The sequence below is a fragment of the Mustela erminea genome, chromosome 15 (genome assembly GCF_009829155.1).
Source record: "Mustela erminea isolate mMusErm1 chromosome 15, mMusErm1.Pri, whole genome shotgun sequence".
Taxonomy (NCBI): domain Eukaryota; kingdom Metazoa; phylum Chordata; class Mammalia; order Carnivora; family Mustelidae; genus Mustela; species Mustela erminea.
In genome coordinates this window covers 2,966,386-3,037,246 of record NC_045628.1, presented here as the reverse complement: position 1 = coordinate 3,037,246, position 70,861 = coordinate 2,966,386, and the positions used below count along the sequence as shown (strand labels likewise).

The following is a 70,861-nucleotide window of genomic DNA, read 5'->3' as shown; positions in this document are numbered from 1 at the left end:
CATGAAACAAATTTTACAATTTGTTTGTAACTCCTGACTAAGGAGTTCCCAGATACCAAAACATCTGTCATGGTGGGTAATTAGCCAGGATCTTAGGACACTTACGTCATGAGTCATAAAATCTTTAGCACCGGATTAAGTAATTTTTTTTGAAAATTAGTACGTTTTGAGAAACCCCTGAAAACTGTGACTTTCATATGTTGAAAAGGGTCTCCAGCTCACTGACGGCCTCCCGGGTGAGCCCCAGCCCGGCGCCGAGGGAAGACCGCACCGTGGTCTCCTCCTCACACGCCCGGGGAGAAGCAGCACGGTGAGGCCGGGCCAAGGCGTCCGTTTGTCCCCGCCGGTCACTCACGGAACACGACCCCGGGCCAGACATGGCGACTGCTCCTCGTTGGGGACTCAGAGATGAAAGGGGAAACTTCCTGTCCCCGAGCTCGGTGAACGTTTGGGGAGAAAACCATGAACAAAATAAAGCATTAAAATCACACGAGGAGGGGCGCCTGGGTGGCGCAGTCAGTGGGCTGGGACTCTTGATTCAGCCCAGGTCAGGTCTCAGAGTCGCGAGATCGAGCCCCACTTGGGCTGCACACGCTGCCCCCCCACCCCAGCGTCTGCTTTGAGGCGCTCTCTGTCCTGCCCCTTGCCCCGTCTCCCAGGCCCGCGCACGTGCTCTCTCACTCTCTCTCAAATAAGAAATAAATAAATAACAGCAGACTATGAGACTTGGAACTGTCCCCAGAGAAGACCCAACCCCACCGTGCCAGCCGCTGAGGTCGGAGCCCCTTCCTGTGCTGCTTGTGCCCCATGGGGCCGGGTGGAAAGTAATTCGCCAATACTGGTTTGATTTAAAAATGAAGGGAGCAGGAAGGTATGGCCCAAAGAGTAACGGAGTTAGTGGCTTGCCTGAGGTCCCCCTGCAGGGGCCAGACCCCGGCTTCTCCGACGTCCATGACCAGAACCCATTCTGGCTTCATTCGTCGTTAGCCCTCAGCCAGACGTCGCATCCCCACAAAGACAGCTGTCTGCGTACACGAACTCCGGAAACCTGACTACAGTCTTCTCTGCACACGGATAACTTGCAGATATACACATACTAAGCCACTGAGACTAAGATACAGACCTACAAGTTCCCGAAGCCATACTTGTGCTAGGATCCACCAGCTATATTACCGACTCACATTAAAAGGAATGAAGTCCAAACCCTAAAATTACCCCTCCCCCGACACACACTCACGGCTCTCCGGGACTATGAATTCTCCGCTCTCCCAGGCCCTTTGTCGGCTGTCCCTGGGCAGAGGAACACGGGAAGCAAACCCCAGGGTGAGTACGATCTCGGAGGGTAGGCGATGAGTACTTGACCACCCCTCCTAATGCGCTCCCTAAGTTCATAAATTCTTTAAGTATTTCTCGTTCAAAAATGTTTTTTCGAACGGGAGTGAAAAAAATAATACCCCTTAAAAAAATCAATGTGTCATCCAAGATCAGCTTATTGAGAAGCGTTCAGAAGAAGACAGTGGAAAGTGGAGTCCGAGTAAATGGGGCATCGTCCGAACTGTTCCCGCAGGAGGCCGCAGGTGGCCGGGAGCCGCCCCAGGTAATCTGGCAGCTGACCCCCCTGCCCAGAAGCGGGGGAAGACTGCGATACCTACCCCTGCTCCACAACTGCCTGCAAAACGGACAGCAGCCTTGTTTCCGGAAGAAAGCCTTTTTTTTTTTTTTTTCCACTCAAAAACAAGAAACGGTATTGTGATTCAGAAAAGATTAAAAGAATTCCCAGAGATGATCTGAAAACTAGATCCGTAGGAAGCGGCACTGCATTTTACAGATCACCGGAACTAATTTCACTTTTGCTCCTGCACCCGGGTCGGGCTTACGCCCGGGCGCAGATCACGGCAACCGCTGCCAGAGCGCCCTGTGGGCGCCTTCTCTGGGGCCTCGCACAGAGCCCAGGCGCTCTGCCTGAATGTCTGCCGTCGACGCACCCGCGAGCATTAACTGTACAAGGCAAAACCGCCCCCGCAGGTGCATTCTCGTGCCACGGGCTGTGGTCCTGGGCCGGCCCACACGGAGTGGACCGCGGTGACCGTGCAGGCCCAGCAAACCCACAGCGGAGCGCGGCTCCCGCGATCCTAAGCAGAGCTCGGTGTCTGGGTTTGATCGTTCGCTCTTTCTGACAGACGATACCCAATGTGTTGTAGGTGCGTTTCCAGTTGTGCATGATGGCTCCCGTCCCCTGGCCATAGAAGGACTCGAGGAGTGTTTGCCCTTGAGCACAGAGATCAATTATTACAACTCTCCTTCCGAGAGAATAAGCCGGAAATACTGGTACATCCCGCACACATGGCAACAGACGCAGTTGTACATCGTCGGCACACTGTGCGCGCGGACACGGGCGGACCATGACCAGAACCTGTAAGCCCGGCCTCGCGTGGGGAGGCGGCCTCAAACAGCCGGGAAAGCGGGGCCTGCATTTGCGATTGCATGTCAGAGTCCAGGCGCAGAGTGCCCCACCGTGTTTATGAAAGCGTGCGGCGGGTGTGGGGTCCTGGAAATACGAATTACTTCGCTCACACACTGTTAACATGTCATTCGGAATTCAGTGGGTTCACTGTTCCTGCTCTGGATGAGATCAGCCCCGCTCAGCTACAATCTGCAGCTAAGACACAGGCGAGAAAGGAGATTGTAGACTGAAATGATTGTAACGTGATGCTCGAAAGGGAGGAAACGCCACGTGGAGTCGTGGGCTCTTGGATTCGGAGGGAATCAGGTGCAGGGGGTTCCTGCTAAACAGGGAGGTCAGCGGCCTAGAGCTCCACCTGAGAGAGAGTTAAAAAGTAACCAGGGTTCTCCCTTCTCTGGCTCCTTTCATTGAAGTATTTTCGATCTTGGAGGCCTCTGTTGAAACGCAACATTCCTGGGAGTGGGCGCACCTTACGTTACCACCATCCCTCGCAGAGCGAGCTGCAGACAGCCCTGCAGAGAAAGAACGGGGCTCAGGAGAAGGGCTGGGGGTGGGGAGGAGGCTGGCCTGCGGACGGAGGTTAACCTCTCAACGCGCGAGCGACAGACTCCTTCGCCTACTGAGCGTTTGGGTCTAAGGTGGAGACTCCCCCTGGACACCGTCGCTCCGACCAGAAGACCGATGGCGACTGGGCCGTCAAGACATTTCCATACACTCCCCTGTCCTACCTAGGAAGCAGTTTGAATAAACTTGGGGGCTGGGGGAGGGACCAGAGGAACCCTAATCCAGTTGGACACTATGGACTCTCTACTTCCAACACGTTTAGACCATCCCTGAGGGGTGTTCCCGCCGTGAGGTCAGCCTTCGGCAAAACCGTAAGTACGTTTGGAGGTAACTCTCGTCCGACTTCCAGGTCCTGGCTGAGACCCCTACAAAAACCGTTGCTGAAGGAAAAACAAGCTTCTCTTCCGTTTCAGGAATCTTTTTTTCTCTTCCTTTTTTATGTAGTTACAAAAAGTTGGTTCTGCTCACGATGTGGCCTTTCTAGGATCTACTGTCTTAGCAGCTTTCTGACACGCGGGGCAGCGTTACGAACCCGAGTCACGGGGCAGGACGACACACCCCCGCGCCCGAGGTGCTCTTCGTCACGGTGCTCACTACTCTGGAGACGGCGTCTGCCCTCACCTTCAGATACCCGCTTCTACGGGGCAGTTTGGGGCAGAAGCCTGCCGCAACGCTTTCTTGGAGCAAAACCACACAGAAAAGTAATTTGTCGCGGGTTTTGTTTGTTTATGTTTTCCTTATACACGTCCCAGAGCAAGGGAGCTAAGCAAACTTCTCAAAATTTAATTGACGTCTTTGGGTCGGTAACCGTACGGGTCGATCCCAACGGCCTCAGGGATTTCAGAAGTGGCTCAGTTATGGGCACTGGAAATACGTGTTTTGCTAATGCTACCTCTTCGTCTGTGATAATGGGGCGCACTGAAAACCCAGGGAGAAGACAGCAAAGTAACCTCCCGGCTCCGCTTTCCCCAGATTGTGTCTTCTGTTGCGGGGAAACCCTCCTATCACTCGGAGCAGCGCAGAACAGAGGTGGGTTTTGTCTCGTCTTCCTGATTTTCAGCTGGAGGAACCCGTCTTCGCAAGCAATGAAAGGTTCCAAACTATTAGTGCTCTTTGAAGAACGTTAGAATCATTTGAAAATAATCCTGACGAGAAACCGTGTTTATTCTTAAAAGCTTTAATTGGGCAGACGGGGCCGAGCTCCTGCTGCGTGGCGTGGCGGGAACACGATGGCAGCGGGTGCGCACGGCCCGTTGCCCTTCAGGATGGGGTCACGGGCCGATGGCTCATGGGTCTCGTTATGAAATAACCAGCGACACTGGAATCCTGTTGGAAAACACTGAACAATCATGACCAGGCGGTGTGGTTTGGAGTCTGTGCTGTCATTTCATGGTTGTGGGGCCTCAGACACATCACGGCCCCTCTCGTAGGTTTGTATCACGTAAAATGTGACATTTGGCCCCAGGGAAGTGACTCCTTTTTGACCCAGAATTGTTTGATCCCACGGGAGGCTCCCACCCATTGAGGGGAAGCGGTTTTCAGCCGCAGTACCTCTCGCTCGTCCGTGGCAGAGAGCCCCTTGGCTCTGGGCGTGTTTCCGAGCATACTCCGCAGCCTCCTGCCACCACCAGATCCTATCTCTGCTCCAAGACCTCACTGTGCACCTCAGAGGCTGCGAAAGGAGGGGTCTTTCCAGTTGGTCTAAGTACTCTACCGATTGGTATAAACCAATTGGTGGAAACACCCCTTTTGGGGGGAAGAATGGAGGGATTACAACTTCTCAGCATGTAAAATATTTAGACTATTAAGTCAGGCAAGGGAAAGAAATCTGTCTTGAGGACCCACACAACTCCTGGGGTCACCATTTTACCCTGCTAGTACCAGAATTCCACAAAATCAACAGGAATAATCGTTCTATTGATCTGATTTGATTAAAGCCACTAAAAAGAAGAGGCAATGTCTTGCTATAAGATTTTGGGCCTCAGGACACCTGGGGGGCCCAGTCATTTAAGCATCCAGCTCTTGCTTTCTGCCCAGGTCGTGATCTCAGGGTTGTGAGATCGAGCCCCGCGTCAGGCTCCACACTGGACATGGAGCCTGCTTAAGGTTCCCTGCCTCCCCGTCTCTCTACCCCTTCCCCCAACTAAAAAAATAAGGATTCATTAACCATATAAATACTATAAATCAACTCTGATTTCCCTGAATCTCCATATCAAAATCTTTGTATGTAAGATCAGTAACTCTTACAAAAAGCAATAAACATTGAACTGAATGAAAAAGTAAGGCAGGGAGATCCGTTTACAAAGGACACAGTTCAGCCTTGAATGGGTGTCCTTGAAAGGTATGTTGCTAACCCGCGATGATCAAGATTTAGGGTATGGAATCTGTAATATCTGATGTGAAAGCCTCATTCTCCTTCTGCCCCCAAGTCAAATTCTAGGCAGGTCTGCCAAGAGAAAAAGATCTTTTTCAGCTGCCTCCACGAGGGCTGAGGGCGGAAGGGGCCCAAACCAGCCCCCCCGCCTCCCCGTGAACCCTCCAGGATCTGCCCAGGGGACAGGAAGGCGGGCCGATTCTGAAGCAACACTGAGTTGAATGTTATAAACAGTGACCTATTCATAAACAGTCTCTAAGACCGTGTCCCGGGCTAGCTTTTGTTCAGGACCAAAACCCTCTGTTGCCAGGAATAACAACCACCGTACTCGCCCTTCGGTTCCAAGGTAATGGCTTACTAATGAGATTACCTCCTTCATTCTAACAGATTCTTCTGCTCTGTGGAGCCCGGGAATATGAGAACCCCTACTTAATTTAATGTCCCCTGAACATTAGTGATTTGAAAAAAAATCATTGTTGTTTTGACGACACTGTTGACATTTGAGACAGAGGAGCGGTTCATGGTGGGGACATGCAGGGCTCCGATCCAGCAAACTGGAGAGACTCTGTGAAACCAGACAGAGAAGGACCCGCCATGCTGGTCAAGGGCAACGTTCTCGAATGCAAAGTGTGGGCTTGAACTGACCTCCCGCCTACAAGCCCTGTGGTCTTGGGTGAGTTTCCGGAACTCTGCATCTCTGAGTCCCTGGGGAAATGAGATGGCTGGCGGGGGCCTCACGAGATGCTGCGCTCGAAGCCTTTGTCCCACACTTTGCACGTGGGGAAGGTACAGTCTGTGAGAGATGCGTGTGTCCATCCGTGTACATCCCTACGTACATGTAACGTTTTAGGGTTACCGCTGGTTTTATGACATCGCTAGGACTGTCATGTCCAAGTACCACAGATGGCGGCTTACACACCAACAATATGACCACTCATACTTCTGGTGCTCAGAGTCCAAAACCAAAGTGCTGGTAGGGTTGTTTGTCCTGAGGGCTGAGAGCGAGACTGTGTTCCCTGCCTGTCCCTCGGCATGTCGGCAGCTGTCTTCTCCTAGCCGCCTCACATCGCATGTCCTCTGTGCGTGCCTCCGTGTCCAAACGTCCCCTTTTCAAAAGGACACCCGTCATATTGGCTCAGAGCCCATTCCTAACCTCGCTTGACCTTCATTTCCTCCGTTAAGACTCTAACTCCAGCTACGGTCACATTCCGAGGTTAACACAGTTCAACCCCAACACTATTGCTGTAGATCGTAAGAGTGATTGCTACTGTCACTCTAATTCCTGCGGTTATTCTTGGGGCAGGGCTGAGTCATTGCAAGGAAGTGCCTGATGGCTTTGGAGGTCGCAGGTGACTTGCAGGGGGGAGGGGGTATGTGTGTGAGTGACCGGGTGACAGGTGGGCGGGTTAGGAGTGTTGTTAAGGACTCACATCCAGTAGGGCTGGGCCAACAGAGCTCTCCGCTTCTTGGGAGATAACTCACAGACGTGAACAAGGAAACCTGTCAGGAGCCCCAGGCCATGGGAACGAGAGGACAAAGCAAGGACATCTGTCACTGAGGAATTAAGACCAGAAAGAAAGGTGCAGAGGCTGACTTGGGCTCCCTTCCCCCCTCCCCCACGTGTCAGTTTAACCTCTTGGAAGCTCAGGGTCGGCCAAGGCTGACCTTTCTGGAAGGATTCGGAGGGTAATGCACAGAAGGCACCGTGTTCGGAGCCTGCACGCCGCATCCACACAGAAACATTAGGGTCCTTTCCTTCCTGCAGTTCTGGACCCTTCGGGATGGCCTCTGACAGCCCTGCCGAGGGACCAGCTCAACGTGAGTTCTGGAGAAAGCACCAGGGCCCTCCTCGCTGAGGAGGAGGAAGCCCCATCTGAGCAGGCAGGACCGAAGCAGACACCCATCTCCTCAGAACCTCCTGAGGAAGCTGTCCCAGGAGGGCATCTAGCAGCAACGGTCAGCCTTGCCTTCCTTCAGGTTACACTGACGCCGTGCGGATAGCGTGGGGGAACAGAAGCTTCACGGGGCAGGAGGCGCTCCACGGACATCGGGTCACACTTAGAGACTTTTTATCCTGTTTGTTTGATTTTAATACAAGAGAAAAGCTGCTTCATTTTCAAGGCCAAACTTCCTTTCCTAGGAAACCTGGCTATTATTTCATATACACCGACCAGCCAACTGTGATTGAACTACAACCCAAAGATGACACATAAGAATGTCCTTTTAGGAAATCAATGGGACACACACAAAAAATCGAATTCAACATAGTTGACTCAATGTGCTGGTTGGAAATGTGATTGTATGTAGCCAATAGCTATTTCCTATAAAATCTGCTTTTTTAAAATTTTTTTGAGGAATACCTGGAAATTCTCCCAGGCCATAGCAGACTCAGGCAAACAGATTACTTATGGGGGGTCTGCTTGATGTAGGAGGTTCTAGAAGAGATTTGGTAAAAGGGGACGTACAGAAGGCGGGCAGGCGGGGCAGGAAAACTCTGCTCTGGATTTGGCAAAATGGCTTCAGTTGTTCCTGGAACATGATTCACAACTGATGTTACGGGCTGGGCAGAAGGATGAAATATCTTAAAAACGGATGCTTAAATACTCAGAATGGAATCAAAGACCACTGTGAAACCGAACCCAAATCACACTTCCTTCAAGGATGATTATTTTTCATTCAACAACCTAAATATTTCAAGTGCACTTTTGGAAGACAAATGTTTTCTGGGGGTAAGAAACCATGAATTTTGCAAAGAAATAAAGAATATATCCAAAAGGACTTATTAAAAGTTCAGGAAAAAAAAAGTATGACTGAGGAATCGCTGAAGTAGGAATTAGTGAAAGTTCACATGTATCCCCAAAATCCCAGGAGCGCACACACCAAAACACGGAGTGGGCCAGGAGGGATTTCGTCACACGGTCCCGCTGCTGGAGTAGAAGCAGTGAGTGCTTTCTTCACTTGGTTGGTTACCATATTAGAATGTTCTCGAATGAGAGAAAACGTTCGTGGTGACCTCTCACCGCTTGCAGAGATGTTAAATTTCGCTTATGAGTCTCAGACCATAAGCAAGGAGTGATCCAAGTCAGGCTAGCCTCACTCATCCTACAAAACAAGCTAAATTAAGTTCTGCCTGTAGGACTGACCTGCTTTCATGTGCTCAGAGACTTTCCAAGTCTTGTCTCTATTTGTGTTTGATTTCAATAGACTGAAATGTATGTGCGTATACATGCACACACACGTACTCATATAATAATACTTACACATAACAGTGTAATAAATACTCCCATAATATCACACATGTCTGTATATACTTTGTATCACATATATACACTAAATATATATGACACATACACTAACAAGTATCTATAGCAAATCCATTTCATGATTCTGTGATACCCTCCGCACCTAGCCACCATCCAACAGGGATATATTATCCTGGCGTTAACCACCAGGGCTCTAAGACTATGCTTATATTAACCTTAAAGTCAACCGTTACACTTAGGAACCGAGGCTGGTCTCTCATGCACAACCAGAATGGAGGATATCACAGTTCTCAATAGAACCTCATAAAAAACAGTGGAAGAGGGAAACCACTGCTTTTGAACAAGAAGAAAATTAGTACTTTGCATAATAGTGGTAAGAAAGTTGTTGGAATCCATCGCAAGAATTTGCCTTGAGAGTGAACAGGTGAATTGGCAATACCTGTGTTAACAAAGGGTCATTAAGTCCTGGCCACACTCTGTTTAAGGACGTTTGGTAAGGAACAGCCACAGGATCCAGAAGGGTCCCTCAACCTTATCAAGAAACACCCAGTTCCCAAGTGTCCACCACGTTTAACGGATCCTGTTCTGGAGAGCTCAGAACTCGGTAGGATTCAGAAGGGCTCCAACGAGGGTCAGACTCACTGCACAACGCTTCCGGTCCTCAGAGATCAACCCCGGGGTCTGAAACACACAGGAACCCAGAACGGGGTTCACATTTTCTGGAAACTGGCAGCAGGTACGAGTCCAACGGCCTTCGGCTGTTCACCTTCGGCCAGTTGGCGAAAGGATCGAGTTTTACTACCTGTGTGAGATAGTCTAGGATCCTGTTCCAAATACCTGAACAGACTTTCCAAGCCCGAGTACTGTCACCTGCACAATGTCGACAACCATCCGCCAGGCATTCACGATCGACTCAGCTCCACGCTGGGCGCTATGGAGGACAGAGATGGCCATCAAGTTCCCTGCTCCCTCCAGGGCAGATGGTGTGACAGAGACAACACACAAAACAGAACAGAGCTCATCAAAGTTGTTCTGGTTTTCGTTATTTCGTTTTTCAGATATGAAGCCTGGACGGATCCAGCCTTGGACTCTCCAGCTAGCAGTTGAGGAGGAAGAGCCAAACCAAGGGACATTGTGTCACATCTACATCATGTCTTCATGGGGTTCAGAAATACAGAGAGGAGGGGGAGTCAGAAGGGCTGGCATGGCCGGGGGCATGACCCAAAGACGGGGGTCTCAGCAGGGCTTTGAAGAAGAAGTAAGGTCCATGTGGGCTGTGGAGAAGGGCTGACATCTGGGGTCCCCCAAACCTACAAATCCACCTTCCCATTTTCTCATTAGCATTTGTCAGCACCAGTGACTCTTAAAATTCTACACGAATAAAAACAAGAAAAGCAGTTCAGTGATGAAAGATGATTATGTCAGTGGAAGAGATTTTTGTTTCCATAACCTCCTCTTTGTGTAGAGCTCGATCTTGGCTATGTCTGCAGCCCAGAGCCTTTGCTCTGTTTACTTTAAAAGAATAAGCCACCGTTTCATTGGGTTTCTCATCTTCAGCAAACCCTGGTCTCTCGATTCTCGGTTCCAGGAAGGAGAAAGGAAAGAACGAGGCTCTTTAAATATCCGAGCAGTGGCCGCTTCCATACAGACACACGCGGCCTCCACACTTGATAGAGGCGTGACTCCCGAGCGTGGGTCAGAATTTCCCAGCCCGCAGCCCCCATCCGGCAGGTGTTTCTCAATCGACCCAATCACTTTTATTTGGCCATCAATTCGTTTGGTTTTTCTGGCTGCGTTGAGCCGGAGCGTGTTTATTGCAAAAGGTCATTCACCTATTCCACGGTTCAAAGGGACGGTTTTGTTCAGTGAAAGCATCACTGTAGCGGGACGTGCAGATGCAGCGAAGGAAGGTGAGTTGGAATCGTGGGTGCAACTGGTAGGAAAACCTGGGAGAATCCAGCACAAAGCAGGAAAAAAAAAAAGAAAGAAAGAAAATAAAAGCATCATTCAGAGCGTTGACATTTTTAAATTGATTTAATTTTATTCCATTAAACAAACAAACAAATGGAGAACCCCCTCTCAAAAAAAGATCCCAAAGCAAAGGCAAAAGATGTAGCCCCCGGCAAACAGACATTGTTCCGCGGTAACTAGCCACTACATCACGGCAACTGTGAATACTTCGCTCGTTTACTTACGTTCCTCATCTTCTGCACTGACGGCATCTTCCGGTTCCTGATTTAACTAATCAGGAGCAAATGAAAAGTCGGGATTTGTAGAAATTTCATTTCATACATGGATTATAATAGAGTCTCGATTTGCACTCTGGGGTTCGCTGGAGCGGATGAACCTGTTTCCCACCAGTCAGCTTCCCAGGAACCAAAAGCAGGATGGCCCCAGAGTCCGTGTTCTAGCCTGCAAAAGCCATTCTTACAGCCAGATGAGGAAAAATGTTTCCAAAATGTAGCAGGATTCTTTGATACGATTCCATCTGATGGAAACCCTCCTTGGCCAACAATGTGGCTATCTTCAGAGGAAAAATGGTTGCTACTATTCGATTTTACCCTATCAAATATTTGATTCTCAGGAGGTTTTTGTAATTGCACTACTGTGCTTTTTACCCATGTTTGGCCTGCAAAAATGTTGACGTTGACAATGTATATGCCACCTTCCTCCTGGGTCCCTGGAGGCCTCGAGACAGAGCAGAGCCCCGGGGAAGCCGGGAAAGCTCTGAATGAACTCCACCCCACTTGTCATGGGACTTTCAGATCCCTGTTTCCTCAAATGCGGAACTGAGGCGGGCCTCAGATCTACAGCAGGACGCCCGTGACTGCTGGCTGGAGAGAGGCCCTTGGGCAATGCCAACCAGCCCCTTCCTGGGGAGAATCCACCACCTTGCTTCAAGGGGCACACGCACAGACAAGGTGTGTGTCTAGGCCCTTCTGGGGGCGCCAGGGCAGCAGAAGCCAGCCGTCTCGATCCCCACATTTTTTTCACTCAATGACCCCGTCTCTCATTAGGCTCACCCTGAAGATGGGGACCGAGGGCCCTGCTCTCCTCTGCAGCTCTAGAGGCAGGGTCGGGGGTGTGAACCCCAGAGTGGCAGTGGGCTCCCATCCAGTCTTTCCTGTTTACACACTCGGATAAACGTCGGTTGTGGCCACAAGCACGGCACCAACTGCAGGGCCACGTCCCAAACGGAACCTCAGATACAAACCAGAACAAACTGCCCTGATTTGCTGAACCCAAACAGAGCCCAATTCAAAGCTTTTATTTTTGAAACTATGAACAGAACCACAGTTTCAGAAACACCAAGAAAATAGTCTCAATGAGACAGGACTGCAGGAAAGAGCTCCGCAGCCTCTTTTCAGGGCGAGAACACGGTGTCTTATTCCTCTTGCTAAAATCGCTGAGTTGATCACTCACACGATAACCTAAATAATGCGATGGGCCCTGCGTGGAGCCCCGGCCCGTCTTCCTGAAGATCCCTCCGTCAAACCGGGGTATGATCAGCGTTACCAGTTTGGGTATTTCTATGGCGTCTATTCCGGTGACATATGAAATCTATGTCTCTATGAGAGCAGTGCATTGATTTTTTTTTACAGCAGGATTTTTTTTTTTCAGCTCCAAGAACAGCTGACGGCTGCAAAACGAGCAGATGGCCACATGGAAGAATCTGCTTGGTTGATAAGATAGTTTAAAAGAAAAATCACCTTATCACATCTCCTGAACAACGTCAAACTAGGTCACGCGCAATGTTCGATCGTACCCTCTGAGATACTTGACGTATCGAGGAGGCCCTCTAAGGGGAGGTTCTGACAGCTCGGGCATGTTTCCTTCATCCGTTGTTTGTTTGTTTCTGTTTGGGGGTTTTGTTGTTGTTGTTCGTTTGTTTTAGATTTTATTTATTTTGGAGAAAGAGGGAGGAGGAGCAGAGGGAGAGGGTTGAGCAGACTCCCAGCTGAGCGGGGAGCCTGATGCAGGGCTTGATCCCAGGAGCCGAAGGAGGTCATGCCCTGAGCCAAAATCAAGAGTCAGATGCTCGAGCGACTGAGCCCCCCAGTACCCCCATCCCTTTGTCTAGAAAGCCTGGCCCGTGACCAGGGCAAGCAGCCTGGGCAGCGAGCCGGCCCATCCCATCCGTTGCCACAGCGACCACACGGTGGTCTTTATGACGATAGCGTGTCCGACCCAACGACAACGGAGTCCACAGTAACCCTCATAAAATGTGGACGCCCGGGGATGTGGTGCGAGCTCCCAGCCAGCCCCTGAGCCTGTACGCGCTGAAGTCCTTCCTTTTGCAGATCCTCAAAACACGTGACGTCCCGGGTTTATCAGAGGAAAAAGATTCTTCTCAGGAAAGAGACCATTTTCCTGATCTGAGGAAACAGCCTTCCAGACGGGCACGTCTCCTCTTCGAGGTGATGGGTGGCCTCCGCGTGAACAGCAAACCCGCAGACTAACGACGACAGTAAAACACAGCCCATCCTCCTGCCTCCAGGTGCCATGTTTCATTCATAAAAGAGCTGCGTGAACCTTGATTTATGTGGACTTTCATTATTAGGCAAAATTCAGTCACAAGGTTTCAGTGCTCCCCTCCAGGCCTCCTTTGAGTTCAACTCCGTGTCTTTCTCCCCTGGTGAGGGATAATTCCCGAAAAGAAAACAGCCACAGTGCAAGGCGTGCCCAGTGCCCACACCCCAGGTGACGGGGGCCATCATTCGGGGGGGGGGACACGGGCTGCCTCCGTTGGGGGCCGTCAGAGATCCAGAACTTGGCGCTGTATGTCCTTACTGAGCAAACGTTTTCCACTTAGTCCCCGAATTTCTCAGAGACGCCAGGCTGCCCCGGATGGAAGTTTGGTCCCTCCTGATGGTCCCTTTTATTGTCCGGTGTTTGACGTGGTCAGGGTCACAGCCCCTATTCCTGCCTTCAGTTGGTTCAGAGTCGTACATGGAGCGACAGCAGAGTTTCAGGGAGGGCATAAAGCCACGTAGGGCCCAAAACTGTGGTTCTTTGTAACTTTTCTGGAGCAGGATGTGTGTGTCAAGCACACGTCTGTGCGGAGCGATCAGGACAGCAGGGCAGGGTGACTTGGGATCTGAAGACGGGTATTCAGTCTTCAGGCTCTCCCTGAGTTACGTGCTTGCCAACAGCATTGGATAGGACCCCCCTCCAGCCACACCGGGGCACCTCCAGGCCGATCAGAGCAGAGGGGGGCTGGGCAGGGACCTGACCAACCCCCCACCCCACTGAGCCGCCCCTCCCAAGAAAAACAGAGGGGTCGGCCATGCCTTATGCAACTTCTGAAATTAATTTGGTGCTTAACATGGGAGGTGGACCGACACAGGGATTACCTGAGGTCGCCTTTGTGCGAACAAAGGCATCTCTTGAGCGTGGTGAATCGGGGCGATGGCCCTGGGCCCAGAGTGGGGATCCGAGAAAATCACCCGGGGCAACAGCTAGGCAGCGAGTCCTCCACGACTGCCAGAAGCTCCGGGAACATTGGAGGGAGAGGGAATTTATACGTCATCCCTTTTAGAGCAACAACATCAACATCAACAACTCCGTGTTCCAAGGGCTGCACAGGAGAAACCCGCCCCAGGTCTGGAACGAGCTGGAACCGGAGGCCAGCACGCGTGACCCCCCCCGGGGCCCCCCCAGAACAAGCTCCTTGCTTTCCAGTCGCACCACTGCACCTAGCCAGGCAGGCCCCAAGGAAGAGGCGGCTTTCTCACCAAGCCTCAGCTTCCTCGTCCGGAACGGAGCATCTACCTCCTAGGCTTTGCAAGGATTCAACGCCAGCACGTAGTAGACGCTCAGTAAATAACACTCCCCATTATCGTCCTCCTCCAGGCTGCCCTCTCTGCGGGAGGGGAGTCCGTAACTGAGAAGCAACGGGCATGGGAAAAGGCGACGAAGCCTCTGTCCAAACAGGGGCCCCAGGGACCCGAGCGTAAGCCCCACAGAGGAGCTTTGTGGCTTGGAGCTCCACAGCCAGGCCCGCCTTACCTCACCCCACAGCGTCCTTGGACACCGAGGAACATCGGAAAGCAGGGGGAAGCTTCAGGAGGGAGGGACATGTGAGAGGCCCCTAACAATGCACCCTCGCGGCCCCTCCGCGCCCCGGCATCTCTGGTGAAAGGGACGTAGACACCGGACGGGCACTGAAGGGCTGAGAGTTCCCCACGCACCGGCCTCCTTCTCCGGTGGAGAAGCTCCGCCTCGCATGCAGCCCAGAGAGGGTCTGGTTCCTGCTCCCAGAGCTGGAGAGGGCAAGGAACCCAGCATGCGGGGTGGAGAGGGGCGGCCGATCGCCGGAGTATCATGGGCCGCGGGTCCAGCAGGGCAGGCACCTCCGGCCGGCAGTCCCGAGGGGGTCCCGGGTGCAGCTCGGTGGCCACGCTGGGGACGTGGCTGGATCAGCAAATTCCTGGCCACCGCAGACTCACTGAACTAGAAACTCCAGGCAGGACTCAGCCCCGGGTCTTCCCGCGCCCTCCAGGGAAGGCCAGTGCAGGCCCCTCGGGAAATCCCTGCTCTACATCCGCCCAGGCGCTCCGTTTCCTGAGCCCACAAACTCCTAACTTTTTTTTTCTTTTTGCTGAGACCTTGATTATAATAAGAAAAACAACACCAAGGTAGTTTGGGGTTATTTTCATGATAAAAAAGAAAAAATGAACAGTCTTTTTTTTTTTTTTAAGATTTTATTTATTTAACAGAGATCACAAGCCGGCAGAAAGGCAGAGAGGAGAAAGCAGGCTCCCGGCTGAGCAGAGAGCCCGATGTGGGGCTCGATCCCAGGACCCTGGGATCATGACCTGAGCTGAAGGCAGAGGCTTTAACTGTTTTGTTTGTTTGGAGTGGAGGCAGGGCATCGCCTGGACGTTTGCAGGAAAGAGGCCATCTGAGGCCTCACAGATGGGGCCCGTCTCTGCCGGTGGGGGCAGCGCAGGGCTGGGCGCGGGGAGCGTGCGGTACCCATTCCTGACCCCGCCAACCAGAAAGCAGCCCGCAAAGCGCCCAGGCCGCAGGAAGGTGGGCGGAACCAGACAGTGCAGGTCCGGCCCTGGGATCATTCCATCTTGGAAATGCGGCCATACTCCTGCCAAGAGAAAATTACAGAAACTGAAGTCTTTGCAGAAGGGCTGGAAATGAGGTGCCTCCTCAGATGGCCAAACAGGTTGGGAGTCAGGGGCCCCGAGATCAGCGTGAAGGGGACAGGGGACTGGGGACCTGCTGGCTCACAAGGCGGTCGGCCATCCCAGAGAAGCAGGCTGTGGCCAGTGGCTTACAACACTGCCCCAGGTCAGAGGCTGCGGCTTATGAGAGTCCTTGGGATCCGCGAATCAAGAAGGCTGGTGAGCCTTCCGCAGAGCATGGAGACCACCACCCAGCTGAGCGGAGAGTGAGCACGGAGATGTCGCAAGCAGCTGTCCTGGGGGTGAGGGGGCGAGGGGTATGCTGTGGTGTAGAACGCGGATGGCAAGTGTGTCCTGCAGAGCTGGGGCGGGGCTTGTCCCAGGACCCAGGGAGGAGTAAGTACAAAGCCACGATGTGGGGTAACCTCTGAGCCAACACCCTCGGAGAAGTGGGAAGATGATGCGTACAGGGCCGTGTGTGAGAGAGTCGGAGACAGAGACAGAGACAGAGGGAAATCGCGCGGCTCGGGGCCGAGGGGAGCCGGAACCCCCGTCCTCTGACTCCCGGGCTCCAACCATGTCCCTCACCACGTCTCTCCTGACGCGTCCATCTGTGAACACGACACAGCGTGAGGCACCAGGCCTTGTCGCTGTCTCTACACAGACAGAGGGGCAGCTCCCTGGGGGTGTGGTTGGGGGTGAGGATGGGGCCGGGGCTGTAACTCCCACACCATTAGGTTCGCCAGCCCCTCAAGCCGCACAGATGTCCTCCCTGGGTCGTCACCTCTCTGCAGGTCACGGTTCTCGCTGCAGAAATCGGGGCCGGCACCGCCCTGGGAGCTTCACCCACAAGGACGGAACCCGGGATGGCAGAAGCTCAACGCCAAGTGGAGGAGCCCCGCAGCAGGGACCGTGTGGGCTGTGCTTGGGGAGGTGAACCCAGGGGGCGCCCGGGGGCAGATACCCGGGATGTGTGGAAGGTTCCATCACAGGAACAAGGAGCGTCCAGGAGGGAGCGAGGGTGGTGTGAGCATGAGGGACACAAGGAGCGGGGCCTTCTGAGGACGGCTGGCAGGTGTTCCAGCAGAAGCCGGAGGACCCAGGCTCCGGAGCGCCCACAGCACTCGACTTGCCCAGAGCAAGACCCAAAGTCCCCCAGGACACCATGCCAAGCTGGCGTTTGGGCTGCTCAGGCGGCCAAGAGGTGCCCTGGGGAATGGGGAAGCCCAACTCTGCCGGCGTGGGGACAGATGGGAAGCACCCCACGCTGGACGCAGGTGGGCCACAGACAATCCGGGCAGAGCAGGGCTGCATGGAGTTCCAAACAGAGGCAGTGAGGGGCGGTTTCTAGAGGCGACCCTTTCACTGTGCCAGACGGGGTGTGCGAAACCTCCCGAAAATGCTTGCCAACTTTGCACATGTGGGCAAATGTGCTTTTCCTCTGGTGGGAGAAGCATGTGATCCAAGAACATGTCTCTGTCCAACTTCAGAGACTCTTGGGTGTTTGATGGGTAGGCCCGGGTGCCGTATCGGATGATGCTGCAGAGCATCCCTCCACGCTCTGGGACCCCCATGGGGTGTCTGAGGACCAGAAGTAGACGTTGCTCGATTATCTGAGGCACAGGGAAGCCGGGAGTCAGGACTCCCCCCACCCCCCCGCCACCACCACTGTCCCAGGTCAGCAAGTCCTTATGCTGCTTTAGTCGGTTAATAGTTCGAGCACGGAACGAAGCCATCTGAGTCTGACAGAGGGAAGCCTCCTCGGTCCCGCTCCATCACCCTGGTCTCCGCCAGAGGCCGGTCCTGGCACAGGGAGCACGGGATGCAGCCTGTGCAGGTCAGGGTCGGAGACCTCAGCCCGGGAAATGAGCCAGTCCCACCCCAGGCCAGTGCCCCGCGGCCTCGGAGCCGCAGGATGACCTGCTCCCCGCATTCCAGAGGGGGCCTGCCTGGGAACAAAGGAAGCACCAGAAAGCCAGCCAGGCAGCAAGGCCCCGGTCTATACCGCTTTCAGCTGCTTTCAGCTGGCCCCAAACAACAGCCACCGGCCCGGAGCCCCCATAGGTTCCCACCGGAGGATGCATTGCAAATTACAAAACCACAGCCTGCCCGTCGGAGGCCGTGTCTAAGCGCCGAAGAGGACCGCCAGGGTGGGGGCAGATGAAAGGGCCTGTGAGCACCTTCGGAGCTGCCCCCAGACAAAAGCCCGTCTGTGCCTTTAAACAGGAGCTGCTGTAAGTGTCCCAGGGCTTCCTAACCGAGAGCTGTGCAGTGATGTGGTTTGGAAATTAACCTCCCTTTTCTCCCCACTGCTGTTTTACATATTAATTAAAGTGTTTTCCTCGGATTCCGGAACGCCTGCAGGCTGGCTGGGTGCTGCGAGAGCCTCTGTGTTCCCAGCCCCTCCCTCCCGGGTTGCACCCGGTTCAAGGGTGAGGATGTGCCTGAGCAGGCGGCACCCCTCCCCCGCCCCATCCTACGGGGCCCCGGTCTCCCTGCGGCCTCTAGAAAGGCATGGCTGCCTCCCCCTGCGACTGTGCCTTGCTGATCAGGGAGGCCGCCTCCTGGAAGAAATCATTGACGAGGCACCGGGCTGCTTCCTGCACTGCACTGACCTCCCCCAGGAGCCTCTTTCCTTCTCTCTTTTCAACCCCCACCCCGCACTCCCCGCAGCGCTGGGAAAAGGTGCTAACAACTCACAGGCTGTGAAAGAGTTTGTTATAATTCATTCGGTTTTGGAGAATCCTGATGGCCTGACGTTGAAGACCAGGAAAGGTCCAGCTGCCGCCTTGTGAAATTCTTCAAGAATTCAGAAGCGTGAGGGCAGCCTGCTCCCCGTCCGACTCTGTGTCCTGATCTGCAACTCCGAGAATCATTTTTAAACACCAAAGAATGCTAGTGGCACTTAAGATAATAATGCCAACACTAGTTTTCTAGCTAAGTACAAATGGTTATGGTAGCTGAGACCCGAGAAAATAAAATTAAGTTCTAGTTACTTCCGTAGGCTTGGGTCGCTTTAGTTCAATGTTTGCTTTTCAATCTTGAATTATAATTTGGACGGTATCCACGAAGCTCTTGGATTATGCTAAATAAATGTATTTCTTGGGATTTTAGAGAACCTGTTTGTTTCCTATAAATTCAAGTGTATGGTAACTTAAACTATAAAATGCAAAATGATGGGACAATTGGTAATCTATAATGAGGGCAATTAAGTTTATATACAAAAGGGCAGTTTATTCCAAAACTTACATAACAGATTTTTTACATGTGGAAGTACCTTCTGGTATAAATAAGTAAATCCAGCTGATCTGTTGAAAATAAGATCAAGCTACTCTATTTCTTGACTTGGCACTTAATTGGAAAATCTAAAAGGGATCCGTGAAGGTCAGGATTCATTTAAGGAAGGTTTCGCGAGCCAGGGAAGGCGGCCCCGCACCACTGGTCATCTGAATCACCCGAAATGCCATTCTTGTCACCTTGCTCCTTGGAAACATGTCTGCGGCCCACCTGTCCCGAGCGTCGTGTGTGTGCAGCTAGGATGGCTGGAATCCTGGATTGAACGCGTTCGGTGAGAGAATGGGCTGTCCCCTGTGACCATGAGCCCCAGGGCAGAGCCTGCTTCAGGACTGGAGGGGTCAGGGCCCACCGATGTTTCTGCACCGAGAAGGAAGTGGAACGCATCCTCGCCGGGCCTCTTCCGGTGTCAAGATTTCAGAACGTCAGTGCTGCTTCTAACGGAGCACTGTCCCAGGTGGTCCGGACAAAGGATTCACGGAGGGTGTGCTGAATGCCCGCTGTCCACACCAGGCACTCTTCGAGGGTCTGGACGCCCAGGAATGGCCACCTCACGTACTTTCCGGGAGTAAAGTGGGACAACACACAAGATGAACACGGGAAACCCGCTGGGCTGTAATGAGAGGCACGCGTGGGAAGGAAACAAAATAGGAAAGGCATCTAGGAACTATTGAGGCGATGACCGGCGTTCTTAGGTGGACAAGGAGCCAGGACAGGAGCCTGCATCTTACCACGCCCGGCACAGTTCCTGCAACAAGGACTTGGGCTCACCTGGGGGATTTGGGGAGGCAGCTTGAAGCCAAGGGGCGAGCCCAGCAGGGAGGGGAGGGGAATGCGGGGGCAGGGGGGCGGGGGGGTGGCTGAGCCAGTGGAGCACCTGGGGAGGGTCAGCTGCCAGGAGCTGAGCTAGGGCTCCCCAGGACTGTGAATGGGGAGCCGCCCTTGGGGATTGGGGGAGCTTTTCAGGACACAGAACACATCTGACCTCTTTGCTTCTGAATAGAGAATCAAGGTTAAGACACAGGGCAGGACCCCTGTGAGGAAGGACAACAAAATCCAGGGAGGCGAGTGAGCCTGGGCCCCACGGGGTGCCACACCCGGGTGCAGAGCCTGGCTGCGGGCAGGCAGGAGGACCAGCTCCTCTGCTGCCCCGAGCACCTGGGAAGACGGAGATGCCGTGCAGGGGCCGGGGCAGCGGCGGCACTGTCCGGTGCGGGGGAGGCGCTCAGCCTGGAACACAGGAAGCTTCCGGGGCTTGCCAGTTGTCCAGTGCACATGCCGGGAGGCGGCACGTAGTCGTGTTCGCGGGTGCGCGCAGGCGGCGAGGGTAGCTGCGGTCCCGGGCTGCGGAGGGAGGCTCTGAGGTGTTGCCGGTGAAGGGGCAAGCCCAGCGGGCTAAGGACGGTGGCAGAGATGAGACAGAGACGCTAACGAGCGCCTTCTGGAAATCAAGTGCAGACTTGTGTAAGGAGGAAAGGTCGGCGGTGTCTGGGGCGGCCCCTGGGTCAAAGCTCCCTGACCGAGACGTTGAACGGAGGCACCTGGGAGGGAGGTGAGATGGAGGAAGACGGGGAGAGACGGGGAGAGACGGGGAGAGACGGGAGAGACGGGGAGAGACGGGGAGAGACGGGGAGAGACGGGGAGAGACGGGGAGAGACGGGGAGAGACGGGGAGAGACGGGAGAGACGGGGAGAGACGGGGAGAGACGGGAGAGAGACGGGGAGAGACGGGGAGAGACGGGAGAGACGGGGAGAGACGGGGAGAGACGGGGAGAGACGGGAGAGAGACGGGAGAGACGGGAGAGACGGGGAGAGACGGAGAGAGACAGAGAGAAATGAAGATGGAGAGAGATGGAGAGAAGGGGGAGAGATGAGGAAAGACGGGGAGGGATCGGAGAAGGGAGGGGAGAGGGAAGAGGAGGAAAGGAAGTACTAGCACCTCCCCTTCTGCCCGCTCAGGCTTTGCTTTTGTGACACCAAGTGGAACCTCACATACGGGCTGGGAATGTGAGGCCACGACGGCCTTCTTGGAACAAGGCTATCTGCACCTGCTGCTGATGGTGGAGGCAGTGTGGCTTTGGGGCTGATTTTCCCTCCCCGGAAGATACCTTGGCCTTGGGGAGGTTAAGGCTGGACCTACGTCCCACACGTTAAACTGTCATTTTATTTCTTGTAAAGTCTCCACATGTTCAGAATAATGCACGCGTGTGGCGTGGAGTTTCACAGAAGTATCGGTGAATGAGGGAATGCGGGTAGAGGGCTTCTCAAAGCGCCCATGCGTCCGTTGGTGAGGTCTTCTGAAGGTACATCTGGGCTTCCCTGATGAATAGGTTTGTTAAACCCAAGAGGCCAGAAAAATGTGACCCACGGTCTTGACATATTTGCCGGTGTTACACGTAATCACATTTTGGAAGAACAGAACCGCCAAAACACACAGCACAGAGCATAGCTAGGTTCCCCCAAACTGGCCCCAAAGTCATTTATCAAATCCCAACTTCATTCCCTACAGTGCAGCCTTTTCATACCAACCCACAATTCCACAAACAAATGATTTCGAAGACCCAAACACTCACATTCTTGGAGAGATCCTGCAGTGTTGGTACAAACAGTCTAATCAGCGACAGCCCGCCACCCCAGCAGCTTCCAGTCCCCCTAAAGCCGTGGGCTCCTTAGCAACCACATGGCGGACCTCTCCAGGCTAGTCTCTTGGAGTGTTTGTGCATTGCTGCAAGGATTATCCCTGAGTTCTAAAACCGTAGCTGCCACTGTGCTCATAATCGTAACTTATTATTTCAAGGCCGTGTTCTAAATAATTACAATCCGTGAGAGTCCAGGTTCCTGGCAGATGGGATGGTCCCTCTTTCCTGCTCTCTGAGTAGAAGGATAAAAGAGGTGCCCCAATTCAGAGGCAAACGTGGGTCAAAGGAGCGCCAAGTGTCAGTAATGGGTTCGAGGGCATCAGGGAAGTCTTCCTGGAGGAGGTGACAGTGGAGAAGGGCCTGGGAGGAGGAGCCAGCCAGCTTTTACCAGGCAGAGCAGGGGTAGTGGGGACCCAGGAGCCTACAGACACGGCGTTGTATCTGTGGCCGGTGGCTGTGGCTCAGGGATTGTGTGGAACGGCTGTCGCTGATCGGGCTGCCGCCGATTCTCAGGGCTGGGAACCCCAGAAAGCGGATTTGGGACTCTATTCTGGCAGCAGCGGATCCACAGAAGGGGGTCAGCGGCGGAGACTGGCCACAGGACAGCCCGCGCAATAAGTGACGTGTTACCAGGAACGGCAGGGAAGGGGGGTCCCCTGCCATCTCCAAGACCCAACTCCACGGGCCGTGGGGCGGCCCCAGGCCTGCAGGAGCAGCCGCGCCCTTGATGTTCTAGCCTCGCGGACTTGGAGAAAATGGTTGGGAGGTGGAAGTGGTGTCCAGGGAGGACAGCAGCCCATCTCCGGACCAGAGGAAGCCCGGATGCCCTCGGGAGCCCCAGATTCCTGCCTGTGGCACACACCTGCCAGGGCAGGGCAAGGCTTCCAGGAGGAAGAAGGAGCTCACGGACCCCGGGCGACAAGGGGTGAAGGAAGAAGGTAGCTCAGCCAAGGGGGCAGGGCTCGGGGTGGACAGGGCACAGGGACACAGACTGCGCTGCAAGCCTGGCCCCTGCCCTGCCTGGCTGCCAGCACCCCTTCCTCTGCCCCTCCCCCACGCACCCCTGCCCTGGCTCCACCACCCTGGCCCCACACCCCTGCTCCTGCACTACCCCTCACCACGGGGGCCCCCTTCTCCCCGGTCCTGGCCACCTTCGCACTCCCACAACCCTGTCCCTGCCCCCACCAGGGCTGGCCCCACTCCTCCGTACCCCTGCCCCACCATGCCATGCCCTACCCTGCACCCCTGCCCCTGCTCCACCATGGCGCCCCCCCACCTCTGCTCCCCCCCTGCATCCCTGCCCCTTTGCCCCTGCTCCACCCCCTTGACCTCCTCAGCCTGCCCCTGCTCTGCCACGCCCCTTCACCCTGGGGCCCAGGAGCCACCCTCTGACTTTCCCTCCCGCATTAGCTGGGAGCTGTCTCCAGGGAGACACGGGATGCCGGGTGTCTGGTGCGAGGCCACCGAGCTGGACCGTCCCTTCCTTGGGGAAGGAGCTGCTCGGGGGTGTGAGCTACTGTCTGGAGGCCCCAGAGGCTGTCCCCCCACAGCCGCGTCAGGGCCAAAGCCAGATGCAGAGGTGGAGAGAGTGCGGAGGAGGCCACAGACAGACGCGGCGGGGGCTGCCCTCCTCCATCTGGAAACCGCCCCCCGCCCTGGCCAAGGGGCACCGGCCAGCGCTTGCCTGCCCCGCCTCCCCGGACTCCCCACAGGGAATCAGCCGCTCCAGCCTCTGGTGTCTCCAGGCCCTTTGTTCTTTATGTGAGGTCCCGGGGACACAATCCCATCATTGATCTGCTCCCGCGCTCCCGTGTCCCCTCCCCGCCAGGATGAGGCTGAGGGCCACGGGGGCAGGAAAATGTCCTCGCCCCGGACAGGTGCGGACCAGCGCGGAGGGGCCGTGCGCTGGCTGCGGAGGGGGCGGGGGAGGGCTGGGGGAGGGCTGGGGCCAGGAAGAGGAGAGGACAGAGAGCCTAGCAGGGAGGTGGGGCCCCCTGCAGAGAGCTGGGGTTCCCGTGAGGACCCCCTGCGGAGGGGAGGGGTTGGGGCGGGTGAAAACACCAGGATTTGCGGAAGGATGTAATGTGGGGTGTGGACAGAGGTGGCCCCCAGCTTCCTGGCCTGTGTGTTGGTGGGTGGGTGTGCCCCGTGGTGCGGGGAGCTGCACTGTGGGTGCGCAAGGGCGTCAGGGGAAGGGCGTCGAGTTAACAAGCCGCGGGACAGAGCGTCGCATATTTCTAGGACGGGGCGAGGAAAGGAGCATGTGGCACAGACTCTGACCCCGAGGGAGGCTTTCCTCACCCCTACCTCTGCCCCAGGCTAGTGTCCGTGTCCTCTCTCGCCAAACACGGGGCTTCTGGGCCCGAAGCTACAGGAAACTAAGCAGAGCGGGTTTGATTTCGTGATCGCTCTTAAGGACCGTGGGGAGAATTCGCAGGAAGGTAGGACGAAAGCTGAGCCGGGTCGTGATCCAGTCGGAACCCAGGGGCCCCAGGGAGGACAGCGGCTCTTCCCGCCACGGTGCCTGACGCCACGTGGCTTCTCGTCGAAACCGCAGAAGCCGATGTTTGTGTAGACTGGGTGACAACTGGGTGACAGACGGAGAGACTCCATGCCCTGGGTCGGGGTTTGACAGAGAACATTCCCACGGCAGGGTGGCATTGGTGGGACGGTCCTGTGAGTCACACGGGCAGATCCAGGCCACCCTGCCTTGGAGGCTGCCCAGGGGGACCATGGCCCTCGGCACCTCCGTGTGTGGATAACCAGGTACAGTTCCCGCATCCCCACGTCACAAGTTGACCTTGTCATTCCGCTCGGGGTCACCAGCCCTATTCCTAGGCAAGGAGGGTTCGCAGAAGAACAGAGAAGGTCGGAGACACTGCCGCGGAGAGCGAGCTCCTCGTCCTACCAGCAATGTTTTGCATCCTCGGCCCTTTGCTGCCCCAAGGACGGTCCCTACAGCATCAGCTGGAAAACATTATCACACGCTATTAAATGACATCCACTTGGATTTTGCCTAAGAAGAGCTTTCGAAGGAGCTAATCAGACTCCTCAACTTTCAGTGAGAGGCTCCCCGACTTAGTCCCCGCGTGCACGGCACCCCGATGGGAACCGCGTGGACAATCCCTGTAGTGGCTGATGCGCTTGGCTCACCCTTCAAAGAGCACCTTTGGGCCCCTTCGCTGTGCTATGGGTGCCGCAGATGCCCCCAGAGCTCTTCCCCTCCTCCTACTGTTCAGGAAGAGGGTCGTACCCCTCAAAGCCAGCCGGCCACCCACTGCCATGCGCAAATTAATCTGGGGGCACACACACGTCCAGGCTATAGCAACAGATAAAGATTAGAAGTTATTTGATAGGAGACAACCCAGAAACTATTGCAACAGATATTTTAAATTTATCTGCATGGGCACTTTGGTGCCCATCGATGGTTACAAGGTCACGTCTTGCTGCCTGACCTTGAATGCAAAGGAAACATAGTGAAAAGTTTGCTTTTCTTCCTTGAGAGCGTGGATGAGTGAGCGTGAGACGGAGCGCGGACCTGCGGGCAGGGGGGGCGTGAGGTCCCCTCTCCGAGGAACTGCTCTTAAGCGTCCAACGAAAGCGCGCCCTGTAGTCTGTCTGGCCTCGGTGTCCTGCCCGAGTCACCAAGGGAACAGCCGTGGGTCCGTGTGAGCACCCACGCCGCGGGCAGCCTTCCTGGCACGGCTGTGCGCGCCCCTCAGTGTAGACATTGACTTGGGGGGCTGAGCGTAGTTTCAGGCACACCTGAATGCCTGCAGGTAATCAGGAGAAAACAACATACCTCTGCATAATTGGAATGTGGGTGCAGAGGGAGGTAATTACCCTCTTTGGAATGGAGCAGCTTTGCTTCCTGTTGGAAAGGAGGCAGACACAGTCGAAGGCTCTCCTTAGGGCTTCCTGCTGTATTCAATTAGCTTTGAGAGGATGCTGGAAAGGTTACTAGAGCTAGGATATAGGAGATCCCGGAGAAACCCGTGCCCCCTGACCCGGGGGAGTGCCACCTTGTGATCGGGGTGGAAGCCGAGGTGGGGAATGATGTGATCAGTTGAACTGGATTCGGCGTGTCACCAGGGCCTGGGTCAGACACGCCGCCTTCCCGTGCAGTGTTCGGAAGGGCACTGACACCGAGTAACTCCTAGGGGGTTGTGGTGAGAAGAGGGAGCGCACAGCTCTCGGAAGGCTGAGTCCCCCAGCCTCTGTGCACTCGGCGGGGACAACGGAACTGCCCACGTGGGACCGGCTCGGGCAGCCGGCTGGACCTCGTTGGTTCAGGCCCGAGCGCATGAAAGCAGGAAGCAGTTAACTCCGAGCCAAGAGCTTCGTGTTTTCAGAAAATGGACCAGACGGCAGGAAGGAGTGCGGGTTTGCTTTGAGAGCAGTAAACAAAGTCTGGGCCAGCTGCCAGGGAGGAGCGCGGACATCTCCAGCAGGTCCTAGAAAGCTCAGGCGACTGGGGGTAGTGGCCAGTGCATCTGCCTTCCCTTCCCATGCCTCCAGGGGAGGAAGCCCCCAGCGTGGACCCCGCCCTGGAGTAAACCTGACCTGGGGCCACAGGATGGAGGAGCAGAGCCAGGCAGCCACCGGCCCAGGCTCCCGCCGCGGGACGCTCCAGCCGGCCAGTAGCTCCTTGTCTGGGTTGCCTTACTCCTCATGCTCATTAGGGAGGGCCCGGCTCACTCTCCGCCTGAGGCTTCCCTCCTCCTCTGCAAGGACTCCGACAGGTGCATGAGAGAGCTCCGCAGAGACGGACGCCCGTGTATGTCATCTTACACCATTGCAGGTTAACCCGACTCTGTTTCTTTTTAGGGGAAACCTGCCCCCCGTGGACGCAGCTCGACACAGTTAAAAACCAAGCCCCTAAACTTACAAAGCTGCTGTGGGAGTGATTGTTTCTGGACATCCCCCGGCATCGCTGGATGGTGGAGAGAGATGCCCTGTAAAATGATATAACCACATGGCCTGAGAGAGGGCACGTTCGTAAAACCTTGTCTTTGCTTCTTTTGGCAGGACACGCCCATCTCCGCCCCTCAGCAAGGCAGCGAGTGTCCGGGTGAGAGAACGGGGCAGATCGCCGTGATGTGTTATGCTTTGCACTCTTTGGACAGCATGGACATTTTTAACAGAGGTCACGGATGGTGATAACACACAAGATCCCAATAGTGTGAGAGCAGTAATCGCACCCGTGGGTAAAGAAACTGCACAGCCTGGTAAGCTTGGATAGTGCTGACTCATGAAATTAACTCTGAAATGTGGGGCGATGGACACCCCATCAGCACCCCGTTGGCATGGGGCCCGCCTCGTTTCCGCTCTGGACCTCAGGAAGCCCCCCGGGTGACCGGCCAGTGATGACAGCAGGTGCTGTCCGGCAGCAGAGACCAGCCCAGCCGCACAGGCTGCAGACAGCGGCTCATCGGCACGTGTCCAGGTGACGGAGTGTTCTCGCCAGCCCCGACAGCCTTGGCTCCCACGCGCTGCCCTCGACCATGTGGGCAAGGGGGTCCCTCGTTCCCAGCCCTTCTGGTGCTTCTGCAGGCGTAGCCTCCGCTAGGAGACATACTGTTTCTGCTAATGTCCAGCCTGCCTCTGTCCTTCCCTTTCTCCTGGAATATATACTCACTGTGGATGAACAGCCCTTCAAAGCCAAGACGAGTTTCTGTTTTTGCTGAATGCTCTTCGGTCTCTTATTCTGCCCATTCTCTGTATTAGGCAGTAAATCAAAGCTCTTAACAGCCATAATACACTTTGATAGATTATTTGCATAACTGCTTCTCATTTAAACAAGAGACTAGTTCATTGAAAACCTGAAATGTTGGGGCGGGGACTGAGACTTTGGCCTCCTTGTTTCTCCAGTATGGCAAATCGGTTTCAGTCCCAGGGCCTTTGCACATGCTAGTCCCTTGGACTTTGATGCTCTTCCTCTGAATCTCCACCCAGAGGGCCCCCTCAGGGCTCTGTTCAAGAGTCACCTTCTGAGAGAGGCCTTTTCTGGTCACCAAAGAAGGTAATGCTCCTGCCATTTCCCCCAAGCTGGCCTCTCTATACTGTTCCCTGTTCTGTTCGTCTTCAACTCTTGTTTAGTGACTTGCGTGTCACCGGAAGTTCTGTGAGTGCTAGGATGCAGGTTTCCTCCCCACGCTGTATCCAGTGCCTAGAAGAGTGCCCGGCACAGAGGAAGACACACAGTAAACATTGCTGAAGACAAATATGGTGGAGAAAAGAAAGGTTCTCAGTGACATGTTTCAAACACGCAGGCACACGCAGTGACATGTTTCAAACACGCAGGCACACACAGTGACATGTTTCAAACACGCAGGCACACACAGTGACATGTTTCAAACACGCAGGCACATACAGTGACATGTTTCAAACACGCAGGCACACACAGTGACATGTTTCAAACACGCAGGCACACGCAGTGACATGTTTCAAACACGCAGGCACACGCAGTGACATGTTTCAAACACGCAGGCACACGCAGTGACATGTTTCAAACACGCAGGCACACGCAGTGACATGTTTCAAACGCGCAGGCACACGCAGTGACATGTTTCAAACGCGCAGGCACACGCAGTGACATGTTTCAAACGCGCAGGCACACGCAGTGACATGTTTCAAACGCGCAGGCACACGCAGTGACATGTTTCAAACACGCAGGCACACGCAGTGACATGTTCCAAACGCGCAGGCACACGCAGTGACACGGCTTCCCAATTATTTGAAGGCAAACACCTTCACAGTCAGACAGGGACGGTCGTGCTTCTCTCTGTCTTCTGAGCGGGAAAAACTGAGTGAATTTCCTGGTCTAGTGATTCTTGTCATGAATTAGTGTCGAATGAATTTCCCCATTGCCTCCGGGTAGCTGAGTGAGTGAGGGAGCAGAGCTAAGGGTCTCCCACCAGAACTGAGGTTCACGTGTCATCTCAGTCATTTTAAATGCGTGCGTTTCCCCTGAGAAAGCAGAGGTGTTCCCACAACATAAGATCATGCGTTGTTAATAGACCTGTCCCGTGTGTATTTCCTTTCCAGCACGGCACAGGTCACAGGAAACACGTGTGAGTTAAACCATCACTCTGCTATGGGTGATGCTTTCGGTGCTTGTCCATGAGCACCACGGCCCTTGGGACTAAGTCCTTCATTCAGTTAGGAATCAGGCCAAGTTTTAAAAACCTTGAAAGAAAAGGAAACCTAATAAAAGGTATATATTTTAAAAATCAAACCCCATGATCCTGTGATACAAAGGAAGCGGGTGTTTTTGAAGTCAGATCTACATACACGATGTGTCTCCCCTTCTTCCTTAGACCGAGAGCCCTCTCACATTTGGGGGTGTGATGCTCCCAGTTCCAAGTCTGTCCCACAGCTTCTCCTGCAGCTTCTACATGTGTCTATAGTCTAGCCTGTGAGGCTCAACCAGAAGGTTTACTTATAAAGCAGCTGACTTCATGCCCCCTTCATCATTTCTGTTGGAAAAGCACGTGTGATGGCTGGAGCTGCAGAAGCCACATTGGGCCATGAAGAAAACCTGAAGACAGAAGATGTGCATTGGGGATGGCAAAACTTAATGATAGAAGGAGCTGTGATCCTGGGAAACTTCACGAAATGTCCACATCAGGTCTCATTTTACCTGAGAGAATAAACCCTTTGTTTGAATGATTATTGTTTTCTAGTCTAGGGAGCTACGTGTAATTCCTGGCGATGCCAGGACCAGAAACGGCAGCGGCTCCATGGGCTTCCGGCCGCGCTGCTCCAGGGGCGTCTGGGACAGCCGCCGCCGGCTCCCGGAGCTGAGCAAGGCTGGAGTTCGCGCCACCGGCCTGCCACTCTCCATTCCCTTCAGAAACGTCCTCCGTCTTCAGGCTTCCGAGATGTAGACTACAGTCCTTTCAGGGCAGTGCTGGCGTTCAACAGTCCCGTCATTATCGAGGTATTCCTTGTGGAAAACGAACGTGTTTCTCCCACAGCCTTTCGTCCCTTTCTCTGGTGCTATCTTCTTCCAAGAAGGTCGGTGACAAATCTCTTATCATAGCCTCTAACGGCACTGATGGGGATAAATCATGGCAGCTCTCTCTCTTCCAACCCAAACAGTCCTTGCTTTTAGAGTGGCTGCAAAGGTCCAACTTTCTGTCTTTGTATCCTGAGCATTCACAGCAGAGCGTCCAGCGGGGTATGGAGCAACAGAGAAGCCTGCACAGGACTGGTGGAGTGAGTCCAGGGTCTGGAACACAACAAGTCTGCAAACACAGGCTGGCATCACTACTATGTCTTTGATCAAGCTAAACTCACCACTTTATTCCACAGGTACGTTGCTAGGAGCCCCCGTTCCGAAGCCACCTGGAGATTGGGGGTGCGTGCACCTTGAACGTACAGGGCCTGTTTGAGGTCTACTTGCATTGGAAAGGGTTCTGATCACGGGTCCACTTTCTGCTGCTCGTGTAGCAGCGGCAGCCCCGCCCTGCGAGGCCCCACACCCTCTCCGAGCTTGTCACCAGCAGCCAACACCACCTGGTGCCTGGCGTGTCCCCGGATGCCGACGGCTCCTAGGCTTGGGGGTGAGCCGCGTTCAGTGCCAACCAGCTGTGGGGCTCTCCCTCCCCAGGGAACAGCATCACGATGGTCAGGGACCTGGTTCTGGTCCGTGGGAGTGAGGTCTGGCTGCTCTGGAACCTTTGCATCTCTTCCAAAAGTACCCAAGGATAAGCGACTGTCTTTATTGGATATTTTGACAGGAGGATACGCCCTATGGGGTCACTACACCCATCTTAGAAGCACGAGGGGACAGGTCTGAGAAAGAAAAACCAAGATGCTGAGAGTGGCTGAGTAGAAGGTGAGAAGGTCCTGGGCCCCTGACGAGGCCAGGTAGCTGCCTAAATAATCCAGCCTTGGACCCTTGTTACCGGAGGAAACAAATCCCTTTACTGTTCAGTGGTTCTCAAAGTGCGGTCCCAGACCAGCAGCCCCAGCAGCCCCTGGGACGGTTGCTGGAAAGGCAAATCCTTGAGCCCCAGCCCCCAGATGACGGAAAACAAAGTCTGGGGACCCACCATCCGGAAATCGGGTCTAACAAGCCCTCGGGGTGATTCTGATCCGCCCGCGTGCTGGAGAGCAGACGTCAGCCACTGCCCTGAGTTTTCTGTCATCTGCAGTAAACTCTGCCTCGTGAATACCTGCACGGTACTTCACACCCCCTTTCCTGGGAAATGCAATCAGTTTAACGTTTTTGTTCTACGTGGGGGTCACCCGGGAATCTGTGACGTCTGAGATGGGCAGGCTGGAGAGAGGGGCTGGGGCCGCTCCTGCGGCGTTCTTGAGGTGTAAGGAATTTTGTGAAAATTTAGAGCTTTTAGAGTTCCCGCCCTCGGTGAAAAAAGACGGGAAACCAACCAACCAACCAACCAACCAACCCAGGAGGCACAGCTCGGGTCAGAGGAGCCCAGAACTCTCTACACGTCAGGGCAAAGGCCATGAGTCACTCGAGGGCTGGGCGGATGCTAGCGCGGCGTTCTAGCACGAAGTCAAGGAGGTAGTAAGGACAGGCAGGCAGGAATCTGCCCGGCAGCTCAACGGCGTCCTTCAGAGAGGCGGGAACACGCTGCGGAGCAGGACAGAGCCAGGCTGCAGGAGAGAAACCCTGGCCAGATCCCAGAGGGACGGTCACGTTGGCCAGCTGTCAAGGGCACGAGGCCACACGGCCCTGTCTCCCGGATCACTGCCAAAGCAAGAATTGGAGACTTCACATCCCGCCGAGTTGTATCCATCGAAGAAGCGCGGTTGGGCCGTGCAGCGCAGCAGTGATGGAGAAGACACAGGGCACATTTCAAGGCACCAATTAGCGTCCCTTGTCCTTCAAGCAGGGCATCAAAGCGCCGCTATGGTAAGTCTGTCATGCTGGCTTCTCCCAAATGCTCACACACTTGTCTCCTCAGACCTCCCTGCGCCCGCGGACGGACAGCCTGCTCCGTACTGTCTGACCAGGGGCCCCAGGTCCCACAGGGCAGCTCAGATACTGGACCTCCGCGGAGGACGCCAGGCCAGGAGACCAGGAGCGAGACGTGTCTCCCAAGATCACTACGGAGACCCTCCACGGGTCAGAGCCACGCTCTTCCCAAAATCCAAAGAGGGGGATCTCCACCCTTCCCGGCGTTTGTCCTACGACACTTCGCCTTCTCCTCCGAGTTTCTAGATCACTTTCAAGCGAACCCTCCTGGCATTTGCAGATTTTGGCCGTGACTCCCCACTTCATTTGTGATGAGATCTTTCGAGTAAATCCATTCGCGGATTCCTACTTCATAGGACTGGGGACCATGACCTGCTCTTTTCATTAAAGTAGATGTCGGAGGCATCAGACCTGGCAGGCCATCCTCCCCCTGTGGCTAACGGGAGCCCCCACCCCCACCCCTTCACGGCATCCTCTGCCCCACCTCCAACTGGCTGTCCTGCCACCTCCAAGTCCCCAGACACCCCTATAGGGAGGACATCAGTCTCAGGACTTAAAAACCAACTTTTAAAATCGTCTTCCCAACTGCTCCGGCTCTACTGTGCTCGCTTCGGCAGCACATATACTACTTGCTCAAAAGAGGGGACACCCACGTGTGGTATTCCTGTGACCTGAGGGTAACGTGGAGGGGCAGAAAAATTATTTCCAAAAAGGAGGTCACGTTGCTCTCGATAAAAATCAAGAGTCATCATTTTTATATTTTCTGCCTCCTAAATTGCACCTGTTGGCCACCGAGGTGACCCTGCCTGGCGGCTTCGGTTCACCCCTCTCACGCGGGCATGCCCAGGAAGTGGCAGGGCCAGGAGCATGAGCGTCCCCATCGGCCCGGACCCCGGCTCCTGGGCTCAGGGCTCCGTGTCCCTGCCCTCCCGCCGCGTCATCTGTAAAATGGGTCTGGGGCTCCGACCGCCGTGGTGGTGAGGGACTACAAAGGACCTGGCATGGGGACCAACTCGGAACAGCGGGCAGCCAGCACGCCGGGAGCGCTCTGTGTGTTTTGCGAAGTAAGTAACATCTTTGTTTTCCTAATACACTTCCTTTTCATAAGTTCTATCATTTGGGGACCATTATCAGGCTCCCGGGATGAAAACATTTAAATTACGAGGCATCAAAGTATTTGAAGAGCTTCGTGTTTACTTTTTCACTCTCAAACAGCAGGAGTGGCTTTACGCGAAACTCAACATCCACGCGGAAGAAGACGTCCTCCAGGCGCTCATCTCATAAATAATGTATTTTATTTTATTGCATACGGCTGTTAAGGAGAGCATCCATGATCAATACAGACTAAGTACAATGCACTACTCTAGGCCCGTTCTCGCCGTCTCCAGCAGTGTCTCATCGACGCTTTATGTACAGCGTGGACAGTGGAAGACAGAGCAAGTAAGTCTTTCGTCATATCACAATAGCAAGAAATATATTTAACATCTTGATATCCAGAAACAATACGTAGCCAAAAAGAAAACACTGTTTAATAACTGTTAAAGTTTATATAGCAAAAAATATTTTAAATTTAAGGTAAGTCAGGCAAAATGTACAAAGACCCAATATACATTGTGAAGTTTTAGCAAACATAACATTTATACATTTTGGTTCCATTCTGTAAACTAAATTAAAAATGTAAATATTGCATATGCCTTTTTTTTTTCTTTTTTGAAATGTACAGGATAGAGGAAAATTTAGTATATTATCAACTTTTTACTCTGCTTGTTGTAAGCTGTGGTATGAATGGGAGCCATGGGGCAGGTGCCGAGACCTACTGTAAGTGTAGAGCCTGCGCCCACGCCAGACGTGCGCACGCTGTATCCGACAGGGTCCGCACTCAGTCCTACTGGACCGGGGGGGGGGGACTACACAGCAAATACCACCCACTGATCCCGAGTCCCCAAAACTGAATGCAAATTTCAGGATGTTTTATACATTTTCATAAAGTATATGTATCATACACTGAAAGTGACCTTCGAGCTAACATCGTACGGTCCATACGCTGTTGCGATGTGTAATTTTAGAAAAGTAAAACTTTAAAAATGTTCTGGGGGATCACTTTACATTCAACTTTGTCTTGCAATACAATCCTCTGTTCTAGAAGTCAGCACGGAAGCAGGAAGACGTTTGCATTGCCATTAAATATTTTTTTAAGACATTGAATTTTTTTGGTCTTCCTCTTAAAAAGCCTCATTTTATTAATGCATTATTCTATAGTGATATATATCTATATATTTATATATATTTTTTCTCCCAAAAAAAAAAAAAAAAAAAAAAAAAGCTCCCATCTCCAATGAATGAGTGTAACCTCTACAGGACCATCCCCAGCACACAGGCACTGCGGACGTGCCCGCGGGAGGGGGCTCGGCAGCCCTCCGCCACGCGTCAAGGGGGCAGCGCGGTGACAGGACATTCTGCTGGTCAAGGTCAGCAGTTGTGGGCGACACCTGCGGAAATCAGAACACTGGAAACACACAATGAGGGTAGTGTTGTCGGGAACTTCTCGACAAGTCAGATGTACCGTGAGCTCTTTGGCTCCTCCTGTCTCTTCTTCCCCTAACAGCACAGGGGCCAGAACAGCCCCCGCCGGGTTCTTTGCGTCCCTTGTCTTTTTTTGAGTTTTTGTGTGGGTTTTTTTTTTTGTTTTTTTTTTTAACTGTTGCTCAGGACAGCCTCCTTGGCTGCCACAACAGCATCGAGTAAAGATAACACACTTTTTTTTTTTTTCTTTTAAATCTGCCAAAGCCGTGACCACCCTGGGATCGCTAGCATGCCTGCGTGAATTTTTGGTTAAAGAAATGCAAGCTCAAGGTTAAGGACAGCAGAGACATCTGAGCTTGTGAACAGGACCAAAGGCTTTTGCAGTCTGAAGTACCTACAGAAACATCTACAGAGAGAAGATTCAACAAGTCTGTTAAAGGTAAAAACAGGTATTTACCCCCTGCCCCACACCCCCCCCACTCCCTAATATAGTTGATGATTTTTTTCAAAAGTAGGTTGCTTCAGTTACACATCATTATCGTTATTTATCAATCCATCTTCGAAGTCCAATCCCAAACTGCCTTTCCGTCGAGAAACATCAGCCCCACACTGGGCTCTGTCTGAGTAAACACGCAGGGACCTGGATTGGAGCCCACGGAGCAGATGCGTCCTGGGACCAGTTAATAAGGCTGAAGGGCCGTCCTCGAGCCGCGCTCAGCAGCGACGTGCAGAGGTCCCGCCAGCCCCCCCGCCGCACAAATCCGGCTTCACCTGGAACTGAGGTAGGACTGTGGTAGGTCTGAGTGCGTGCCAGCAAGTGCCAGAGCTCACCACCTCCGTGGGCATCGGTAGAACCTCCCAGCATGCCGAGGGAGCGATTTGCTTTGCCAAAATGAAAGTAAGAAGAAATTAAGACACTGGCCGTGATTTAGAAGGCCAATGGGAACATCCAATTTTCTTGAGAGTAACTTCTTCGGTGAATTTTGTCAACAAACAAACAAAACACAGCACGAACAGCAGAGTGATGGGTGCCCCCCTCCCCCACCGCGGGAGCCAGGAGAGGGGCAGGCGTCCTCGTTCTGTTGGTTCAGAGTCTAATAGAGTCGCAGATGTTCCCAAACCTAGTCATTGCTCAGATCCAAAAGAAAATTGTAAGCAGCTTCAGATTTAAAAACAGAACAAAAAAACCCCACGCTGAGCATCCTCCTTTGATGTCATTCTTTGATGTGTGACGTCATAGTGATCAAGCCAGACAGATCCTCACTCTGGAAGAGAAAGGAAAGAAGTCAGTGGTGACTGTCACAGAACAGAGCCATCCTGAGTGAGAAAAAGTCCCCTCACAACCCACGTCACTTGCAAGCATGATGCACTCTGGGAAGAACCATCTCCGCACTGTGTTTTCTAGGGTGGGTGACCCCCCCGCCCCCGCAAACACACGCCACCCCCCTGGAAGCACAGCCCAGGGCTAGTGACTTGTGAGGGCCATGCATGCTCTCTGGTGAGGCCAAGCTTGGACAGGACACAGAGACAGGACGCTGCCCTTGCCCTGGGGGACAGAAGCCATGGAGCCAGTGGCCAGCCTGCCGGCCCAGCTCTCAGCAGGGGCTGCGGGGGAAAGCTCACGAGGGGACGGACACCAGGGCCCAGGAGCACGTCCCGGAAATCATGCCATCGGGGGTTGGCAGACACATGGGACAGGCAGTGATTCTACACCTGCTCGGAAAACCATCCGCCTGGGTCATGTATCCCATTCTGAAAATGGCCAGGACCACACACGTTACTGCAGGGACACGCTTGTCGTCCCACGCCCTCCCCATGGGCCTCGCTGCCCTGGGCCAGGTTAGGTCACTGACCCCCAGAAGCCCACTGATGACGCAGCCGTGAGACCCCCACCTGCCCTAACAGCTTCCTGCCTTCAGGCCCAAGGATCAAACTTCTTCAACCTGTTCCTAATTTTCATCGTTTCCGGCATGTTTTTAACTTCCTGTGCTCTTTAATGGACAGACCGAGTTGGAGACTTCGCCATTTGATAGCAAACTGCCTTTCTTTTTAAATTTCTTGGCTTTTTTTTTTTTTTTTTTTTAGATTTTATTCATTTTGGGGGAGAGAGAAGGCACAAGAACAAGAATGAGCAGGGGTTGGCGGGGCAGAGGGAGAAGCAGACCCCTCACTGAGCAAGGAGCCCGACGCGGGACTCGATCCCAGGACCCTGAGATCATGCCCTGAGCCGAAGGCAGACGCTTCACCCACTGAGCCCCCCAGGTGCCCAAAGCTTCCTGGCTTTTTAATCAAATTGCCGAGTGGTCTGTTCGCATCACCCCTCGCTACTTCGTGGTCCCCGCGAGAGCCCGTGTGACGGCCCGACCTGAACGCTGGGACCCCTCCAACCGCGGGCGCTGCCCAACTCCACCTCGGACTCCCAACTCTCCCCAGACACGAGCTCGCGTTTTGTCCTGAGGCTCTGAGTGGGAGGCGAGTCCCCGGCGGGCCCGAGCGGGTGTTCGGGGCACTGGATCCGCCAACACGAAGGTCTGGGGTCGCGGCTGACGTTAAGGATCAGTCAAGCGTGGTGGACTTGTCTCCTGCGAACCGCACACCCACCGCCTCGAGAACCGCTAAGCAAGTGCGTGGCTCCATCTCCCACGCGGAAGGACAGTCCCAGAAACCCGCAGCAGCCGCCCCCGGGGACGTGCCCCGCTCGCACAGCTGACTCTCGGGGGCCTGGTGGCCGTGCACACCGCAGGCGGAGGGGACGCTCCATCCCGAGACCCAGCTCCCAGCACCGGACCTCCCGGAGCGCCCCTCCAGGGCACACGGGACTTTATCCCTGGGAGAGTGTCAAAACCTTCCCTCCTGTGCTTTGTCCTGAGCTGTGAGGAGTGACGGGGCGGGGGGGGGGGGGGGGCGGGGGGGGGGGGGGGGGTTCATTCCTGCATTTGTGCAGGTGGTGACTCTGCAGGACCAGGGCCTCCCTGAGGCTGCGGGTGCTGCTGTGGGAGGGGGAGCCCCCAGGGCAGGGAGTGGAAGCAGCCGGAGCTTGGCTCCCACACGCGCTCGCCAGGGCCAATGGAAAGGCGCCGGGGGGCTCCGAGGGTCGAGAGGCAGCGGCCTCCCAGACATGGAGCTGCCGATCGGCAGGCTGCCCCCTCGCCCTCCTCGCCGCACCCTGCCCTGCTCCACTCCCCCTCCCTGGAGCCTGGGAACCCAGCACATTTGCCTCTTCCTTTGTTTACTAACTTGCAGAGGAAGTTAAATGATCTCTCCTGAAAATTAATCTGCTTCATCCAGACTAGGAAAGAAGTCTTCTAACACGACCAACCTGACATCCTTGCCTTCAAGTATGTATGCTTTCTAAGAGTGATACAGCAAACTTTCATGGGCTTTATTATGTTAATTCTACTAGAAGCAAAGTACAAATCATGAATTTTATGGTCACTCCACACAGAATATTCACCAGGACAGAAGACACCCCTTGAACCCATTAGGTGTAGCAGCAAAACAAGAAAGAAACATCGAGAACCACACGTTGCCCGTGAGTGTGATCGCCAGGGTATCCGGTGCGGTCCTCGGGGTACGTGTCTCCAGGGAATTTAGACTTATTGGCATTCGTTGAATTTGTCAAATCATCACACACAGTGCTGGTATGCAGCTTAGACACTGCTTTGGAAAGAAACCCATTCCCAGAAGCACAGCCCTAAAATTAGCTGATTCAGAAAAAAAAAAAAAAACCTTGCAATAACAAGATCTAAGTTGTTCCGCTGGACACGTCACCTGGCCCGCTACTCCCCGTCTTGTGACAAACGATGGCCACAGGAAGGACAAGCTTCCACGCACCTGGCACCCTCATTCCTGGGAGGAGGGTTAATCCCAGGACTTTTCTTAAATTAAAAGAGCAATCAGAAGGCAAATGAGCAAGGGCGTGTCATTAAAGACTCCGCCTTCAGTCTGCTCTGCTCTACAAAAAGAAGCGGCAGAAACAGAAAACAGTCACCTTATCATAAAAACAAGCGGGAAGGGTCTTTGCCACGTGTGTCGTCCGTGGTGCGCGGAGCTCCAGGATTCCCACTATGGTGCGCTTCGGGTCTAGAATGTTCTAGAGATAAATCGGGGAAATCTGCACTGGCAAATTAATTCAAGCAGCATTTTCGATACACATTCCGGCTCAAGACGTTTTCGTTTTGATTTCTCAGGAGTCTGTGGGTTTCGGGTGGCTTCACGGTCCATGTTGCAGAGCCAGAATTCAGCGCCCAGCCCTGAGTGGTGGCGAGTCAGCCCAGGGAGGCCCTGGTTCCCTCTGCAGAGAGCCTCGTTCCCACCCGCGTTCCACGTGGAGCCCCAGGGCAGGCTGGGTGGGGATGCGCGCGGGGCCCCATGCTGGCCCCCCTCCGTGGCCCCACGCAGACAGAGCCCCACACCCGACTCCATGGTGCAGGGAGCTCCCAGCGCAGTGGCAGGGACCCGACCTGGACCCAACCTGACCGGACTTAACCCTTGCAGGCACTTAGGAGAGTCGCAGAGGACGACTTACGTGACAAAGAAACAACATATTCTCAAAATGAAAACCTCTATTTCCAGCGGCAACTATGATTAGGAGGAAAGAAACCTGCAATGAGCCCAGACATGCCCTTTGGCCCATTTAAACCTTTGATGTTAAACACAGACTTACAGGAGAACATCAACTTTTCAGTTACATGAGAAATTCCTAGAAAAATTACCCTGATAATACAGTATCTCCGCACTTGACTAAAGGCAAAGCTCTCTTGACTATACCAGCAGGAAAAAAAAAAAGTACGGTGAAATGTGATAACAAACAAGCCAGAGATTCTAAGAAAAACGGTTACTTTAACTTTTCATTTAAGTAGGAGAAAAAAAAGAAAAACACACAATTTAAAAGGGAACTAGGGAAGACGTTCCCCCAGGACAAACGGGGGCAGTAAATTACTTCACCAACCCTACTCGTGAGAGACTTCAAACCGTCTGTCCTATGAGATCACCGTTTCCACTGACAAGCAAGATCACTGCATCCTGATGGCTGCTGCTGAAGAAATGTCCCACCCCAAGTTGAAACCCGATGGAAATGACACAGCACAGACGGGACCAGACGGTCTAGCCCTGGAAGGTCAGAAAAGGGGGCTTCTCCTCCTTTCGCTCCCGTGTAAACCTTCAGGTGAGACCTTGTGTTAATCACCGCACACCAGAGCCCCCAGGGGTCCCGGGCTGGGGGTCCCAGCAGACTCCCACCGCACGTGTGTGTTTCCTTCCCGAGCTGGTCAGTAAGAAGTCCGACGCGCACTTCCTCCAAGCTGTGCCACCGCGCTGGCACCCTCTGCACGCGAGGCAGTGGCGTCCAACAGTGCAGGAGAAACAGGACGCTTGCCCGGGGGGCAGGTCCCCCTGAAGTCCTGGGGGACCCTGCTCTTCAACCATGAAATGTCAGCCCTTCCTAGGTACCAGCCAGATGGCGGAGCGTCAGAGACTGGTCAGCAGTGAAGGATGGACTGTAGCTGTCCCCTGGGGCCCCTCCCTGCTCCGCTGGGGCCGTCACTGTCCATTGTTACAAGTAAGGAGAGAGGAGTGAGGCTGGGGAGGGGAGAGAGTGTCTGTGACTGTGACGGGGTCCCTGGACTTTACACTCTTTACACAGCCCCAAGGGCTCGTTCCAGAACTCCCCAGTGACATGAAACCCTGCCCGGGCCATGGGCTGCGGCCACACACACCTTCCTCCCCAGTGAGTGGAGCCCTCAAACCCCACCTGTCCCCAGCATCCCGTATAATGCTTGGTGGCCCTTCCTCAAGCTTCAGTGGATTACCTTGAAATAAAGACCCATGTGGTTTACACCATCTCTCACAGGCAGAAAGCTAGAAAAAGGGGAAAAAAATTCTTCTAAAGGAGAACGAATATTTAGGACTGTCTGAGGCCCAACAGAAAAGAAAAACCTCTTCAGTTCAGAGAGTGAGACAGAGAGCGAGAGAACAAGAGAGACACGGGCATTCTAAGGCAGAGGTCCACAAGTATGCCGAATCTGACCTGTTGCCTGTTTCTGTAAATAAAGTTTTATTGGAACAGAGCAAAGGCTCATTCATTAGCAGAGGGCTGCTTCTGCACTCAACAGCAGACGGGAGTGGTCCTAGAGCACTGCCTGCCCCTGGACAGGAGGAAAACATTGAGGACAAAGGAGGCTGAAGCAGTCAAAATAACACCATATATTTCCATCTGTGCGTTACACCTGGAGACTAACTGATTCTCCCTCTGGAGATTCTCTGCAAGCTTCCGTCCTTCAGAAACGCAACACCATGGACGGAAAACCACGCTATCTTGTTACAGGCCCTGCTGAAAAGGACGAAGCAAGTCACGCACTCATTTATGAAGCCCGCACGCTTTGGGGATTAACTTCCCTTACCCGTGGCTCCTCTTGCTCGGTTCTCCATACACAACACGTCGGCCCTGCGTGCGTATGATTATCACGAAACACAACCCACCTTCAACAGAGCTGAGCTCACAATATCTTCGCGCAGGTCTCTTCTCTTTCTGGGGCCATCTAAGAACAGGAACAGAAGCACGACGCTTCTGCCCTATGAAACAGCAAGAACGCTGGGCCCAGGGACACCACGTGCATTAAAAAGTGCACGTGTCCAATGAACGGTGTCATCCTTTCCTCGGATTTAACACGAGGAAATGCTTACACGTTGACGCTGATATAAAGAATGTGTATTTTATGTAGACTACAAAAGTGTTGGTTACATTGTTGTTACCTGAACTTCTCAAACCTAAATATTATGTGTTTCGTCCAAAATTAAGGCATGTACAATGACAATTTATTCAAAATATATTCACCCCAAATATCCTGTTTTCGTATCTCACTTCTAATGCACGTCTCTCTCCTTCAAATACTTAAATACTTAAGAACTGCTATGGGGGTTGTTTTAGCTTTATGATTTCACCCCTTTTTTGTTTTTATTATGGAAATCGAAATAAGCGTTTTTTGCAAGTCTGAAATTATGCCAAATACAACTCAGATCCCCTCTATAATATCACTGAATAGGAAACAGACTTAGAGTAGTTAAAAAGGGATGGCCTGAGGATTCTAAAATAGACTTCGGTTTTCACATTTAACAATAATACTGTAATTTGGAAATGTATTAAAAATAGAGAATAAGCAGTAAAACACTTGTCTTTCATTACAGGAAAAAAGAAAGACACATTTAATGGCAACAGGAAGATTCTGGAATCCCCTGCCCCCACCCCCGGCCCGCCTCACCCCTGCCCAGCCATCTCCCTTCTAGCCAGGAGCTTCCACGGGCACCAACGTGCACAAACGTGCACAACCGCGCCTGACAGCCTGAGCGTCCCCGGCTTCCCCGCCGACTCCCTCCCTGTCCCTAACATGCTCATAACACGGGGTGTCCTTGCTGTCTCTCGGGGGCTAAGAACTGAGCTCATTTAAAGGCTCTGGTGGGAATGGGCAGCCAGCCCTCAGGGGCAGGACCCCTCAGCAAAGTCAAGGCTGACGGCCCCGCCCTGCTGCGCCCAGGCCCACTCCCACCACCGCTCATCTCCAGAGCATCTTGGGAGCTTAGGAGTGACTCAGGTCAAGCCATCCCCAGCCCTTGGAAGCGAATGCCATTCCAATGGCTCAGTACGCCGTGGGGGTGGATGGCCACGGGTCCCACCGGAGTCATGGTCCTGGGGCCCAGGATCCAGCACTGACCCAATCCGTTCCTTCTTCTAAAAACGGGGACCTTATGGTCCTGCGCGGAGTTCCTCCCTGGGCCACGGAGAAGCTACCAAAGGAGACTTTACATGGGCCAGTTACACAGAAAGCAGTCAGCACAGTCCAGAACACACCTGAGTTTCTGCAGCAGAGGACCCCATGCCACTGGCCTGACTTGCGCCCTGCGGCTGGGTCCCTTAGCTTTCTTCCAAGCTCCTGTAAACGACACCTGCTTGTCACCACCTGTCCCTGAGAACTACAAAGACTTCTTAGCAAGACCCGCAGCCCTGGGCCAGCAGCCCGAGTCCCCCCACGGCGCTCCCGGGGCTCGGCGCCCCACCGTGACCTCTTGGCCGTCCGGGCACTTCTCTGCATTCAAAGCCCCGCCCGCAGACAACAGCATGGACTGGAAGCAAAAGCAGCAAACAAACCGATGAGCGCGGAGAAACAAGGGCAAGCGGCTCCCGGAGCCACTGAGTAAGCTTCAGGGTAGCTGCACAGAAGCAGACAGAAGCCGAACTGCTTCTCGGGGTGGCTCCGGGCTGGTCACAGCTGCCCGCTCCTAGTGCTGCACGGACGCCGGCGGCTCGCTGCGGGACCCAACGCACGGATGGGGCCGGGGTCGCGGGCGTCCCCCCGCGGGCAGGTCCCCAGCAGGCGCGTGAGGCAGGGCAGGCACCCACGCCTCTCCGGGTACACAGCGAACCCTGAAGCGCACAGCTAGCTGGGCTCCGGCCGGCGGGGCCACCCGCATGGGCCTCTGTGTCTCCGGTTTACGCACAAAAGCGCAGCAAACCGCAGATGAGCACTGAGGCTGCACGGCACGCGAGAGAGTCCCACACCCAGAGGAAGCACCATTTATTCAAGCTCCAGGAACGACAAACGCCAAGGCTAAGCTGCAAACCATCTTTGTCAAGTTCATTTACTGAAAAGTAACATCACGTGAGACAACAGCTGCCCACGGCCAGGCCCTCCCGGGCAAAGGGGACAGGATAATGGTGGCTCCTGCCCCCATCCCCGGCCCCACCCCAGCCCCACCCCAGCCCGCGGGGGGTCCACCTCCACAACCCCCCTTCCCAGCCATACAGCACCTAGGGCAAGGTAGGGTGCCGCGTGTGCTCTCCACCAGAGTGCCAGAGTGCCAGAGCCGGACCCGCTCACAGCAGGTGTCTGCACGGAAGAAGGGCTCTCCGCCGGCGCAGAACTCAGTGGCCCGACCCGGTGGGCATCTTCCATGCTGGCTTGCTGGGAGGGACTTCCCACAGGACGGGCTCTGGTCAGGGGCCCAGCCTGGGATTTCTCACGGCCTCTTGGGAGATTCAAGAGGACGAGCAAGTTGAACACCTTGGCCCTGGGCGCCTGCTGGAGGCCAAGGCCGCGGCTAACATGCCCAGAGCCAAGAGAGCTGCCGCTGCCGTGCTCTGGCAAGGGAGAGATTCCCGCGGGGATGGAGGGCCCCAGCTCCGCGCACACGCAGCACACTGGGGCCAGGAGCCCGCAGGCTCTCACCCTCCCCTCTCCTCTGGCGAGAAGAAAGCCCAGTGAAGAAGCAAAACGGCTGACCAGAGCAAGACACAGCTTCCCCAATGGTTCAAAGCTTGGGGAGGGGACACAGGACACTGGGTACGAAGACATCTCTCCTTCCACTGCGAGAAGGCTGGAGGGCTCGCGGACCGGCCTGGTCACATCCCCAGTGCCTCCAAGCGGGACAGAATTCTCTAGGACTTTTAGAATGGATTTAAAAGACACACACCTTCCTAGCCACCTGTTTAGGGACCAAAACGACAAAACTGTGACAGAGCGGACAGAGCCTCTCACCGCGGTTCCATCACATGTCGGAGCGCGGCCCGCCTGCCGCGACGGGCCACCCACGCAAATCATTTCCTCCAACTCACAGGTACCAGCGCAAGGATTCGGTGACACACAGTCCACAGGAATTAAGAGAAAAACAACGGTTATTTTCACGATTTTCCTTAGAGAGCAACAAGCCATTCTGCAATTTCTACCTGTTGCACTGAACTGACCACGATCGGGCTTCGAAGTAGCCTAGCCCAAGAGGAATGGGAAGAAAACGGCCTCACTCTGAACACTGCCCGTGACAGCGAGACCCCCAGGGGCTGGGGTGTGGGATTCTGCCGGCCATCTGCTGTGGAGTCCACGGCGCCTCAGCCACACATCTCTGCGAAGGCCCTGGACACGGCCTGGACGGCCACTCAGGGACACGATGCCTCTCCCTCCCGCGACTCACCGCCATGGGGCCTTCCACAGTAAGTTCTTTAGAGTTTAGGCCCCAGAGAAATCAAGGACACCCATGAGCACAGACGTACTTTCTAGCATGCGCACTTGAGCACGAAAACTGAAATTTCCCATTTCTGGCCCGGACGAGGCAAGAGCATCCCCAAGCGGAGGACCTGCGCCCAGGGACGCAAGCCATCGGGAGAAGGCCGACGGAGGAGCCGAACATGGTCTGTGTCTGCTACCGTACTCTGTATACAGTTCACCAAAATTAAGTGAAACAAACCTAAATCCTGAAGACGGACCTCCATGCTACATCAAGTCTGAGAACCACAGAAGCTACAAGTACCTGCACACAAATCCATGTGCAAAATGTACATTTGCCTCCCACACAGGCTGGGGCAGGCGGGTCCTCCCCGTGGCCGCGGGTTCCCCCCCACCCTCCGCCCCGTGGCCGTAGCTCCCAGCTCACTCAGCACCAGCACTGTCCTGTCGGGGGTCTCGCCAAGGAATACAGGGAAGACTCGGTTCTCCATCGGCTGGAAGAGGGAGCCAGTCCGCTGCACAGCCTGAGCCGGGCACGCAAGCAGAGCCTGCTGGGCCCACAGCTCGGGGTCCATCGTAAGCGACCCCACGAGGCCCTGACCCAGCTCCCGACTCAGCCACGGTCTGTCTTGTCAGGGTGACGGCCTCTCCCCCAACCCCAGAGAAGCCACTGCGTCGGCTGGAAGACCCAGCACAAGGCAGCAGCAAACCAACCATGGCCACGCCACCTTCCAGGCCCAGAGGGTCTCTCCAGCCTCAGGTTTTTCCTCTAAAACAAAGAACAACAAGAACCTCTCTCCAAGGAGGTCCTGAGCACTCGACCTCGTTCAGAAACGTTTTATAAGTTCTAAGGTGCTTTGCAGATGTTTGTGTAACCAAGTATGTGACTCCTCACGGAGGGCTTGGCTGCTTATCTCAGTTACCCGCACCCCGTGGCATCGCAGGGCCTCAGCCCACTTTAAGGGCTTCTGCCATCTTCTCTGCTGGTTTGGAGAAGTTTGGAGAAGCAAAGCCACCTCCCTCACCAGGCAAAAACCACAAGATGGACGGATCAGATGATGCCGGTAGGAAGGTTTTTAAATGCTGTGTTATTCCGAAGATTCTACTCTGCTTTTATACTGTTAAATACGAGCTGACAGCTTTACAACGGCTGACCGGGCCCTACAGGTCACTGTCGCTTGTCACCTCTTTCATCGCCTGATAAGCTCTGCCTTTCCTTCTCCCTCCTCAGTCACACAGATCCACTTCTGTTTCTCACTAGGGAATATGGCAGCATCTTCTGCCCCAGGGCCTTTGCATGGCTATTTGTTCCCTCTGCATATGTGGATTCTCCCCCCAAACCGCTACAAGACCTGCTTCCTCATCACCTTCAAGTTGTCCCCTTTCCCCTCTCTCCTCCCCACTTTATTTTCTGGAGCATCTATTACTACCTGCAATGCTTCACCGTCTGAACCCATTTCAAAATTAAATTTACTTCCTAGTTCTCAAATATAGACCTGAAGACTGAAGACCTTTCACTTTTCTTTTTAGCATGGAAACCAAACCAGTTTCTTTTTAACCCACACTTTAATATTTTTCGAGCGCCTGAAACATTTTAAGTGTTTAACAAGTAACAACTGGCATCTTTGTTATGAAAAAGTATTCAACAATTGGATTGAATCTGCAAGTTGAAGGCAGATCTGACCTGACCTTTCTGCCACTGTCCCTGGGCACAGGGACACCCACTGCCCTTCCTTCTCTCAAGCAGCCCCTAGGTGAAGTCCCCAACCCCCCAATGAGCAACTAAAAGGTAAAAGCACAGGAAAGTTGCCTGGAACCACCTCCCACATCAGCCTGATGGACTGGTAACACAGAGCCGCCAAGCCGATGCACTGCCCGCCTCCAGCCAGAGTGGCCACCATGGCAGAGGATGGGGCTCCAGCAGCGGCAGGTCCCAGAGGCTCCGTGAGCAGAAGGGGATGCTGGTGGCCATCGGGACACTCCTCTGCACAGGAGAGGGAGGGGCCTTCCCAGCTAGGTCACGAGGTCTATAAAAGGACAGGATCTAGGCATTCATAAAGGGCTTCAGATCCACCTGCATTCCATCAAAGTTGTGTTATAGCTGGGTCTTAAGCAAACAGAGTCCTATTTGGAAATTATTAGGACAGTGGCTAAAAATCTCCAGGTTCACTTTTCACGGAAGGGCACCCGGCGTGCAAGCAGCCTCCGCAAACATTTCGAACGTGGGCTTTCCACCTGGGGGTCGCAGAGTCAAGGACGAGCTCGCAGAGAGAACTCCCACCGGCCTGACGGAAGAGCGCGCTGTGAAACAGGAGCGGGTGGTGGGCCGCGCAGAACCGGAAGATGCAGGAAAGGGAAGCCATTAACCTAGTGCGGGAGGTTTCTGGAAAACTCCCATTGACAGCGAAGACTGGGCACAAAGATCCCGGGACAGTTCCAGGGCACGGGCTGGAGTGAGCTACACCCAGCAGCTCAGACCCCAGCCAAAAACCGATCCAGAATCCTGAGAGGTCACCCCAGGGTGTGGGGGGAGGGGCCCCGCGCTGGAGATGCTCCCCCATCAGAACCTTCGGCGAGGCCAGCCCCTGTGAAGGGTGGACACCCACCTCTCGGAGCGCTGTGGGCAGTGCCCCCGGAACAGCAGGCGTGGGGAGCTCCAAGAACAGAGGCTGAAGTCACATCGCCCCTGCGAGGACTTGGACATTGGGATGCGCTGAACCTCAACCGAGTGACGGCTGAACAGTCTTTGACTCTAGGAAATGGCTTAAGATCCGAAGAATTCTGAACATTCCAGCGGAACAGGACAGACTCCAGAGTGTGGAGATGAGTGCTTATCACCCTGAGTTATTCTAGGAACTTAATTAAATGCTCCATGCCAGAGAAACTTGGGGTATTTTACTGCTGGGGTTATTTCATTTGGAACGGAGGCTACTAATAAACCAGCCCTACTGATAAGCTAAACTGCAAATAATGATAAGAAGTAGAATGGAATTAAGGTGAGTCAGTTCTTCTGCCTCTTTAAAATTCTGATAAGACCCCAAATACCAAATTGGCATTATATTTGGAAGCTACACAAACTTCAAACTTGAAAAGAAAGCGCTCATTTGAAAAACTGTCAAAGTAAGGAAAAGCTAAAGAATGTTTTTAAATTCATTAATGTTTAGAAGTTTGTCAGGCTTTCATATCTAATATTTCCACACCATGCATTATTTAAGTTTTCTTTTTTTTTCTTTTTTTTTTTTTTTAACTGAACCAGCTGTAGTTAGTTTTCTGATGCCAACTATAATGCAACTGTGTACCCTCCGGGTTTACAATATCCTAAAAAGGAAGAAATGCAGCAGTGTTGCAACTAATATATTTTGCTAAATCCTACCTAAACATTTTCAGTTGACTGTACATTTAGAAGTCTACTCAGCAAACAAATGAAACTCTTTGAAGACATGTCTTCGAACTTATTTGATATATACAACCGGAAGAGGGTAGGAGTAGCTAATGGTTTTGTTTTCCATTTCATCTGTGTACACAAAGCGCTATTTTTGGTCACATTTATGCCAGAAAACAATTTCTGAAAACGCTACTCTCGTGTAAGAATAAAACAGAAGCACCCACTGCTGGTCTCCTAAGTGATGTATCTTCTGAAACACGCACCCAGGCTGCTGCGTAAGACTGACCGCTTTCTAGCAACCTCGCCCGCCCGAGGGGTCCAGGAGCTCCACAGTGTCCCGATGTCCTCGTGCCTCTGCTTCTCACCTTCCGACCAAATCAAGCTGCACCCCCCACACACTAATCCCTGCCTGGTTTAACCCTGCTTGTTGCTCAGAGTTTCTAAAGCATGATTTGCTTAGTTTTCAAACTTAGTAAGAACATCCTGGCCTATTTCCAAAACTACTTCCCCACCTCACAATTCCCCCAACTCATCCACCCACCAGGTGCCCGACACCCAGCTTGGGGACAGGAGAGGAGGTGCTGGTCAGACCCCTCAGTGGAGACAACCCCCCCCAGCCCCAGGGGGTGTGGGCGTGGCTTCTCCAACAGGCCTGGGAATCCCGGGGCTTCATGGGGTGGGGGGAGACACTGCAGTCCCTACTTTGGCTGGCATCCCCCGTGCCCCCATCCCGCACACTTGGCAGGGCAGCCGTGCCTGTTCCAGGGGTGCTCTTTGGAAGGGATCCAAACTTTGCCCAGGGAAAGACTGCTGGGCTTATCTCCGAAGACTCCCTACAGAGGGGCACACCACGATCTTTATGGGTCAGCTTTTCTATTTATCCTGAGAAGTACTCCCCAGACCCAGAAGCAAAGAGACAGGGCACTCTGAACTCTGCTCTCCTTACTCCCCAAAAAGCTGCACTGATGGGGAGGGCAGAGCAGTGGTCCCTGTTTCGCTGAGCGCCCCCGTCCCCGCGGCAGGCGGCCCGGGTCCCGCGCAGCTGGGTAGATTACCGGGTCTCCCTGTCTACCAGGCAGGCGCGTGGGCCCAAGGCTGCCATCTGCTCGGATGGAAGTCGGCTCTCTGAGGACGCGAGGGACCAGCAGCTCATGCAAACAAAACCGAGTCACCCACAGCAGCATAAGCCCGCGGATCCCCACTACGGTTCTTAAAACTACGGACAGCTTCTGAACTCAGGTTGGCGGACGTCTTTCCTTAATGCCTCGGAAAGTGGGGTTGCAGTTGCATCCTTAGGAAGGTAGAAAAAACACTTTTCTTGGTGTAAAACTTCAGTTACATGATAAAAAAAAAAAAGTCTTGAAAACAAGATAGGCACTCGTGAAAGAACCCAGTGTCCAGAAGATCACCACCTAGCAAAAACTGGTGAGTTAACTTATCGGTCCTTAGGCAAATTCTAAATTGGTTAGTTTTCAAATACACTCATCATTAAAGAGGTTAATGACTCATTTCTTAGGAAACTGTTAATGGACTTATGCATAATGAGGAGATTATGATATTTCACTTATAGAATGAATACATCATAAAGACACCTCAAGCCATGACCAGGACCACTGTGCAGGTTGAACCCATCACGGAGATCAAGGACATCTATCTCCCCAGATGAAAGAGGATTTTCCAGTTGAATTATGCCAGGAATTCTCTTCTTTCTTTCTTTCTTTCTTTCTTTTTTTTAACAAGTGAGTACATGATCTTGAATATCGGCCAAACCTTCGCTCTTCTGCCTCACAGTAAACACTGCCCACATGGCCGTGAGCAGGCTCGTTCCCGGACTGACAGCTCACAGCCTCGCTTCGGTGTGTCCCCTACTTCTGGTGCCCAGACCTTTTAGTCCATGCGTGGAACACAGTGTCCCCAAGTAAGACAGGCAGATAGCACTTCTACAAGCACTGAGCTGTTCTGCAGCGAATGACAGCCCCGGAACAAAGTTACTCATCAGTACACAAAGGACCCACAGAGACAGCGCACACTCCATTCTTTCTTGATACTATTTACAAACATTTCTACCAACCAATTAAATGGTGACCTTGGAGAAGACGTCTGACCTCCCTCAGCCTCCCTGTTCACAACCTTAGATGAGTTACATTATACCAACACTTCCCAGCCCTTCGCCCTTCAAACGCACTGAAGTCCATTCCTTCGGGTTCTCCCCTGCTTCGCGGAAGGAGTCCGAGTGCGTGTGGGGCTGCGAGGGCGGGGAGGGGTCTTCTCGAGGGGAGGCACAGCCCGCTCTGCTGAAGTAAAAACAGCTGGGGGAGCAGCAGCTTTCCTTACCGCAGACCCCCAGAACGCCGGGAAGCCAGCCTGCAAACCCCCAGAACCCGTCACCAACCAACAACCCCACACAATGACGCCAGCCACACCACAACAGCCTCAAAGACCCGTCGGACTCCAAGGTCTTCAGGATGCGGGCGTGTCACTGGTGTAAAAAAGTTAGGGTGCCGTCCTCCTGTGGGCTACCTCCTGCTCACCTGCCCACGTTTCCTTGGGAATGAATAAATACCCGGAAAAAAAAAAAGAGAGAAAATGAAGGAACTATCCCCAAGTGAGACAAAACACCGCACAGTCCCCGGGAGAGTTGCCGGGGCAGGTCCACGGTCAGGTCCGCACGTCACCACTGGCTGGGAGCTTCGGAAGCAGAGACCGGGACGACGGGACAGGAGGAAAAGCGCACGAGGACGCCGAGCCCCAGGTCGCCGCCGGACCGCCGGACCGCTCGCTGGGCCTCCCAACAGTCCTCCTGTCGGCTCGGGGAACCTGGCGAGTCCCGGGGCCTCCCTCGGCAGCAGATTCCCGCGGCACTGGGTTTTGGGGCATTACGTGATACTACAGGTAGGCAAATGTCTCTCCACCATGAAGTGGGAAAACACTTTCTGGATTTTAAACAATTCCTCTGACCTAAAGGGGATAGGGACGCACAATAATCCTTCAATATTGATCAGGATAATGGTTACGATGTCACCATCTCCAGCTGCAGCTGCCCATCAAGCTCTGGGACTGTCAGTTACCCACCACTGGAGGCAAAAGATGGACTGAAAATACCTACTGATAAATTTGCGGGGAGAGAGCACTATCTCACACTCATAAACACGACAGGCTACGCATGAGGACTACGGAAAAGCATAAATCCTTCGGAGAAACATGTGGATTTTAAGGTAATTATGAAAATCACATAATATAATGAAATCTTTCACAATCCCCCTTCTTACACATTAAAAAACTGAAATTTAATACTAGACTATAATAATTCACACAATGATTTATACCAATACCAATAGTGGGGCTAGATTAAAGCACCAGTAAGACTTTAATTGTACTTGCGGTTTTAAAGTTTTAACATTAGAGAAAATGTCATTATTCAATATTCAAGTTTCAATTTAAAAAGAAATTCACATCAAGCCTCTTGGCGTATGACCAGAGGAGGCATAGCGACCCTTACCCCATTACACACACACACAAAATATTTCTTTCTGGAAAATTTGATATTCAAAAATCAATACTAAAGGGGTCCCTGGGTTCAGTCATTTGAGCATCAGACTCTCGATTTGGACTCGGTCCCCCAGCTCGGGGTCGTGCCATCGGGCCCCAAGTGGGGCTCTGTGCTCAGCACAGAGTCAGCTTGTCCCTCTGCCTCTGCTCCTCCCCACATCTCTAAAATACGTAAGTAAAACCTTAAAAATAAATAAATAAATAAAATCAACACTAAAATAAAACCCAGTATTTACAAGGTGCTATGAACCTTTAAAGTTGATCTACCACAAAGTTTGACCAAATATTCCAAATTTCAGTAAAAGCACAGCAGGCAAAGACTATTTTGTAAGTCTCTTCTCTGGGCATCTACATCATGTGTGACGTAAGCGAAGACGGCAAATTGGAAGGCGCAATCACCTGATGGGAGTTTTACCACGTCTCTGGACATGTAAAAGCAACTTTATGCAAACTTAGTATTATTCCAGTCCAATCGCCAAGAAATCAGAACCACTAACTTGCCGATTTTATCACTTGTAAACACACAGCCTTTACACGGTGACCCAGTTCTATCTCAGTGTTCCCGTGCAAGGAATTCAACGAAGCAGCAAGAACACCACGCCCGGAAGGACCCCGTATCGTTTGCTTCCACTGAGCAAGACAGTAGCGTACAAAGTGTGTTCCAGCTCCCTCTCCTCAAACCTGCTGTGCCTTTCGTGTCTGCGCCCAGTTCAAGCAAGTTTCTGCGGCTATCGAGAAACAATCTGATAATCGCCGGCAATGTCCAGCCTCCACATTTCCCCGTCCTGACGAGGACTCCCCCAGCTCCCCGCTGAACTCAGTCTGCAGGTAAAACACACACAGAGCCTCCCCCACTGAAATTCAGAGAGTATGTTTTCAGAAAACCCATGGCCTGATCAATAACATGCGTATTACGGATCATGCGGGAAGATCAGAACATTCTGTTTTTATTTGTTTACTAAAAAGCCAACGTTAAGATGCGGTCCCCGTCTCGTACAGAAAGACACATCCTCCCCCCCGTCTGTACTAGACAATATCGACAGCGAATTCCCCTATTATTAGTGGACTCCTGTGAAGAACCGGCTTTGGGCGGGGCTCTACTGCCCTCTGAGTTTTTCCCCACTCTACTTGGCAACGCAGATAAGAGTAAAGTTACATTTTCCCTTAAGTTTCTAAGGTGAAACGGGAACACTTGATTCTGCGCTACCCAAAAAAAACAAAACAAAAAGAACCCTCTCCACGTGCCAAATCTGATACCAAAAGTTAACCAGCTCCTGGAACTATGCTTCTACAGAAAATGCCTTAGTGGGAATTTTAACAGAAAACCCATTATACTCGCGCTGTTTGTTAAACTGCTGCAAGTTCTCCTCTCCAGAAAAAAGAGAGATTCATTTAATCCACAGAGCTCCAGAGAAAATAAAACATTAATTATCTATGAGAATTCCTTTTGTGGGGGAGGGGGACTGCGGAAGAGCAAATGACTTCGGCAAACTTCGGAGGTTCCCCTATGGTGTCTGACAACTCACAACCCCAAACTGCAGGAGGGGCGACCCTAACTGAACCAACCCAGGCCCAACACTGGATTCAGCAGCTCAAAGTTGAAGGGTTCTGGTTTCCTTTCAATACACCCCATGCTGAGAGCCAACACTACCCGTTAACAACAACAACAAAAAAAGATGTATATTCTAATTGCAAAGTTTCATCTTGACAGTATCTTTTACATATAAACAAATCATAAAAGGTAATCAAAAGGGCAGTCTTAATGCAGTTTCAGCATTAGGATGCTGTTTTCCTCAACTGTTATTTTCCTATGTAATTTAACCACTGCTTCTCTGCAATGGATAATTATCTATGCACAGCATCTCAAGTTAAGTAAAGGGGGGGAAACACGGTTCTTCTAGACTGGAGTGGAACTAGCAAGGAAGCAAAAAAGACACATGTTTCTTAAAAGGGTATTAGCTCCATTTTCAGATTGAGGTTTTTGGCTTTTTTTTTTTAAGAACACTCATGGGCAAAAGTGACTTTCCTGTAAATACTCATGGTTTCAAGGCAGTAAGTATCAAAGGCATCAGTGGGTTTATGAGCAGGGCCCTTTAGAAGGGCACATTAACTGTTCTTGATTTTTATGCTCTGCCGGACTGCCCAGCAGCCAAGGACACGGAAGGGAGAGAGTTGTAATTACCCCATTTTACAGACAGAGAAAATGAGAAAGTGGGGTTAAATGGTTTTCCTCTGTCCCACAATGACTCATTAAGATCAGCAACCAGAAACCTGGCTTCCTGATTCCTGGTTTAATGTTCCACAATACTACGCTTCCTTCTATGAAGTACTATTTTTATAAAGGTTTCTCTTCCAATAAAGGAAGTAGACCAAGTCACGTGACTTTCATTCACGAAAGCCTGTGTGTTTTCATTAGCACCTGAGTCCTCTGTTCCTGGGAACAGGGCAGGACGCCGTACATTATTATCTTATTACCACAGGAGCTGGCCAACCAAAGCAGGAGACCACACACAACAGAAAAACAAAGGGCATGTGGTTTGTCAAGGGATCTCACAGGAGTTCTAAAAATATTCATGGTCTTTGCTTTCAAATTTCCAATAGGCAACCCTTTCAAACGTAAATCGTGATTATATTGTTCCTTTGGAGACATTCCTCTCATCCCCAGACTCTCTGGCCATAGGACATGGATGAATAGTCCTTTTAGCAAACAGAATTTAAATACAGACGCTTTCAATGGTAACTCTTATCTAACCTGCCTTATACATACACGAAAACCAATTTTAGAATAAAATCCCACGACAGAGGAACAGAACACTGAGATAGCACTTTTTACAACATACAGCAACCTCCAATCACAGGACAAAATGTACACAGTTAGTTTTCAAATGCTGCTTTAAAACAGAATAGATCCATACTGTAGTTCCAGTTCTGAAACAACAATGCTCGGACAAATGGGTTGGATTTTTCTACACACACACACACACACACACACACGTACGCAGAACACGCAGTAAGACCCTTCCCTTGCTCCCAAATAAGGTGCATAACTGAGAGTTCAATTATTATTTGCTCTGGGTTAATATATATAACTACTATATCACATATATTATTATATATTAACCCAGAGCGCGCGCCCGCACACACACACACACACACACACCCCCCCCAAGGTGTAGTAACTTGTTTCCTTCGCTAAGGCCCAGAAATCCCACCATCCCCAATTCTATTGTAAACAACCACCCAGTCTTGCAGGAAACCAGTATCTTTGTTACCACTTATGCAAATGCCAAACCCTACCCAAACAACCCCAAATTATTCAGCTTCAGCATAATTAATGACGTCTCCGCACAGGCGCCCGAGGAGCTCAGTGCGCACACAGAAGCCTCCTCTGAGCACCAGGCCCGTGCACGCGATGACCCAGGAAGTTCTTCTCCTATTTCATCTTCAAAGAATCGCTTTCCAAGTCTTCCTCCCTATAAATCATTCTCTCAAAGGACGCTTATCTCCTGTGAACTTTTTATTTACGAGCACCACAAACCAATTTCTACACGCGCACGTGAGTTACGGAAAAGTGGACGTTCCCTCTGAGCTCCCGTCTCCGCAGACCACAGCTCAGGTTCACGTCCATAAAGACGACATCCCTGTCCTTCCTGTTCTCCGGTCCCTGTCACATCCTTTACTAGATCTACTGAGCATGCAGTCCTTCTAAAAAACTGGTCTGGGCACCGCAGCGGATCACAGCTCTCTATTTGCTCCAAAGAGTCGCGCTCCTTCTTACCAGGGGGCGTCCATAATGCCCACAGAGACCAGAAAAACAGCAAGCAAATCCGGCCTCACCCCTGTTCAGCCAGCGTGCAGCGTGTGAACGGCTGTTTCGGTTTCAGAGTCCTGAATCCTATAGGTTGAAAGGAATTTTATACTGGTGGGAAAACCAACAGAACAAAGCGAAATCAGGTCTCCAACTAAGCTCCTCCCTTGAGGTTTAGAATTTTCTCTCGTCTGCAAAGGTCATTCTATCATACACGAATCATGCTCCCAAATGTATCTCCTTCATCAGAAAGGCCTGGAATCCTTGCAGGCTTGGCCACGTAAACCCCAGCTCACTCCTCCTGAGGCTGCCAGAACCTGCTCCCGGGGCCTCGCGCGGTCCAGTCCAGGTTTTTGCTGCCTCCTTCCCCAAAAGGCCTAAAAGGTGTTATGTTCTCAGGCTGCTTTTCTGATTAGAATCAGATTTCAGCAAAATGTACTTTCACGTTCACGAGGGCATATACCCTATACACCCATCTGGGCGGACGAAAAGAACTTTTTGTGAGGATGCATCTCTCCCCAGACCCAGTTCCAGAGCTGCGGGGGCCGTTTCTCTGGTCTGTGTCCTGGCAGGCGGCTCTTCCCTCCACCCCGGGACTCACACAAGCCATTTTTCTGAAGTACCTGCAAGGGCTTCACTTAACTCCAAGTGCAGTGACCTTCAGTGGAGAGTCGCCGGTTACGGGATACATTCCCACCAGTTCCACGGGATCTAATCAGATGCCACAGCTCTATGCTTCTGGTAACTCCCTAGAACTCTCTCCTCTTTCACTCTATGGTTTAAATGAAGCCAAACAGCTCTTCCCCTGTCCTAACAGGACAACTGCCTGTTTACCCTGTCGCTGTACTTCCGAACGCCAGGGACCGACCGTCCCAGCAAACTCCAAACCCCATGTGGACTCAGGGGGCATTCTGCTACTCTGTTTGTTTTAAGGACAAAAGGCACACACGGATCCCCAAGCCCCTGAGATCATCCCCTCGGACCCTCGGCAGCCTGCTGACCTCGGCACAGAACTCAGGCTACGGAACCCTTTTCGCTACTTTGCGTTTTGGGATTTGTCTTATGGTTCCCCCAGAGCCTCTCCGTGCCTAGCAGCCCACCCACCACCACCAAAGAAAATGAGGAAATGAACACTGGCTCCCCCTTGTTCCCCACCCCCCACCCCCAGCCATTTGAAGTTTGAGATCCTCAGAACACACCACCAGCCGAGCAAGCACACCCCTCCCTCCTCGTGGGTATCTGATGAGTCTGTGAACGATACAGGGCACCCTCCCGCCCAGTTGTTCCAGAGAAGACCCATGAGGTCGTCTTCCACTTGTTCTCCCTAAAGCACTGATACTAGACCCCGCTGCACGTTCCCATCACCTGGGCCGGGGCCTGCGGTCTGCCCGCTGGAGGCTTCGTCGGCTTGTGTCTGGGCCAGGCCCCGGAGGTTAACTTCCTCAGGTGAGTGAGCCTCAAGGGGGACAGGGCACTCAGAGGACGCCCCCAACCAGCAGCATCAACGCAGCCTTCTTAGGAAGGTGCACTCTGGGCCACACCCTAGACCTCGGCCATCGGAACCTCTGCAACCCCACCACCCGGTTTAGCTGGGACCAGGTCACGGCCAGGCAGACCTGGACTCTGCCGCTTTCCTGCCGTGCGCGGGCGCCGTCCCCATTCCAGACCCTCAGGAGAGAAAATGGTTCACTGTTCCCTGCTGCAACCACCAAAATGGACACTCATTTTCCAAATGACTTGCAGACCTGTAGTGATAACCTCTGAGCCGCCACAAAGATCAGGTGGGTCGTGGCTCCAGGAAAACAAAGCAAAAGGTGAGGCAGCTGTCAAACTTAAGGTCAAGGACCCGCAGCTGGCACTGTGGGGCAGCTGACCTGGGAAGACACCGTCCTGGGAACCGATGGGAAGAGGGGGCTGGACCAGAAAAACAAACCCGCGTCTCCTGAGTGGGAAACGTCCCCTTCGACTCCAAGACCGCCGGACGGCTCTTGGTGTCTGGAGAAGGAGGAAGCCAGGGGAAGAGCCCCAAGGAAAACAAAACAAGAAGGCTGGTCCGGTATTTGGGCGCTCAGGTCAAGGCACCAGAGAAGAGTGGCAGCGAACCCAGAGCCCGCCCACGGGCTGCCCCCTTCCGCCCGCCAACCACAAGATCCAAGGGCCTCACCTTTCACAACGGTGGCCTCCTTCAGGTGATGGGACAAGAAGTCAATGCTGGCGTAGGTGTTGGCGGAGGGGAGGGCGCCAGGGCCCGGCCCCCCGCAAACCCCACTGCTGCCGCTGCCCCCCACAGTGCTGATGAGACCCCCGAGGCTGCGGGTCCGGCCCCAGGCGCTCTTGTCTCCGGGCTGCGGATGCGGGTGCTGCTGTGGGGTCGGTGACAGCCCAGGCTCGTCCCTCACGTCGATGGCGATGTAGTTGAGGCCATTCTGGAAGCCGGCAGAGGTCTCCCTGCACATGGGAGAGCTGCTGCCCCCGGGAACGCCCACCAAGCCACCCGGCTGACTCGGGACCCATGGGCGTGCCTGCTGGGGGGGCGGCGGCTGCAGCTGGCGAGGGGACACGGGGTGCTCGTCACCCCCACCCAGGACGCCGCTGCCGCCCCCTTCACTGCTTTTCCTGAGAGAGACGTTTTCCACGGAGGCCGAGTTGTGGCGCTTAGGGTTATGGGCGAAGGACGGGGACACGGGGGTCACAGTGGTGGTCGAGGAGAAGGTCTCGGAACTGTGGCGCCGGCGGCCCCCCTGTGGGTCTGCGCGGATGACCTTGGCTCCCCGGTGAGGGTCTGGGGGCTGGCTAGCCTGCAGGAAGGCCTCGACACCTGACACCTGATCCATGAGACTCAGCCTCTTCAAGCCGGACGTTGGGCTGGTAACACGGGCACCTTCCGGCTTCGGGGGGGCCGCGATGGGTTGTGGCGGGGTGGCAGCCACGCCGAAGGCCATCTCGGTGTAGTCACCGTTGTCCCCGGTCTCCGAGGACGAAGAGGAGGCAGCGCTGGGGCCCTGGCAGGCGGACGCCTGAGGCAGGCGATACAGCTCCCCTGGGGGCGGTGGTGGGGGATGCTGCGGCTGCAGCGAGGAGGCGGGGGCGGCGGGGCGCGGGGGCAGCGGCGGGTAGGGGGACGAGGCCTCGGGGGACAGCAGGGCATCCAGGGAGCCCACGGGGTCCCCGCTCTGGGTGCCCGGCTTGGGCGACTTGGGCGAGCTGAAGTCGAGGTTCATGTAGTCGGAGAGCGGGGAGCGCTGCCTGCTGTCGCTGCTCGTGCCCGGGGTGCCGGAGCCCAGGGAGGAGGCCGGGCTGCTGGCGGACAGCAGTGAGGACGAGGAGGCCGCGGAAGCCAGCAGCGGGGGCGCGGGCGGAGACAGGCGAGCTCCGGCATCGCCAAAGTCAATGTTGATGTACTCGCCGGGGCTCTTGGGCTCCGGGGGCAGAGGGTACTCGTGCATGCTGGGCAGGGTCTGCAGCCCCTCCAGGGACAGGCGTGTGGGCCGCACTAACCGGGCGCGCTGGTTCAGGAAGCCCTCTGGGCGGCCGCCGCTGCTGCCACTCGGCCTGCTGGGCGAAGGCACTACTGGGTGAGGAGGCTGGCTGTGGCCACCTCCCGCCGCAAAGGCGCTGCTGGCCGGCGCAGCCCCCGGGCTGGACGGGGGTTCGAGCCTCTCCTCTTCCAGGATGCGCCCCACGGGGGAGCTCATGAGCACGTACTGGTCGTTGTCCCCGCTGCACGTGTAGGGAGCCTTGTAGGAGCGGGGCAGGGAGCTGTAGCAGTAGCCAGGGACTCCCCTGAGCATCTCCCCGCTGCCATGCAAGGCGGCTGAGAAGAAGTCGGGAGGGGTCCCCGAGGTACCCGCGTCGCTGGGGGACATATTGAGGTAGTCCCCGTTGGGGAGCAGCTTGGTGTCAGCGTTCTCCATGGACAGCTTGGAGCCACACCACATACGCATGTACCCACTGTCCTCGGGGGAGCTCTCGGCTGGGGAGCTCGTCTTGTAGCTGCCCCCGCTCGCGGGAAAAGCCCTGCTGACCATAGGGGTGGGCGCGGGCACCGCGGTTCCCGTGGGGGGCAGGGCTGCGGCGACAGCCCCCCGAGGCTGCAGGATCTGCTTCGGGGCGGACACGCTAGTGGGGCTCATGGGCATGTAGTCATCACTCTTACAGCTGCCACTACCCCCACCCAGGAGGGCCACGCCAGGGGTCATGGGCATGTAGCCATCGTCGGCACCCAGGTTACTGCTGGAGCTCCTGTGGGACCCGATCTCGATGTCCCCGTAGTCCTCGGGATAGGGGTGGTAGGCCACTTTGGGAGACGACGCGGGGCAGGTCGGGCAGAGGCGGCCGGAGCTGCCAGAGAAGGTGGCCCGCATCAGGGTGTACTCATCCAGGGACGCAGAGGAGGGCTGCGGCACCGGCCGCTGCCGGGCAGGCGTGGTCAGGGAGTAAGTCCTCTTCCTCAGCCCTCGGTCCAGGTCCTGGGCCGCGTCCCCCGACACTCTGCGGTAGGGGCGGCCGCAGTGGCTCAGGGGCCGGTCCATAGTCATGTACCCGTACAGCTCGCCCCCGCCGCCGTCCCGGGCCGGGGGAGTCTCGGCGATGGACTCGGGCGTGTTGCTCCTGTGGCCGCCGAAGGCTCTCAGGTCGCCGGGGCTGGAGCCGTACTCATCCAGCGACATGAAGCCGGGGTCGCTGGGGGAGCCCGAGGCCGAGGCGCTGCCGCTGGAGGGCCGCTGGCCGGCGGGCTGGTGCAGGGGGTGCGGCAGGTGCGGGTGCGCGCCGGGGGGCGGCGGGTAGGAGCCCGAGCCGTGCCCGCTGCTGGACGACAGGCTGCCGGGGCTGGTGGCGGCCGGGGGCGAGCGCGCCACGGGCATGGACATGGACCGGCTGTGCTGCAGGGCGCCCCCTGCCGGCGCCGGCGCCGCCTTGCTCGCGCGGGCCCCGCAGCCGCCGCTCAGGGTGTGCGAGCGGCTCAGGGGCGCGCGCACCGGCCCGGGGCTCAGGGGACTCCCGGCCACCGACACGGGCCTGCCGCCCGCCGCCCCCGCGCCCGCCGCCGCGCCGCCGTCGCCCTCGCTGGCCGTGCGCACCCGGCACGAGCTGCACTTGGCGGCCGGCGGGGTGGCGGCCAGGCTGTCCGTGCGCGAGCGGCGCACCAGGCCCGTCTGGCTCGGGGGCAGGTTGACCAGGTGGTGGTGGCGGCGCGCGCCGGGGACGCTGATGGGGTGCGTGGAGGACGAGCCCGACGACTGGCTCTTACTGCGCGGCCGGAACTCGAAGAGCTCCTTGAGGGCCTTCATGGCCTCCAGGATGGTCTCGTGGATGTTCTGCGCCACCACCGAGTCGTCCGCCTGCATCCACAGCTCGCCCGGGCCCGTGACGGCCGAGCGGCCCACCTCGATGAAGAAGAAGCTGTCCGAGTGGCCGCAGCGCCGGATGTTCATGAGCTGCAGCGTCACCGACGGCTGCTCGCAGTTGAGCTTCACGAAGCCGATGGTGCGCGCCGACAGGCACAGGCGGTACACGCCCGTCAGGTTCTTGCTCTGGCCCAGGCCCTTGGGCTTCAGGTTCACCTGCCACACCTCGCGGTAGGCGGCCGTGGCGGGCGCCACCAGCCCGTAGCTGTCATCGGCCGCGGCGGCGCCGGCCGAGCCGCCCAGGGCGCCGGGCAGGGAGGCGCTGCAGGACGCGGCGGTGGCGGCGGCCGGGGGCGCGTCGCCGGCGCGGCCCTCGCTGACCAGGTCGGTGAGCGCGCGGTACCAGCCCTCCTGCTCCTGCTCGTTCTCGGCCGCCACCGCGAAGTACTCGTCCTTGGTGTAGAGCGCGATCAGGTACTTGTGCTTGGCGTCGGCGCGCTTGTTGATGTTCAGGCAGCAGTCGAGCGCGATGACCCGCTTCGGGGCGCCCGCCTTGCTCCGCCACTTCTTCTCGCTCTCGTAGTACTCGAGCCGCGGCGGCTGCGGCGCCGGCCCCCCGCCCGCCGCCGCCGCCGCCTCGTCGCCGGGCCCGCGCAGCACGAAGAAGCGCTTGTGGCCGTGCTTCTGCTTGCGCAGGTAGCCGCACTTGCGCACGCTGTGGTTGTTGTTGTTGTTGTTGTTGAGGTTGGGGCCGTCGCCGCCCGCCGGCCCGGGGGCCCCGTGCAGCGGCGGGCTCGCCATCGCCGGCGTTTCAGGCCGCGCCGCCCGGCCGGGCGCGGAGGAGCTGGGGGCGCGCGTGGGGGGGCGGGGGCGCGGGCGGGGGCGGCTCCCTGCCCCCCGCGTTCGTCCGCCGGAGCCCGCGTCCCTCGGGCCCAGAGGTGGGGAAGGCTGGGGGAGGCCCGCGGGGGCCGTCCCCGAGCGGTGGCGCAGCGCCCTCCGCGCTCCCGGGCCCCGGAGGATGCCCGGCGCGGGCGGTGGCCGCCCCCCGGCCCGGCTGCCCGCGGCCGCTGCCTCCCGGGCGAGATCTCTCGGGCGGCGCCTGGGGACTCGCGGGCTGGGCCGAGAGTCGGGGTCCCCGCGCCGAGCCGCGGGGCCGAGCCTAAGGCGCGCGCAGCCGCACGGGTCCCGCCGCTGCGCCGCGCTCCGGGGTGCCGGGGTGCGCCCAGGCACTCGGGGTCCGCGCCGCCACCGGGGCCGCTGCCGCTGCCGCTGCCGCTGCCGCTGCTGCCAACGGCGACCCGGGCTCGTCGCGGTCCCCGCCGCACAGTGAGTAACACATCGCGCACCGAGTGACTGAACTAAGAAGAGCAAAACAACATGTGACTCGGCGTTACGCAGGCACACACGGCGCGGCCGCCCCGCCCCGCCGCCCGCATTGGCGCCGCGCCCCCCGACGGACGGCCGGCGCAGCCAATGGGCGCGGGCCGCACAGGGGGCGGGCCGCGCGCCCCCGCCCCGCCCCCCTTTCTCCCGGGGCTGCGTTTCCCGCCGTCCCCTCCCCCTCCCGCGGAGGCCGGGGCCCGGGCGGGGTGGGGGCCGGCCCGAGCCTCATTAATCAGAGGCTCGTTGTGGATGCCGGCGGAGGAGATGCCACCCAGGGCGGGAAAAGGGGCGCGCGGGAGGGGCGGGGGCCGGCCTCCGCGCGGAGGGCCCTTCCCTCCCGCCTCGGACTCAATTAATTGGGCTCGCAGCTTCCGCCGGGGAGGAGGCCGGGGGAGGGGACGCCGCGCGGGGCGGGGGCCGGCGGAGATCAAGGGCCGGGACCGCCGGCCGGGGCTGGGCGCCGGGGGCGGGGGGGCGGTGGTGGCAGCAGCGCCCGTCCTCGGGCCCCGCATCGCTGCCGCCGCCCTCGCGGGGGTCGGGGGGGCCCGTGAACTCGGCTGCCCTCGCCTCCCCCCCTCCCTCCATCACGCACTTGGGCGCGCGGATCTGGCGCCCAAACTCGGGGTGGGCGCGCGCCCGGCCGCCGCGGCGGGTGTGCGCCTGGGTGGTTCCCGGGAGCCCGGCCCGCGCCTTGTTTACGAGCATCCCATTAGTCACCGGAGCGCGCCGGGTCGGAGGCCGCGCGGGGCCCTTTCCCAGCAGGAGGGGAGGGGCGCGGGCGGCGCCCCGGACCCCCGACCGGGTTCCCTTCGGGCGGCTCCCGGGGTTCCCCCCCCCCGCCCGGGGACGCCCTTCCCCCGCACCCAGGTCGCGGGTTCTTCCGGGGCGTCATCAGCGCCATTCACTTGTCGGGCGCCCGGGAAGTTGCAGTCCCCGGCCCGGGATGTGGTCGGAGGAGCGGCAGGAGGAGCAGGCGCGCAAGAATGCGGTTTCCATAGCGCCGGGGAGAGGGCGGGCGCCGGCGGGGGCGCAGCCCGGGCCCCGGTCCCCGCGCCGGGGGCCCTCTCCGCCCGACCCTCGCGGCCCCGCGCGTCCGGGCGCGGGGCGGGCGGCTCCAGACCTGCGCGCCCTTCGCGGGCGGCGACGGCCTCCTCGAAAATGCCCTTGAAGAAGCGCTTCTAGTGTTTTCCAGCTACAGGGCTTTTGTGGTGGCTTTTGTGACTTCCGAAGTCGATCACAAATAAGCAGCCCTGCAGCCGCGTCTCCTAAATGTCACGGTGGGAGCAGCGGGGGGTGGGGGGTGGCGTCCCCGAGCGGAGAGCAGCGCGGGCTCCGGGCCCCTGCGGAACCCGAGAAGGCGAACAAAACCAGCCCTTGTCTATTCTGTTCCTCTAATTTGTGTGTCTTCGTGAAATAATTGGAAACAATAATGTTGGTTATTTTCTATTAAGTCCTGGAAGTTTGCCTTTGAATGTCCTCTATAGTTTACAAAGGTCTTTATTTTAAACATAATGAAATCTTAAGTCTAAGGATAATAAGTTAAGATCGTGATTTTTGAAAGGGTAATAAATATTTTCACATATTTGTCCGCATGTGACTTAGGATTCTGCCAGTTGATCTTCTGTGCCAAAAGAGCCCTGTTTACGCAAAGATAACAAGGGTTTTAGCCCCAATACAGTTAGTTTCTTGTGGAGTACCCTGAATTTGGAAGGACAGAGCTTGCCTCAAAGACGTGAATTGAAAGTCGGTCTTCCATTTTAAGTCATGCTTAAAAAAATAATACCTTTTGGAAGGTCGTGTGAAGTGTGCGTGCCTGTATGTGCGTGTGTGCGTGTGCATCTGTGTGTGTAAGATTGTGTGTCTGGCGCACCTTTGTAGATTTGGTGGATTTTTATTCTTTTTAGATCTTGTTGTCCTTTCTGTGTTAACAAATGTTGCCTAGCAATATGTCTACTCAGAAAAGAGAGATGACGGGATTCTTGGAATTTGAAAGAAATGTGGCCCAGTTTTGTCTGCTTTGTGATGATTTCCATCTCACTTTGTGAGGGATCCAAATGGGCCTGCCTGTATGTTCAGCAACCCTGACTAGCCAAGGGTGATCCTGGGATAACCTCCTCTCAGCCTTGTGGGCTAATGATCTCCTCCAAGAAAGTATCTCTTGCAATTGTTTCATTCTTCTCCTTTTGTCTGGGCCTCTCCTACAAAATTAGATTTTCACATATTCTCTGAATCCTTATTTGCTGTGCCCCTCAGATGTTAACAAGTGTCATCTGTGGAGTGTTTGTTTTTTTCCTTAGGGCTATTCTAGTGTTAAATGCCATATTCAAGTCAAGGTGTTAGAAGCCCTAAGTCGGCACTTGGCACTTTCCCCACGTGCTGCCTCCGTCACCAAGGGAGGAGGGTGACGAGCTCTCACCTACATCAGTGGCATTCTCATACCAGGAAGATCACAAATCTGGAGCAAAACTGCAAACTAATTGTCATTCTCAAGTCCTAGAACCTCTAAATACAAGTGTGGGAGGCACAATTTCCATTCTCATTAAGAAGTCAGCCCATGAAACCAACAGTAAGGAACTCTGTAATTAGAAGTACCCCCGTCTTCTTCCTCAACGAAGGAGCTCATTGTCTTTCTCCCTTTCTACTGCCAAATAAGCTATTTATTTATTTAAAGCTTGTCCGACACCTTGTGATTTTCCAACTGTTCTCCTGTACTTTTTCAGCAAAAGTCAGCTAATAACATCTGTCAACCAGCTCTCCGTGCAGGGCTGGGTGCTGTTTCGCATGGCCTCTTGCCAGCCAGCAGCCTGGATGAAATTTTTTCTCATGGTCCAAGATCCTTCGTTGGAAGTTCTCCTTGGTTTTACCAATAACTAAATGGTCATATCTTTTAGCCAGTTTGTCCTTTCTTGTTTGTCCTTTCTGTTTTGTTTACATAGAATCCTACATGATGATTCTTTGATTAAAACAAATGTCCTTCCTGGGATCCTTTAATGACCTTTCACAAAGCAGTCAATTTCATAAAAAGGTAGACATTAAAAATGCATCACTTCCATAATACAAATAATAATAAAGCAAATAAGAGTAAGCATCCTTCTCTTCGAAGGCAGACACACCGAGGAGGACAAAAGTAAATAGCATTTTAGTGCTTGGGAGGTTTTTGGATGTTTTTTTTCCCCTTTGTAATTCTTAACCCAGTAGTTTTGACAGTTTTTCCTATCTGGATGAGCTGTATCTAAAAACGGTCTGAGCAGATAGCTAAGTGGAACACTATGCAACCAGTTACAATAGCTTGGATTTGAAATGTGCTTTGGGGGAAAAAAACAAAATAACGTAACATAAAATATGCTTTAGGAAGAGATTTGAACCTCAGAGCCTTATGTCAGAGGACCTAATCAGTTTGTTTGTTTTTTTTTAAGATTTTTATTTATTTACTTGACAGACAGAGATCACAAGCAGGCAGAGAGGCAGGCAGAGAGAGAGAAGGAAGCAGGCTCCCTGCGGAGCAGAGAGCCTGATGTGGGCCTGGATCCCAGGACTCTGGGATCATGACCTGAGCAGAAAGCAGAGGCTTTAACCCACTGAGCCACCCAGGTGCCCCCCTAGTTAGTCTTTTAAAAAAGGGACAGCATTTTATCACAGTTTGCTTTGTTAAATAATGTATTTCCGTAGCTCATTTAATACAGTTCTCTTTCTCTGATGAATGAGCCATGCAAAGACAGCCTTTTCCTCATCTAGAATTCATAAGAGGACTTCCTGGACTTTCATAGCTGTTGGTTTTTTTTTTTTTTTTCCCCACCAATATATTTGCTAATATGTTTCAACTGAAATTTCACAAGAATTTTGTAACATGCTAATTGAGTGCAACAGAATGATTGACATGAGAGAATGTAAGTACTGTTTGGATAGCTTACTATCTATGCATGGCATTCCAAATGTCTGAGGAATCAGGGTTTGTTAATAGATCAGATTGGTTCCTTGGAAATTATAAAGGCTTCCCACTTAGGTGTTTACGTTGCTCATTCATTAAGAATACATACATCTTTCTTAAATATTCATTAGGTAGGAGGGTTTTCTGAAAGAGGGATTTTCTAAAATAAATGACTTTCATGGGCGTATTTGGTGGAGCAGACTACTGTAACTTTTAATATGACTTAAAAATAAGAGTTCTTCAGAAAAATGTATGCACTGAATTACTGCTCTTTAGGAAAACACTCAGTTATGTTGTAGGAACAAGCACAGCTCACCCAATACCGAAAACATTTTCATTTTAAATATAATTATGTTGAAGAAATTTAAACATATAAACCACGAATTACAAAGTGACTATAGTTAGTGACTTAACATTTTTATCAGTTCACCTCTGGATTTTGTTGTGTTAGAATTTTGAGAATATATTTCTAAATTGAAAAAAAAAACACCATTTTTTCCCTATGGACTTTCCATGATCAAAATAAAAATTTTACATTAATGACTGTATAACATTACTGTACCGTGAAAAAAAAAGGGGGGGAGGTTCCTTCTTAGATTATCCCTCTTGGAATACTTGCCCTGTAGCCTAATACACTCACATTATGCACGACCAGATTGGTGCCCTGGGTAGTGCTGGCTGTCAGTGTCCGCTGCTGGGTTAAAACGTTGTTTGTTTGTTGTTATTGTGGCTTTCTGTCAGAGCAGAACAGAATTGTCTACTTCTCAATCTGAGATCATGAGCAGATGACATAAAAGAAAAAAAAAGTCTCTAAAATGACACAGCTCTATTTTCTAGGAGGGAGGGGGAAGGAGCAGTGAGGAGCGCTGGGTGTCCTTGAACAGAGCAAATGTTAGGAAGCAGAGATCAGCCTGAGTTCAATTGATCCCACTGTTTGCTCTCGAGCGAGCATTCACCCTGTTTGTAAACCGCTCGGGAGGTAAGTAGGACACGAGCCACCCTGCTTTTTGCCAGATGCTCCGGGGTTTTGTGGAACTGGATTGTAGTCAGAAACCTTCTACTTTTCTGCAGTTCACGTGCTGTTTCTAGGCTCGCCTTTGAGTCTGTTTTCTAGAGTTGTTTTGAAATCCAACCTAAAGATCACAAGCGAAATGGGACCCGGTCTTGTGAATGGTGCCACCAACTGGCAACGCTGTTTCCTAAGGCAGAGCAGGCTTTTTTGCAAGACGTTGCAGTCAGAGTAGGGGCAGAAAGTTGGTTAAGACCTAACATCCATTTGCTTTGCACGAATCTTTAAATACGCTGCTAGAAACACTGAAAGAGAAAACAAAGAAACACGGGCAGTGAGCGAACCAGGGCATTATCAGGGGACAAACGAATGGCTCCATTAAGTTGAAAAACTTATTCTTTTATGCCTGGGGAAGTATCAAGCTAATACATTCAAATTTAAAATCCATTTCATATCTCAATTTGCATATGTATTTACAAGAACAGTCAGTGGATAAAAAATGAGCATCAGTGTTCGCTTAAAAGCTTAGAAAGCCACCTAGTCAACAAAGTTAAAACAAACAAGGATCTAAACTCAGGACTATTTTGGAGTAAACGTGAGTTTAAAATCAAGATTTGCTTCTCTTGCAAGCAAACTTTTTTTTTAATCGTATTTCTTCACTACATTGACCTACCAGTCTCAAATTTTTTGAGAATAAATGCTGGTCATCTTCAAGGATATTGAAAAGCAAAATTTTAAAAAGAATGGATGGGAAAGAAAATATATCTTAAAAGCTAAGAATAGCGAAAACACTTTTAAACTATAAACAATAAATGGCAATTAATAAATGTCCAATGTGACTATTTTTATTGAAATAATTTGAACTTATACACTTGATTTATTTATCAACTCTAAATGTATAAATTACATCTTCTTTTTAATTGTTCTAATTCATCCTCAGGCAGCGCAAATAATAGAGACGCTCAAGTGAGTAATGCCACTTAGAGGAAAGTTCTCTGTCTAAATAGACTGAGGAGATAAGAAGACTCCATTTCTTTGCCACCAAGCGTGTCCTCCAGGTACACTACCTGTGGTTGAAAAAAAAGTACCGATATGGAAAAAGCAATGTTATAACTGGTAAGGGCAATTTATCAGTATATACATGGATGCTACGATATTTGATTCTTACCGGCTTATGGGACAAGTGAAATATAGGTAATTATCCCATGATGCTGACACCATGTAAAGACACGATTCCAGCGCAAGTGGGAATGGAACCTCAGTCTTTCAATGCCACTCACGTGTGCTATGTGCCCACGTACGATTGTAAGAACAATTAACTACTCACGTAGTTACTATACTTTTTCCTTGTCTAGAACACTTAACAGCAAGTGATATCGACTGGCCTGAGGAAATACGAGTTAGCGAGGTTCGGAGGAAAATAACAATGATGCTCTTAGGGCCGTTTCCTGCTGGCTGTTGAGTGTTGGGTGGAGAGGTCAGTTCAAATAAGCTCGTTCCAAGAATGACCACTTTGAGTGTAAATACTGGCCAGAATTTCACCTTTGCTGGTTCTTTATTAAGATTTCAGTCTCTCGTCTTGCTAAAACATGGAAAAAATGAGAATTCTATATAAAAGTTCTCTTAAAATTACATTTTATACTGCGAGAATGCCTTTTTACGTGGTAAATAGAAAAACTAAAAAGCTGTATTTATTACTGCTACTGAAAAGCAAACAGAAAATGAAGTATATTGCTATTTTGAGAGCTGATGTTTTTCTGTTTTTATTTTGGTAAACTTGTACCTGATTTTAACATTTCTACACACTGAGAGTGTATTACAATTTCAACATGGCATCCATACCCCTTCTAGTATGAATTAAAAAGGAAATCAATATGCTTGTAGCCATTTGGCCCCATTGATTAAAATCACACTGTTTTTTAATTATAGAATAATAGGAAAGGAGGAATATCCTTCACTACTCAGATGAATTTGTATCTTCCTCAATCCAAAATATAAAAATCACTAAACATATGTTCAGTATTTGTTAAGCTTCAATGTATTTTAGGAATTATCTAGAATGTAAGTCTTTACCCTTTTAGTTTTCTATCTAAATAATAAGGCACTATTTCCTTAAATGATCAATGTCCAAGAAGTTTCTTTTTTTCTCTACCTTTTATTCGATATTGTCTCATAATTTGGAAACAAAAATTATTATATGTTATTATGACCATCATCTGGCATGTTCTTAATTTTCTTAACAGTTGATATTCATTCCTAATATTGCTATTTTAGCCTCTTCTTGCCAATAATATATGGCAGAGAAAGTGATTTTCATCTCTGAGCACAAAGGTTTTACAAACCATCTCCCACCACATCACATTACATGTTCAGAAAAATTGTAGGACAAGGCAGGATGGAAAAAAAAAAAAAAAAAAAGAAGAAGAAGAACTGAATTTCACCTTGCTAAGTAGCAGCATCGTCCGATTATAATTTTGTTTGCAGCACAAGAAGGAAAGGAGATACACGAGAACGAGTGCAAGGCAACTTCGAAATGAATCTCTTTGAAGGTGTCTTGATTTGTTGTGCTTGATGTTAGGCGCCGAGTCGTTAACATGGAAATTAACCCCGTGCTGTTGAATCTCGCTGCTGTTCCCATTGGTTCTTCTCTTCCTTTTACATTCTTTTTTAAATTATTATTATTATTATTATTTTAGTAAACACTCTTGGGCGAACTTCTCCCATTTTTTTTAAAAAGACTTTATTTATTAGAGAGATGGAGAGAGACCACAAGCAGGCAGAGAGGCAGGCAGAGACAGAGAGAGAAGCAGGCTCCCCGCTGAGCGGAGAATCCCATGTGGGGCTCAATCCCAGGACCCTGGGATCATGACCTGAGCCGAAGGCAGAGGTTTTAACCCACTGAGCCACCCAGGCGCCCTTCCCTTTACATTCTTAATGCAGTTCCCTTTTCTGCCTCCTGAATGGTGTTTGCAATCTGCAGCTAATTCCATCGGGGGACAAGCCCTTTTTTTGTCTCCAGCTTTCTTTACTGGATGGTGTTCCTACTCATGACTAGATTACAGTTGCAAACATGACAGTGCATCATTAAAACATCTTAGTGATAATGACCAAGTGCACATTTTATAACTAAGGCACATTCATTTAAAATAGATTAAGGGCACTTACACCCAGAGCTTGCCTTCCAAGTTACCGGCTGAAGCCTTCCCAGGGAATGAAACTAGTAAATACAGTCTCCAAATTTTGTTTCATGGAGATCAGTTTTAATTAGACAAACATGACTAATTCTATTTAGTCCAGTGTTAGGTTAATTTTTAAAAAGCGGTGTGCTGAGCCCGCCCCAGACTCCAGGCTGAGGAACTATTTGCATAGTGTGGAATGGCGCGGGATACCTCGTTTCTGGCTATGTTATCTGGTGATAAATCCCTAATAACCAATGAAATATTCTGGAAAATTTATCAATATATTTCAAGCATTCAGTTTGTGCTAGACACTGTGTGGGGTCCTCTGGGGACAAAAATGCAAACCCCCAACAACGCAAACCTGCAGCCACCCCCCAGTGGGCCCTGCTGGGAGGGACGGTCTTCCCAGGCTCACTCCTGCTCAGACGCCTCCGGCTGGGTTCGTGAACGAGGGGTAAACGGTGTCCACCCTTCAACTTAAGCCTCTCTAGGGACGGGTTTGCAGACAACCACCCGAACAGAGAAAGCGACGGCTCCTTCTCAGACAAACGGCAAACTTGCTTATTTCCGGCTACAAAGGAGGTGAGGAGGTGGGCTCTCCAAGCCCCCGTGAGTCAGCTGGGACAGCAGGTGCACTGGGGCTCTCCAGGGCACCCCCCCGCCGGGGCTTGGGTGGAGCAGAAGAAAGACGACCCCGAGTCTCTGAGCCAAGATGTTCAGTCCTCGCCTGGCGCCCGTGTCACGGGGCAGGCAAACCAATGAGCCGGTAAGGAGATGGAACGGAATTTCCAGCCCTGGCAGCGCCCTCAGGAAGCTCACCGTCCGCGGGGAAGAAGGGGACGTGTATGCAAATAGCCGAATCGGAGGGGCCCGTCGTGCTGCGTCCACAGCTAGAGGGACCGCCCCGGGGGACCTGATGCGTTTCCCAAGTGGGCACTACTCATCACCAGGGTAGAAGACAGGTTGTCACTAAACGGGGCTCGCATACCGGGACACACATCTGAAGACTCGTTAAGCTTGCGTGGCCATCTGCTTTCACCGAAATGTCAGTTGAACCAAAGATTTCAAT

The 70,861-nt window shown here is 53.5% G+C and overlaps 1 protein-coding gene across 2 annotated transcripts; it reads right to left on the bottom strand.

Annotated features, from left to right (window-relative positions):
• Nucleotides 1-34,330: 34,330 nt before the first annotated feature.
• IRS2 (insulin receptor substrate 2) lies at nt 34,331-61,671 on the bottom strand. Of its 2 annotated transcripts, none has more exons than XM_032314492.1 (2): nt 57,110-61,671; nt 34,331-35,476 (listed from the first exon to the last, which is right to left on the bottom strand). In XM_032314492.1, exons 1-2 carry the CDS (start codon nt 61,092-61,094, stop codon nt 35,472-35,474), a joined length of 3,990 nt encoding a protein of 1,329 aa, XP_032170383.1. In that variant the 5' UTR covers nt 61,095-61,671; the 3' UTR covers nt 34,331-35,471. The 2 variants fall into 2 exon arrangements, with proteins under 2 accessions (XP_032170383.1, XP_032170382.1); XM_032314491.1 differs by lacking the exon at nt 34,331-35,476 and adding an exon at nt 54,262-55,032.
• Nucleotides 61,672-70,861: the final 9,190 nt, after the last annotated feature.

Excerpts from the sequence above, each read along its gene's own strand:
- IRS2 (XM_032314491.1), bottom strand. The coding sequence starts at position 61,094 with ATGGCGAGCCCGCCGCTGCACGGGGCCCCCGGGCCGGCGGGCGGCGAC. Across the intron at positions 55,033-57,109 it reads GGAGGCCACCGTTGTGAAAG|GATTCAGGACTCTGAAACCG; the intron begins GTGAGGCCCTTG and ends TTCAACCTATAG.